At 40.7% G+C, this 56035-nt stretch overlaps 1 protein-coding gene across 3 annotated transcripts; it reads left to right on the top strand.

Moving 5' to 3' along the window:
- Positions 1-11932: 11932 nt before the first annotated feature.
- Positions 11933-45181, top strand: ACYP2 (acylphosphatase 2). 3 transcript variants are annotated; one of them, XM_066177954.1, is made up of 4 exons: positions 11933-12084; positions 12706-12722; positions 14148-14257; positions 44556-45181. In XM_066177954.1, the coding sequence occupies exons 1-4, from the start codon at positions 12015-12017 to the stop codon at positions 44668-44670; spliced, it is 312 nt and encodes a 103-aa protein (XP_066034051.1). In that variant the 5' UTR covers positions 11933-12014; the 3' UTR covers positions 44671-45181. The 3 variants fall into 3 exon arrangements, with proteins under 3 accessions (XP_066034051.1, XP_066034050.1, XP_066034052.1); XM_066177953.1 differs by lacking the exon at positions 11933-12084 and adding an exon at positions 12170-12358; XM_066177955.1 differs by lacking the exons at positions 11933-12084; positions 12706-12722 and adding an exon at positions 13565-13895.
- Positions 45182-56035: the final 10854 nt, after the last annotated feature.

Raw genomic sequence — 56035 nt, 5'->3', positions numbered from 1 at the left:
CCCTGGAGAGGGACAGGGATAGACCGGACCCTCAGTGCCGTGGTCTGGCTGACACGGAGGTGTCGGGCCATAGGCTAGACTCGATGATCATCTCCAAGGTCTTTGCCCACCTAATTGATTCGGTGGTGCTGTAATTAGCCCCGGAGTATGATAGCAGATTGCGCCGCTGCCTAAGAGGCTTATTTGAAATAATAACGCTAGTCAGGAGCGCAGAGCTCGCCCGCGGGCCGTGGGTGTGGGATAAACTGCTGAGGGCTATGTGATAACAGCACTGATAGCTGTTATCTCCAGCTGTCCTAATATAATTGAATTTACCCTCAAGAGTTACATCGTTGGCTGTACAACAGCTGCAAACTGATTAGATTTAGAGCTACTGACAAGGGCAAATCCTGTTTCCTGATCTTTATGCTTAAACTAGCTCTGCTTAAAAATTTAAAAAAAAAAAAAAAAAAAAAAAAAAAAAAAAAAAAAAGGCTAACTAAATTCTGGAACACGACAGAGAGAGGAGAAATGCCACAGAAAACCTAAGTCTGACAGGCGAAGGCATCATGGCATCTTCCTGAGGAGTGCAGTTACATCATCTACTTTCTTCATCCTCCTAGACCTGTATTCTTGATAAAGGAAGCATCAGGATTTTGTTTTGTGTCCCATCCTTCTGAAATACCCTTCCATTCCTAGAAGGTTTTGTAACACATGATCTTGTGGATCACACATATCAACTTTTACATGATTACAAAATAGCTGGACTTCACTAAAATTGTTACCATCTTTGACACGGACTTTACAGTTGTGCTGCCTCATATCTGCATGAGGCAAAATAATTCATAGATGAATCTCTGCCCTTTCTGGCTTGAATTAAAAGTGAAACTTGATAATGGTCAGCTTTCTGTGGGGATACAGTACATCTTGGTTTGGCACTTTTCTGGTGAAAGCAGAAATAAACAATATGAAATGAATAGTTTTATCACCAATTCAGTCAAGGGTAAATTCGCCCAAAAGCTGTAATAAAAAACCAGTATCTATGGTTAGGGAAAAGGGTAAGTGAAAATATGTGTGCATTGAAACAGAAAAGTCTAAATTTACTTATTTTCTGTCATTTAGAGGCAATTCTTGATTATTACATTGGTGATGTGTTCAAACATTTCTAATGTGGGAAAGTGTTTGTCCAATTTGAAGTGTGCAGAGTTTGTTCAGACTGGGAGGGGAAAGAAATCAAAATTCTAGCCCAATTTTCTGAAATTGAAGTTCGCTGATAGATCAGAAGCTTCACAGCTGTGTTCTGTTGATTTGTACCTATGTTATAAAAAAATACTCCTGCCCTTCTAACCCAAGTTAAAACTAAGCCTTGATTTTTCAAGCGTTTTGAAGTATTTGGCATGTGAATGAACCCCTCTTAATTTAGGAAGCCTGTTCTGTCTGAGCCACAAGCTGCCTTCTCAGGCGTGGCCTCAGACACATGAATGCCTTCCACCAGGATTAAACACTCACCCTTTGGGAAAAAAAATGCCAAGTTATGCCCTCAGCACCTCTGACAGCCATCCTTACCAACTCATCTGATCTCTTCCATTCCTGTTTTTTTGAGTGAAACAAGGGGAGAGGAGATTCCTACTCCATTCATAATTATAATAGTAAGCATACCTGTAGTACTTGCATTTTGAATGTATTTTCTGCATGTTGATTCATTTACTAATTACATTTAGTAATTATTAAAAAAAACCTAATCCTTTCCCCTCCCTGCTATGCTACCATTCTGCTCTTTAAAAAGAGAAAAAAAAAGATACATTTTGCCAAGGGAGTGAAAAATAAATGTGTTGTTCAAGTTTGCAATATGTTTTGGCTGCAGCAGTGTGCGAGAGCACATTTGGTTTCTGAGTCAGATGATGAAGGACAGGACTTTCATAACACAGGACCCGTCTGTGCCACTTCACATCAACAGCTTCTTCTTCTCTTATTAAGTAGGAGGAATATGAATTGCCAGCAACCCAAATGCAGCAGCCACCTGTTGGTTTTGGCATTGCCTCCTGAAAATTGATGAATCCGAGTGGTGTAGTTGTAAGAAAAACACAAATCTTCCCATTCATGAGAAACTTTGAGTGCTGACAGTGGCGTGGGTCATGCTGGGGGTTGTTCACATGTTCCTATCATTGGGCGATGCTCGAGGGCAGCCAGCACCAGCACTGGCACAGGGATTTGGGAATCTTGTCACTCAGCCTTGCTTCCTGCTGCCTCAGCTCTCCAGTGACTACTTAGCACAGATGTTTCCCTTAGTGACCCATCTGTCCTTTTCCACCCAAGTTAAAAGTTGGATAATTTTTGAGTGACAGATTTCTATCTATTTTGCAGTATCTGAGGCCCTTCCAGTACCTGAAGGGAGCCTGCAAGAAAAACGGAGAGGGACATTTCACAAGGACCTGGAGTGACAGAACAAAGGGGGATGGTTTCAAACTGAAAGAGAATAGGTTTAGATTAGATATACAGAAGAAATTCTTCTCTGTGAGGATGGGGAGGCCTTGGCATAGTGAAGCCATGGCTGCTCCATCCCTGGAAGTGTCCAAGGCCAGGCTGGACAGGGCTTGGAGCAACCTGGGATAGTGGAAGATGTCCCTACACATGGCAGGCAATGGAACTGGATGGGCTTTAAGCTCCTTTCCAACCTAAACCATTCTATGATTTTACAGTTTGGAAAAGAATAGCCAATCCAACAGGAGCTTCATATTACCTGTATCATACCTGTCCAAGTCTATGACCCCCCCATATCTCACAAAGCCTCACTACAGAAATAAAGAGGAATAGCTGCTTTTTGATGAGGATCCTCAGACTTTCTCTCAGCCCCATGTTTCTAAACTGGTCAATCATCCAAAGCTGGCACCAAAAGGTGCCAAAGAGGCAACTCAGAAACATTCCTGTCACATAAACTTCTATTTTACAGAGAATTTGTCTATTTGGGGGATGAGGGCAAGAGTAATTACAGCATCTGAATGAGGAACTTAAAGTTTCCTGTGTAGTATGGGACAAAAATAGCTTCTTCTAAAGTGTGATTCAGAGGAACTAATTTTAGGTCCCTAAAATAAGGCTGTCTAAATACTCCATGACATGTTTCAAGTTGGATGGGGAGGCGGGTTCAGTGTCACCTACAGCACATACGCTGAATATTGTTCTTTTTCTGCAATGCCTGTTTGGATCTATGTGTTCTAATGGAAGTGGAACATTTCTGTTGAGCAGAAATAAGAAGCCCTTGTGAAGAGGTTAAAGTGTTATTATGGGCACCTGTATAATATTTAAAACTCTACTACACAGACAAGGCTGACCAAATAGGTACGGTATTGTTATCCTTCACTTTATATTCCCAGTGGTTCTTTTTATGCGAGTTAAATCCATCCTCAGTTATATCCATTCACAAGATATTGTTTGGCCTCCGCTCTTTTCCAGCTGAATTTAGTGTGTTACTGTGCTCATAATGGACAGTCTTTCTTTGTACAAGAACAGGACCTCAATTCTCCTTGGTAAAATAAATTAATTTATAGCAAAAGTGGTTTTTCCTCTCCATTCCCTGGATTTGTTCTCTTTTAGTGCCTTATTGCCTACGATTTAGAAAGCATAATTGTCCCAAACCCACAGCAGAGATTCTGCCTGTGACAGGCTGTTTCCTCTACATGTCTGAAACTTCCAAAGATATCCCTGGAAACTATTGTGCCTGTGGGGAGAAAAGAGCAATAGACTTGAGCCTCTTTGTAAGAGGTTCTTTCCAAGTTACTCTTTCCAAGTTACTCCAGCTATTTGAAATAGATAATAATTCCTTGGACATGACAGAAATGCAGCCAACTTTGGGGAAAGAGACATCAGGGTTATTTTTTGTTCCTCTTGTGCCATTGGGATGGATTTTTCTGTCTCACCCTCTTGCCAAACAGAAATCAGCCCCAGAGAAGTATGTGATGACAGCGAACTTGCAAAGATCATTACTAGGAAATCAAGGAAACAGAGTCCCTTGGCAGCCTGCAGTCACTCACATAGAAACTGTTGATTATAGACTTGGGTGTCTCATGCAGCTGCCCTGTGTTTGCCAGAGAGGATTGTGACACACCTTACCCCAAGTGCCTGGGTAGCTGATCATATTTATTGTTTTTAAGTGGGAAATGCATCTGTTGCGGCTTCATCTGCAGTTCTCTGGTTTGTCTCTTTCTTGTCAAGATGAAAAAATTGGCAATGTCTATTTAAAAATAAAAGAAAAAAATATATAAGGTCTGCTTTCCCAATCCAGGATAAATCAAATAACAACCAAAAATCTTTGCCCAGGCTTTCAGTCTTGTTTCAATCAGCATTCAGGACAAATAATTGTGTTTCTCATGGCCATAGCTCAAGCAGTTGTTCAGGCTTTAATTCTGTGGGTGGATTGTGTGTTCACTGTTTGGACATGTGGATCAGAAGTATTTAAATATTTATGAATTCTGGAGGAGAAGCAGGATCCCCTAAATATTCCCTTAAGCAACTAATCCTTTCTCTCCTGCTAGAGAATTATCTGTCCTTTGCTCCTGGCTGAGTGGTTTTGTGCATGGAATCTGCATGGGAGACTTTTTGGCACGTTTCTAAAGCAGCAGCTTTCTCTCATGGCGTGTTAGGGACACACCCAGCAGATTAACAACCTTTGGGAGGATCACATGGAACAAACTCAGAGCTCTCTGGTGTTCATTTGGTCTAACCTGGCATGTAGTTTATGTCTATGCCCTGGTAACGTGGAGGTAATAAGTGTAATTACGTCAGGGGCATGATTATGGTAGTGCTGGGCCTGCTGCCTAACACCAGGATTCAAGGAATTGTAAATTGGTTTATTATTACCCCAGGTATCCCATTAAGAAGAGTTCAAGGTGAAACAATGACTATAAATTAACACTTCCTTACAACCTTGGAAATATAACTGTCAGCAAGGCCATTTAGGATAGAAGGAATGTTCCAATTAAAGAGCACAGGCGGCCTGCAAATTCAGGGATATCCCAGGGAGAGGAAAAAGTTGCTTTTGCTACATTTGTGTGTTGTTACTTCAAGGCCAAGCCCAGTGGAAAACAGAGCCTTGCTTAGTACAAAGGCAGCAACTGCTCTTCTGCTGGGCAAAGCACTGAGAACTGGGTGAAAGAGCACAGGGGTTTTAGAAAATTCAAGTGAGAAACAGAATCTGCCTTGAACAAAAAGAACAGGAAAAAGACATCTTGTTATCTCTAGAGAGGGCTCTGCAGGATAATCTGGTGGGTGTTCACTGTGGCTGTGATACCACTATCTACAACCCCCATGTGTTTTCTTTTTCAGTGGCATGTAATGGATGGAATACAGAACCTGATTCATGCTTTCTTGGCTTTGCCAAAATGCCTGCTCAAATCCTGTAGCCATGCTCTGAATTAATCTGCCTACCCAAATGCATTGCTGGAAAAATCATTGTCCTTGGAGATTCCAGTCCCCTTTGCCTCAGAAAGACAGAGCTATCAGCATCTGGAGTGATATTAGCAGGAGACTTGTCAGGCCCTGAAATTAGAAGAAACTATGCCAGAATCACTCTGGTTATCCCTAAATATCCTCAGAAAATTAGCATCTCTGAAAGTCAGGGAGTTTTGACATGGGAAGGCAGGAGCAAAGCAAATTTCAGGTGGTGCCAGAGGTGTTACCAAGGTCAGAGCACCCAAGAGCTGGATGTGCACAGCACCTCTGCATCACAGCAGCTGCAGCACTCTGAGTGCAGCCACAGCCAGCCCTGCCAGCCAGGCCCCGCAGTCCAGGGCACCTGATCTGATCCTGTGCTGCACAGAGCAAGGGATGGCATCCACCAACTCTCCAGCAGCTTTTCAGGGAGCAGCTGGTACCATCAGAGTTACTTTGCAGAGTGTCTCCTTCAGGTGCCCTCACTGTGATTTTTTTCAAGTTAGGTATTCATTTACGTAGTCTTATTTTCTCACTAGATTCCCAGACTCTGTGCCTTTTTCTCTCTGCAGCCCCTGCAAACATATTTTTTCCAGGAAAGCCTTCAGTTTCTTTCAGACTGGCCTCAGTCTTTGCTGCGGAAATGTGCAAGAACATTTTCCTGTGACAAGACTAAAACTCAGAACTAAAGATTAAGAACTGGGCGTGCATACAATCTTACTTCCCCTCTGCATACTCTCCATTTTCTTACTTCACAGGCAGACATCCTGAGTCACAGGCTATTTTGTTCTGTTTAATAGTGCTAAATGGGTTTTTCATCCCCTCATTCATCTGCTTTTTAAGCTCATTATGTTCTGGCATCATGTTCTGCAGCAATAATTTCTGATTCATGCACAGTGTGAAAAGTTGTTCCCTTTTGATTGTTGTTAACTTTTTATCTAGGAATTTTTTTAGTGCCGAGTTCTTCCGTGTGAGAAGTAACAAAGCCTCTTTGCCATCTATGATCATACAGACCGGTGTGGTCTACAAAAATCATGCTGATTCTTTCCTGTTTTATCAGAACCACTAAAATTTCTGCCAGTTTGGATGGGGAAGGTGCCATCAAGTCATAAAGATGGATGAAAGTTTGGGACTGACAGCATGCCTCCTTTCAAAGGCAAGAGAGCGTCTTTCTTCACCCAGATGCTGACTTCCACCAAATTTATCACAAGCAAATGTCTTTGAATCATACTTTTGATGAGAGCTGGCCACATGTTCAAACTTGGAGAATGAAATCCAGAAGTTATCTAATTCCAAGTAGTGAAGCAGTAATCAATTCGGTGAGACTTTCTCTGATGGCACAGGCTGCACTAATAAAGGGCGAGATTCTGAAATACTCACTATTTTCTCTTTGTTGCTTTTGAGAAGAAATAAAGGTCTAATACAATTAAGGAGAATGAATCAAATCGTTTCACACAGCTGCAAAATGTAATGCTGTCAACCCACCTCCCCAAGAAACCATTCCTTTAGCAACCCACACTCTTTTGTGTATTCTTAGATCTTTTGTAGAGCCCTGAATCCTCCCTAAATTTGACAGCATTGTTCTGGCAGCTGTGGGAAGAGTGATGCTTAAAATGTCCTATGTTTCAATGGGAATAAAAACTTACTGCCTTAAATGACCACATCTCCTCCTCCTCAGCATGTGCAATAGGAGAAAACATAACAGTAGAATCTCAATGTTTTCATCAAATGTTAATGAGTTTCCTGTGAATGGATATTTCATAAACCAAATGTTTGATCAATCTGCTTTCCTATCAAAACAATTTAAATGTAGGTGTTATAGTAGGTGGGTTTGTGTTTGGATTTAGTCATCAAGCCAAGACTGACTTAAGCCTTCATGCCAGCAGAGGACTGAGAGACTTAACACCAAATTCCACCTGATTCCTGTGCTTTGGTACTGAATAGTTTAACTTTATCCATCACATTTTTGTTTGAGATGGGGTGTTTTTGCCATAGGACACATCAGTTCATATGCTCATGTTTTAATTCCCAACATTTTGTAGTTGAAAAAAGAACTTTGCAGTGATGATGCAAGTTTCCAATTGAGGCTGATTTCCTCATAGCAAGTATTTATATTTACCAAGTGGTTTAGTTCCTTATTATCATTTCAGATTAAAACTCCACTACTACCAACTAGGAATGATTTACCTGAATAATGTTGCTTGTTTTTGTTTTTGTTTTTTTTACTGTATCAGTGAAAATACTTTTAAAAGCTTAATTTAGACTGAAAATTTTTGAACATTGTTTTCATGTGGTTTAATTAGTGGAGGTTTATTGGTTTATTGCCCAACTTAAAAAAATAAAAGCTCCTTTCAGAGAAACAGTCAATAGGTCTTCATGCCCTGCAGAATCAGGCTATGACACAAAAAAACCAAACCAAACCAAACCAAACCAAACCAAAAACAACAACAAAAAATCCCCCCCCAAACCAACACCAAAACAAAACAAAACACCAAAAAACTCAAAAACAAACAAACATTAAACCCCCACAAAATGTAAACAATATAGTCTAGCCAGAGGAAAATAACAGGCTCATAATTTTGTACATGTCACTTGTGTTACCTTATGTAAGCAGCCGGGATTTTGGAGCATGAGGGACAAATTTAGGTCCCATCCACAAAAAGTTTGGCTGCACTCCTGAAATCTGATCTGTGTGGGTGTGACTCATACCCTGCACAACACTCCCCTTGCTCAGGGGCTGCTGCACAGGTGGGGGTTCTTCCCACACAGATCATGTCCCTGGATTTGGATCCTGGAGTATAAATGGATCAGGAGACAAGTGTTGTAACCAGGTCACCTCCCTGTGCTATGGGCACATTGTGGATTCATCTATAAAGTCATTAATCACTCAACTGCCACAATAAAGCTCTTGAAAAATCCCCCTTTGTGCCTGTCTTGCCCTTTAGACTTCCAAATATAATCTGTAGTGCTAAAAAGAAGAAAGTTCCTGATAGCCAGTAGAGAGAAAATCTGGGAGATTAAGCCCTGCAAAAAGTTGCAGTATATTTAGATATTATGTAAATAAGAACTTCAAAAAAGATCCTGAAGAAGCTTGTACAGCTTTGAAGTAGGGGCAGCAATCGCATTAATTTTCATTTAGAAATGAGGAGTAAATACAATTTAGGAGAAAAAAAAAACATAATATGGGAATGAGGAAAAGAGGAAGACTAGTGAAAAAGGCTAGAAATTTATAATTTCTGAAGAAAAAAAACATAAAGGAACAGCGGTGCATTATCTTAAAGGATGGAAATAAAATCTGATGTGCATTACTGTTTACAGAAAATAAGAGGAAAATGCTGGAAAGGTCAAACAAAGCTTACATGGCTTCCAATATTCTTCCCTGATATTCCATGCTCCCTAGGTAACAGCAATAACCTGGTAACAGAAATAGTATCTTTATTATTTATTTATCTGGAGGCTTTGGTGTCCTTTGGGAAATACTCATCAAAATCATCTGGGGACAGTTTGCAAGAGAATCAGGTCTAGAGTTTGGTTCAGATAAACAGAGCTGCACAGCTAAAGATACACCTAGAAACTTTTATGATAAGAAGTAGCAGGAGAGAGAAATGCAATCACAGCAAGTTTGAGGAGGAACCAGGTTACTTAAAAATGGTGCAGAAAAACAGCAGCGTTGTTACAAGGTGAAGGATGAATCAATACAGCAAGGTGAGAGGTTACGTGCCTGATGGGGTATGCACGTGAATGCCAAAGGCAGTCATTTCGGGAGTGGGAAACATCAAGTGTGCGTGGTGCTGTGAGGTGACAGCCACACACTAAGATAGCAGTCATGAGTAATGAAAGAACCAGAAAGTTGGTTTTCCAGCCTTTCTATGCCAGATATAAACAAACAGCATAAATAAGGAACCTACAACTTTCAAAAGACCAACCCAAAAGCTTAGTAACTGAGATGCTTTAATCAAATTGCTTTTTATTGGTAGTGGCCAGAGTCAAAGGCACCTGTAGGTCTGACCCTCTCAACCAGCCTCACCTGGGACCCACCCAGCTCCCTCTGCTCTTTGGTGCAGGAGCTCTACTTAAGCTGAGGGCTGAGCAGAGCTCTTGCCTCTAAATCGTGGATGTGTTCAGGCCTGGTTTTACCTCTGTGTTGTAGCTGTGGTTCCAGCCCAGCTTCCTGCTCCTGGAGGGGCTCTGCTGGCTCTGCCTGTCCAGATACTGTGGGGCTGTTGTCACTGATGTGCCAAGGCTGCTGCTTGCAAAGCCATGTTTTTGCTGTTTCTTGGTGTTTGACTGCAAGGGCACTATTGTTGGGTTTTGTTTACCAGTAATAATAATTTTTACTATGCCCTTTTTCATGCCACTGCCAAAAACCAGTGTTGTTGGAAAGTTACTGTCCTTGGAGTGAATACTGGGAGTTTTTTAAAAGCTTTATGCCCAGACAAGGGGCAGTGGGCCTGGTGGTGAAATGTGTTACTGTTATAACTGGCTGTAGCTTTGGGAAGTGCAGCCAACGGGTTCTCCTTAGGCCAGTGCCACCACCCTAGAATAAACAGCTGGAAGTGGGAGGGAAATTCAGAACTCCATACAGGCTGCCTGCATTTCTTAGTAGTGTGTGCTAAAGTTCTCATGCTCATTAGTGTGTTGGAGTAACCTTTGGTTTCTAATATTGATTACTTAGGCAGCAAAATATTAAATGTTTCGCAGTATCATCTTTGGAGTTTTCTGCTACTTGTCATGAAATAAGGAGAAAGCTGGACTTGTCTAAGGAAAGATGGGCAAGATGTTATGACAAATAAACAAAATGTCAAAGACTATAGTGATAAAAAATGTTGTTGCTAGTGCTGGAATCTGCACGCAGCAAAGTATCCTCAGCACCAGGATAAGCTCTGCTTTCGAGGCTTGTGTGGCTTTCAAGTGCAATAAACTGCTACTATAAATCAATTTTTTTACTGCTCTTGCTCTTCACTGCTGCCAGGTGGCAGCAAATTACCAAAGATTTTCTGTATTCTGCTCTTCATTCTGAAGAATCTTCCTATTTCAAAACAAAATGGTGCTGATTCCACACAAGAAAATTGCATGACCTCTGTGAAAGGCAAAGATTTGATTTAATGTGCTATATAGGTAAAGCAAACAAAGTCTTCTCCATTATGTTCCTATTCCCTGTCATACTGGAAGCTTTTTGTTTCTATGTGAATATTTGTGTTCTGTGCTGAATTAAGAGGTTGTTTCTCTAGTTAACTCGTGCATCTGGGAAAAGTAATTTTGTTATTTTTCTAGGATTTTATTTTGAAACTCCCTCTGGCTTTGAGGTTCCAAACCTGTGAACACCTCAGGTTATGCTGCATTACTGTAGAACACAAGGTGCATGTGGACGGAAATTGCTTAATGGAGAGAGCAAATAAAATCACTTTGATTTTTTTATTGTAGAGTTGCTGTTAAATTACCTTTATCTGTTGGTGAGTGAGAGCAGTGAGAGTTCATCTTCTAAGGCTGGATAAATGCTGTTTCTAATGTAGAATTCTGCCTGAAAAGTTGGGGGTTTTTTTAAGAAAAAGGAAAAATATGGTAGGGAGAAAGTTAAACTTCAAGCAGACATAGAACACACCTTTGTGTGTGTTGTTGGAGACTCAACCTACTAAATAATCAATTGTTGACTTGTTTTTGTATATGTAGCATATAGACAAAAGAAATGTCATGATGACAGTTTTGGAAAGGTTTTCTAATGAGAACATATGCACTTCTGGATACCACTGAAAGCTGGGTGAATTGCTTGCATGCAATGAACTTTCTCTGGGGTCAGCTGCTCCAGCTGAGGAGTCTGGCATTTGCCCCAGCACAGAGGGGAGAAATGGGCTTTTAAAACTCTGTGTGAAGTTTTTTAAATCATGTGGTGATTGGAGATGTAAGCTGGTCACTCAGCCTCATTCAGGGAGGGATGCCCAAAACAAATTTCAGGGTTTTTTCTTATGGTTTAGTTGTCAACTACCTAATTTTCCACCTTATGAGGCAAAATTACCTCAGTTCAGCAATGCACGGAACACACTTTGTTTTTAATGATTCCTGTAAATGCCTGGGAAAGTCTAACGCTGCTCACCTGTGCCGTGGATGCTGGAGACTCCAGGTGTGTATGTGGCAGCACCAGTTCTGGAGGAGATGGTGCCCTTCGGACACTGCTCTCTGAAAAAATTTCTAATCTGAAACAGAGATGGGAACGACACCTGGTGAGGGCTTTGTAGGACTACCCCTCAGGGATGCGGAGCCGCGTTCCTCACGGCGGGAACCTTTTCTCGCCCTCGGGATCACGGGGAATTTCCCGCACACGGGGTCGGGCGCTCCCCCCTCACAGAAGCAGCGATGTTTTCCAGTACAGGAAGAGCTGTGTCACCCTACGCTGTCAGGTGTGTTTCCCCTCACAGAAGGAACGCTGTCTCCGTCCGCTGCTGTCGGGTGTTCTCCCCTCACACTCCCTCTGTTCGGGGTGCCGTGGCCCGCCCCAATCCACACGTGAGGCGGCCGCTTACGCGGTAAGCTTGAGCCTCTCGCGCTTCCGTCCGGGCGCCGCGGCTCCGCGGAGCACAGGTGCCTGCCACTGCGACTCTTCCTCCACTGCTGCCATGTCAGTCCTGGGCAAAGCCTCCGGCGCACTCAAATCCGTGGATTACGAAGTGTTCGGGCGAGTGCAAGGTAATGGCGGGCTGAGGGGGGCTGGCGGGCTAGGGGCGCCGCGCTCAAGCGGCGGCGGCACCGCGCGTGCGCGGGAGCGGCCCGAGGGGAGGTGGGAGGTGCCGCGGCGTTCCCAGCGGGACGGGAGAGTTTTGTGGGTTTTTTTGTATGGTTGGGTGTTTTTTTGTTTTTTTTTTTTGGTTTGTTTTTGTTTGTTTGTTTTTTTTTAATCGTTGTAAATATTTCCCCGCCTTAAGGCTCGGCTCCACCTGGAGCACAGGCTGCTCTGTCCAAAGTAGGTCCCGTTGCGCGCACTTGGGCTCGTGGCTTCTGTCAGCGCGGATATGTGGAAACGTCCCTCCCGCCCTTCCCATTCACACGCTGCAGCGTTTTAATTGCCAATTAAAATACGTGAATGGCAATCCTCGTGTGACGAAGGGAAGGCTCAAACACATGTTTTGTTCGGTTTCCCTAGTATTAACGTCACTAAAATTTCTATAGTAAAACACTACGGGTAATTTGTATGCACATCATTGCTCCTTTATATTAACTGAAATTCCTACAGGTGTTATGCTTTCATAGGACTATTATTATTATTATTATTATTATTATTATTATTATTATTTGTTTGGTTTTTTTTAGGTGTTTGCTTCAGGATGGTAAGGCAATGCTGGATTTACAAGCTACTTACTTTATGGTATAATATTTCCAGTGCTAAAAATAAGGCAGCAGATCTGTGGAGTGTAAACATATTCAGCCTGAACTTTGGTTGGATGATTAAGTACTGTGAGTAGACTTAAAATGGTTTTATATTAAAATGGATTTTGGAAGCTTACTAATGAGTTACTTGTGTAGATTGTGGTTTGGGTTACTTGTGATGTAACAGCTACAAGACTGTTGTAACACCTTAATCTTTAGAAAGGTTAAATCTGAAGCAAGGTGTTTCAGTTTAACTTTTCAAATAGCAACTCAGTACCAGTATTTAAGAAAGGTTACTGTGGAAAAATCTGGGGAAAAATGTGCTCAGACAACTACTTTGTGGCTCATATCCTAAACAAGTGACTCCAGCAGCTCTGAAGTGCAGTAGGTGGTTTTGCATTTCAGAGAAACCCATGAAACAAGATGATAAAGTAAGAATAGTGTTTTTGTCTCAAAATAGTGCCCCATGCATAATATTAAACCTGAGAGACTTTATATGTAGTTTACATGTATTGTGAAATAGTGCCAAATAGAAATGAACAGGGGACTGCAGTGGAGTTTGCCTTGAATTTAGTTATTCTGTCGAGAAAAAAGGGTAAGTCCAAGCTTGCTGTGCCTTGTTTTGAGCTGACCCAAGGTCATGTGAACACACAGCTCCATGCCAGTCCTGAGCTGCTCTGCAGTACTGACAAAAAGGTTTGCAGCTGCATTCCTGTGCTTTTGGACAAATTAGTTTGGAGAACCTGCTCATAATCACCTTGGAAAACAATCTTCATAGTTAGCACCACTTTTTCATTGGCTAAATCACCCCAAAGCACGTTTTGTCTTCTGGGATGGGTCATACGGAGCTGAGGTCTGGCTCTTGCTATTTGTGAATTTCATCACAACTGGTCATAATTTTTTGGTATTGCAGAAATATCCCCTTTTTTTTCTAGTCAGTAGATTATGACCTTTGCTGTTGTTTGTCAGTAGAAATGGAGCAGCTGGGGGTAGGATTTAAAGGGTGAAAGTCAGGTGGAAAGGATTTGAAAGGGAACTGAGAAGTTTGCACACGTAGCAGATTTAATGAGTTTAAAAACTGTGTTGATCGAAGGGTCAAATGAGCCCTAATAGGAGCTATGGAAAGAAATAAAGTAGGTACAAGGGAATGGTGTGGGATTAGCGAAGTCCTTTGTGATCAAAATCTTTTTCTTTTTGGAAAATGAGCTGCGCCTGCTGCAACTCCAGAGCTGCCAGGAACATCTGAATGCCTGAGGATGAGTATCACTCATGGATTTTTATTTTTAAAGTGTGGCTCTTACAGCTGAGGAAATGTGGGGTGAAGTGTTCTGACTGTGGTGTCTGTGCTGGCATTGATTGTCCTCTCTCATTATTTCCCAAATCAGTACACAGAACAGGAAGCCAAGAAATTAGGAGTGGTTGGCTGGGTTAAAAACACCAGCCAAGGAACTGTGACAGGCCAAGTTCAGGGCCCAGAAGAGAAAGTGAATGAAATGTAAGTATTTCTATGTTTGTGGGTTTTTTTCTTACTCTCATTAAAGGCATTTACAGAAGTGTTTTTAATACAAAGCGACAAGTATATTCATGTGTTAGTAATGTAACAATGTTTGCATTCAGTTTTGGAGGTAAGAAGGTGATTTCTTTAAGCTGTGAACAAGTCTTTAAGCTTGAAAAATACTCTGTTTACATTTCTAGTGTCACACAGTTTGTTAATGTATTTCCTTAACAGCCTCATTTCTTGTGAAATTAAAAGAAAGCCTTTATTCATGTGACTAAACATCTGTTTTTTAATTCATCAAAACGTCTCTTGTTAAAAAAAGATTGAAGAACTTCTTGATATGCCTTCTCAGTCTGTGCTTAAAAAACAGTTTAAAGGAAACTGGGTTTAAATATGACTTTTTTTTTTTTTCTGTTAAAAATCCCCCCTAATACATAAATACACATTTTGGCCAAGGCCTGCAGTCTCTGCCATTTGAAAATTAGTTTTGAAGTATTTTGGTGTCTTTTAAAGAATGGGTAAAAATTTTCATTATGAAATTGCCAGTTTCCAGGAGCTTAAAGCTGTCACTGAGGAAATGATGCCTGGAAAAACACAAGCCTGATTGAGTTCCTTCCAACTATCATTTTTTGCAAGTGTATACAGGGAGATTGTTTGGAACTTTAAAAAATCCTTCAGGGGTTTGTTCTGGTAACAAAGAATGAGTAAGGGCAGAACTTTCCTTTTCTAGATGGGGTATTCACAGTGCACATTCTGCCAACACTTTCCCATACAGGAATTGCTTCAAAACTGAACTTGGATGAAGAGAAGTTGGCTTTGTGCATAGAAAAATGTTGCACATTTCCAATAATTTTCCTTGGTTTTGTGCTTAATGTGAGGTTGCTTATCTTGGGCTGCAAAATATTTACAAAGCTAGAGTAATATCAGGTTTTTTCTTATATCAAGTTTACACTTACTTTTGGAAAGAATTTTGTTAATATCCAGATCTCTTCATGTTTTGTAAATTTGTGTTGGTGCCACATTTTTATTTAACTTGGAACATGAAACTGACCATGTGAGAAACCAGGGTTTGTTTTCTATTTATTATCCTACTTTGTCCTATAAAAGCAAAGATCCAGAAGAAACAATAAGTTGTTTCCAGTTGCTGCTCCTTTGTTTCATGTTGGAAATCAATGTGTTCCTCTGATGTGGGAGTACAAAGTCAAAGTGTGGGTTTTGATGCATGGATTACTAAATTAGGAGTCCTGGAGTAAAATACTGAAATAGGAAGACTTTTCCTTGCACCCTCTGTGCTCTCCAATGTATGGAAAAGGCAGTGAGTTAATTTTTGTCATTAACTTGGTGAAGTTGCATGTGAAAAGGGAACTCTTGTGTGTGAACTGCTCCTTTGAAAGACCCTTATTTCTTTCTATGGGTACTGGTACAGATCAAAATGGTTTTCAGGTTCTGGAAGGTTTTTTTCAGCATTTTTTAATAATGCTATTAATTCATAATATGTCTTCTCAGATTTAAATGTTATTTAAAATGCTGTATTTAAAAAACCAAACAACAAAATGAAAATTGCTTCTGTTGTGGAAAATGGATACAAACCAATATCCCTAAACATGTGGTTGTATTCCAATTGTGATAAATCAACAGGAAAAAAATCTATTACCAACAGCCTATGCATGTTCTGGTTTGTGTTTTAGCTTTTCAGGACTTTAAGACACTGTGATGACACTTGTTAAAAATTTGTAGCTCCTGCACATTGAAGAAAACTGAACACTTTGCAGAGGAAGAAGTGCATGAGCTAATAGTCAGATATTTCAAGAAAGCTTCCTGGTGGTGTTTGTTACCCTGTGGGAATCTTTCCAGAGCAGTTTGTGCAATATCATTTAGATCAATATTTTCACACTTACCCCAGCTTTTCAATTAAACATGAAGCACAGAACAGCTGAAAAATCACATCATGATGGTAATAAAATTTGTCAGTTATTTTACTGGTTCTGGGTTTTTAATGTTAATGCGTTTTAGGGGAAAGTTGTAGAGGTGTTTTGGTCTGTCCTAAGCAATACTTATCTTTTTATGATGCTAAATAGAATCAAGAACGTGGACTAAAAAGAGTAGGGATGCCATTGGAAAGTACAAGTGTCCTACAGGTAAATAGGCAAAGCAATATAAGAGGGAGAAAGAGCAATAAGGGATTGAGAGGACAATAAAGATAGAAAAAGTGTAAAAAATGTGGGAAAAAGCTCAAGGCTTTCCAGTGTTGCAAGAAGCATGGAGTGACTAACGAAGCCTGCCTTTGTGCTGGAACAGGAATGCAGCAGGCCTCTAACCCAATGGTTTTCCAGCAGCTTCCCATTTTCTGCCTCTTTTTATTCTATTTTTGTATCAGTAATTATAGTGGGAGGCACAGTGACAATGTATCCAGTGCAGGCTCAACATCAAGAAGCAATGGCTTTATATAATTTATTTTTTTGTGCAGGTTGCAAGGTAAGATATAACTTAGGAGGAACAAGAGGATGAGCAGACATAAAATGTAGTCCTGCTGTGTTACTCTGAGTGGTGCTATGCAAAATAGGCAAACAGCTGAGTAGGGGCCTCCTGGCTCTGCAGAAATCAGTTTTAAATAAGTGTGAACAGCTGGGGCCTGGGAAGTGCTGCATGTGCAGGAAGTTGTATCCATGATTGGACCATTCATTTAGTGTTGAACATGAGTATGAATTTCTTTGGAAGTGCTGGGAGGCTAATTCCTTGATATTCTGTGGTGCTAAAGTCTTGGTCCCATTGAAAACTGGCAAAATGTACCAACTTCCCCAAGACACAGATTGCAGTGGGAATGTCACTGAGCTGCAGGAAACCCACGGGATAGATGAGCACTTCTAGATATTTTCCTTTCAATTTTGCAGTGTTTTGTTTTAATGAAAACCTTTTAGGTTCTCAGGGATCAGGTGACTTTTATGTAAAGTACTTTAAAGCCAATTTTTAAGTTGGGAGATCTTGGAGAATGTTTTAGGGGGTGTTTTTAAGAAGTCTTGAGAACCTTTTACCAGTCATCTTACTTCGGTATCCCTTGGTTTTTAACTCTAGATGGAGCTGTTAGTTCTGAAGATCTTCAACCATCTGCGCTCTGTTTGCAGGGAATCTATTTTTAGACTGTTATAGTAGAATCCATCTTTTTCCTCACTCTATTTTATAGTCTTGTTCCCTTTGCTGCTTCTGCACCACACAGATATTATTACACCACCCTTAGCCTTAGATAAAAAAAAGTTTGTTTTCAGAGAGTTTTACCTGTCAAATCCCAAGAGAAGCAGAGCTGTACCATTGCTGTAACATGATACGGTTTTATGGTAAAGTGGAGGTGGTTTTTTTTGCCAGCCAAGGTATGAGCTGATGATAAAAAATGGGCTAGAGGGGTGTAGTACTTTGTTTTATTTATTTTTTTTTTTCCCAGGAATACTCACAGCAAAGGGTTTTTCATTATAGTATCTTGTGCTATTTCTTCCACTTTACCCATTAAATAAGGTCGGAGCCTGTGTAGTCATGGTGGTTGTTGCCATAGCAACCTGCATTGACAAGCTGGAAGTTGCTTTCCTGGGAGAATTTTTTGAACTTTGATGACGAATTGCTTAGTTATCCATTAAAAAGAGAAGATAAGGGTCTTTGTAAAGTGCCAAATTCAGAATTTACTCCAAAAATCCAAGGTTTCAAATCAGGCTGACACTTGAAAATGTGAAATCTTAGGATATTTTTTGGGCACAACCCTGTAACAGCACAGTGAGTGTTCTTCCTGTCTCTAGAGAAAGGCAGAGTTCTAAATATAGATGGCTTGTCTTGGATGGAAAGGGGTTTTAATTAGGAAACTAATGCTAATTTTGTTTGAATGTTGTATTTTTTATTACCAGTGTCAGTTAAGAATTAATATTAATTAAGATTGAACTGGCACAAGATTTAAATTACTGTAGTGCATAAATGCATAGAAAAAAATCTAGATTTTTACTATGTAGAAGAGGAAAAGGAAACTCTGTATTAGTTATTCTCATATTTGCCACTGTTTCAGTAATCATGTGTAGCCAGGGTTCCTGTCTGTCCCAAGTGACATTGAATAAATTCTTTTTCTCAATATAATTTTTAATAGTTTGCAGAGAATAGTCCTTAAAGGGAACTAAATGCTACTAAAAATACCCGTGGAAAAAAAATCTAGATCTTAATACCCAGTTGATGTTTAGTTATAAAAAGAACAGATTTTAGTCACTGTTTTGAGATTTTTCTCTATTTTAAAAGAATTTATTTTAAGTATTTTGCTCAAACTAGAAGTGTTGTTTAGGAGAAGAATCCTTAACATTGATTTGCACATGAACTTGTCAGTGAGGCAGAGACATGCTACAGTAGGGTGTCTGAAATATTCCTGGAATGTGCTGTTCTTGGGAAGCTGACAGTGACAGATTCTGGAGAAGAGGGCAGGGGGAAATGAAAATCACATTCTTTGATATTTTTTAAACTTTGTTTAAATGCAAACTAGTGAAAGGTTTTAGATTTTTTTCTCATTTATGGTGGTAATGAAGAACAGTTTTTACATTAATCACTGCTGAAGGTGATTTACAGTGTTTCAGTTAATCAGTAGCAAATGACAGGAAAATATGATGGGAATATCATAATTCAGTGTGGCTCCGAATATTGTAAGATTAGGTTTTTAATATTTGATTATATTTTTTTTTTAAAGGTAAGACTAATGTATACTGGAAAACTAAATTAGGCTATAACTTTTGTGGGTAATAAAATGGTAAATGTGATTCTCTTTTCATATTGAATGTTTGTGGTATTAATTTCTTCTCTATAATGATTTATTGCTTAAAATTGACAGTCAAAGTTGTGAATTATTGTAGTTATTGGTTTTGTAAATGAAATTTACTGAATTGTTACTGATGATGGCCTGGGAGAAACAAGAGTAAACCTTGTTCCTTGGGATTTTTAGCCATATAAAATTAGATGAATGAGCTAATTAATTTGTTGTAGTAACGGTACTCTGTTTAAAAGCCAAGGAATAGGTCAGGTAAGTCCAAACATGAAGTTTTTGGTTACTGAGAATAAATTGAGCTGAAGGAGGGCTGCATGTGGTTCCAGCACAAAGCCAGAGGCCCAGTGGCTTATCTTGTGCAGTGTCCCACGGGAATTCCTCTGTCCTTCTGGGGCCCAGGAAGAGGCTGTTTTCCCACTGTGCCCACAGGGCGTAAGGGAAGTGGTGTCCCTACGCCCTGAAGGTCACCCAGCCCACCAGTGACAGCCAAAAATAGCAGTGGCCTCCTGGCACGGCTCCTCTGCTTTCCACTGCACTGGATGTGCCTGTTCCCTGCAATGCCTTAAACCACAAAAGCTTTTAGCCATGCTTGGGTCTTTCTGGATATAGAATAGTGCAAGAAAAAAAAAGAGTTTTCCACACCCCTGTTTTTTCTGCTGGAGTATAAAAATAGCTGTCTTGCATGACCTTGTGATTTTTTTTTTTTTTACAGTAGCTCTGTGGAATTGGAATTCTTCATCAAGTGTCTGGTTCCATTTCTTCTTATTGCTGAAGTATTTTTTGTTCATAGAGTATTTACCAGATATTCCTGAATGCAAACAGGTCTGAATTTCTGGGACTTTGGCTCTGGAATAAGCAGTGTTAGTGTTTCCGTTGTCTTGGAAAGCTCAGAATGTGATGTTGGGCAAGATAGTTCATTTTTCTCCTGTCTCTGGTGGATGCTGCATTAATGCTCCCAAGTCCTTTAGCAGTGTTAGGAACTAAGGCTGAGTTTCCTATGAGATTCCAGGCTTTTATTGGCTTCGCTTATGGGTATCTGTGGGAACACTCAATTCCAACATGCCGGCTGCACAGTTAGAAGCAGGAAGTATTGCAAGGCTGTGTTGGACTGTATTGTAAACACAGGCAAGTTGAGCTGTTGTTTGAAAACTCAATTTAGGCATTTTATCGCCTAATTAGGAGTCATGTGCCTTTCTTCCTCACTGGGAAGTCAGACTTCTTTTGGCTTAAAATTAGTCTTAACTAAACCGCAGTAACTGTTCTATGAAGGATTGGTTGAGCTTTGCGGGAGACTGATTTCAAAATAAAATTTCTGGTGTAATGCATGATTTCTACTGGGAACTTTTTGTTCATCTGAGCATTTATGCATTCTTTAATGCTGATATTTTTTATTATTTAGCCACATGTAATGCTTGGTTATTTCCAAAGTGAAGGTGTTCTGTTATTGCTGATGCAGTAGGATGTGGTGCAGTTCAGTGGCATTCATTTGGCTTTTTGTGCTGAATAAAGTGTTTAATGTGTCCTTAGTGCTCCACCACAACACTCAGAGAGATACTAATGAGTAAAATTCAGCTTAAACTAAAATGGCTTTTGTTATTTAGTTTATCAGGGTGGGTAACTGTGCACACAGACAAAAATAGATCTTTGGCAACAAACTGGTAATTATCAATAAAAACATGTACTTAGTGTAGGTTTCCTGGAAACCTATTCTGGATGTGATGTTTCAAACAAGTTCTGAAAATACAAACCAACTCTTGTGACTCTTAAAAAACAGCTTCAGAACTGCAATTTTTTTGCTTTCCTTTTGGTGTGCTGATATTTGAAAATTACTGAGCAGGGAACAAGGCTGTTATGACCATTTTTCTGTCTGAAGGCTGTTATTCTGGGTCTGGAGATTTGTGTTTGTAATCCACAGGAGAAAGCAACATTAAACTAATATTAGAGTTGCATAATGTGAGGATGAGAGGCCCATGGGGATGCTGCTACTGTCCCCAAAAGGTGTGTCACAACTGGGTAGACATTCAAGCAAAGCTTCTCCTGGTGGGAGATCGGGAAGGAGTGTTTTCCATGTGTATTAAATCTCGTGTAGTACAGCAGGAGCTCTCCGTAGGAATGCCAAGGTGTATCCCAAATGGAAAACGTTTGGCAGACTTAACCAGGAGCCCTATGCTGAGGAGGTAGATTCAGTTCTGAATTTGCTGATGTAATTATGCACAAATCATGAGTCTTGCTGCTGCTGCTGATACTATCAACGTTGTGGTGGTGAAAAGCATCTTCTCTGGGATTTCAGCGCTTCCTTAGCCAGGTGAATATAGGACTGGAAGCAAAATCTCTATTCCTTATGCCATGTTAGCCGGAAAGGGAGAGGAAGCTACTTCCAGCTTTTATGGGGAAAGAGCTCTGAAGCCTATTGATGTTGCTGTTTTGCTTTATTCCTTAAATTACTGTTGTTCTGCTTTGGTTCATTGGCAAGCTGTGTTCAGTTTATTTACCATGTTTTTATCAAAAATGAGTATGTTTCACACTTCCATACTTGAGATACACCATTTTCCAACAACAGAAGAATCAAAATTACTTCTGATGGTGCTCTTCCCTCAGTCATTATTGGAGCATTGCAGCAGTAGAAAAAAGTCCCTCTGGGTAACTTCATTATATTACTCAATTTCACCTAGCTCTTTTTACCCAGCTTTTCTCTCCCTGTACTCCCTGGTCTGATTTGCCATGGAAATACAATGTTTATTTGTTTAAGATAGTGCCCTGAGATACTTCCCTTGAACTGTGCTGGATGTCACCAGCTGTCCTGCCAAGTTAATATTACTTTTGGTGTCTTTGTCTTTATGTGGCCCCTCTGAAAGGGGAGCCTGAATTCTTTCTTGAGGGAATCACTTGGAGAAGTCCCTGGGTTTGGCCTGCCAGCCTTTTGCTCTCCGGCTGATTTACTGTAGTCATTCTGTGACTGGATTAGAAGCTTTCTTTTCAAAGTTGGTTTTCTTGGAGATGTTTTTTCCATAGCTGGGGTGAAACAGCTGGCTGTGCTCATCTGTAATGAATGCTCTGTTTGTGTACCTTCAGTGCTTTCCACTGGTGTTCACATTTGTGCTCTGCTCTTGTGATGCTCTGGGCTCTTCCTGCCGCTAAAGGAACAAAGGAGATTGGTCTGGAAAGTGTTCAGAACTTCATGGGGAGGGGGTGGGCTGGGGAAAGGCAGAATTTTTAACTTAGGGAAAAAAAATTAGGCATTAAATTTAATTAATGCCTAATTTAAAACTGGGCAGCTGATACTCAGTTTGGGCCATTTCCTTGAACTCCCAATGGGCATTCTGGTGGGAGAGGATCCTGGGCAAGGAGTTTTCCTTCCCTTTTTGACTCTCTAGAGCTGTAGAATTTTAATATGTGCTAGAAAACAAACTCATTTGGAGCAAAATCCTAATCCATTCCAGTTTGCAAATCTTCCAGCAATTGTTTAATGATGTTTCATTCATCTGAGCAGGTTTGGTGAGGAGCTCACCTGAAACAATTATACTCTATAAATGCTGATCTTGAGCCTCTGTCCCTGCTCACTTGAAATTACCTGTCCTTGAAATTAGATTTTAATGTCAGTGCTAGAAACTTTTCAGGCAGCACAATTCTACCCCCCCGTTGGTCTGGATAGGGTTAAAATAATCTTTAATTTCATATTGCTGATGATTTGCTGGGGAGATTTTCAAGAGTTTAGGAAAAGGTTTGGCTGGGTATTCTAGGAGGGATGGAGAAAAGCAGCTGTCTGCTGCCAGTCTCAGATCTCCCTGACCTGCCCTGCTTTTCCAGGCTGTGGATCCAGGAGCTGGAGCCTGGAAACTGAGATCTTCCTTGGTGGCAGTCAGAGGGCTGTAGGGCTCCTTTGTTGGAGTGAAGACTCCCAGCAAACTGCAAATTCAGTTCCTTTTGGAGGTGAATCTCTTCAACCTCCAGCAAATCAGTTTTCCAGGGAATAACACCTGTAACCTGTCTCTGGTTGGGTGTACATGCAGAGACAGAATTTTGCTGCTGCTGCAGATTTCTATTGCCTGTGCTGCTCCCTGCTTTGCCGGAAAAGTGCTTGAGCAGTGTCACTCCACCTCAGGGATGGGAAAACATCTTTGCTGTTCATCACAAACATCACTCCTCGTTTCTACCTGTGCTTTAAAAAGCCTTGGCTGGGATGCGATCAAGATCTAACGGGTTTCTGTGTTTTCCAGACTTGTCTTGTCCAGCTCACACAACACATGAGTTGTTTTGTGTGAAGTTCAGCTGCCAGGCCCTGCTGTTACCCAGCCTGAGGGGGTTGATGCTCTTACTGCAGTCTTAGATGTCCTAAATCCCAACTCAGTAGCAATGTGGTGCAGCTTCAAAAGCCAGAGTTCATATTTGCTTTTTGGCATTGTAGTGGAGCTGAAATTGAGACCCATGAAGGGACTACCTAAATTTACAATGAGGGCTTAGACAAAATTTGGTGATCACTTGTTTTCTAAATTCCTAGTGTAAATGCGAATTAAAATCGAAGATAATTTTGGTCAGTAGTTACACATGGATTATTCCCATGCTGCATGTGGAGGAATTGAGGCATAGAGCAGAATCAGTAGTCTCTTATGGCAAATTTGTGATGGAGCTGAGAAGGAGTGTGGGAGTGTTGATATCCAGTCCTATGCTAATCCTTGGAACAGAGTTTCTTCCTGTAAATTGTTGGGGCTCTGTGCATTGATTAACTAATGTCAGTGAAGTACTGCCCAGAATTTCAGGGTGCATTATGTGCTTATTTAGTTTCCAGTAACTGCTTTTGGACTGCTTCAAGTCCTACAGCTGCATTATTGTATCAGGTGATTCCTCAGGCCCAGATGAAGCTGTTGCTTTCTGCCAGGTCCAGAAGAAATCCATCTTTCTAATCTCAAAATATTCAAGACTGCGAAGAAAAAAAACCTGATAGGTTGGAGTCAGTCGGGACCTCATTCTGCTTTATCAACATGAAATTCCTACTACCAAGAAACAGGTAGTAAAATTAAGGAATAGAGCCAGAGAATGAGAATGTGCTATAGGTTTCCATTTGTAAATTAGTACTGAGGGGCGCTGATTGGATCAATTGCACAGAAATTCTGGTGCTGACTCTGGATTCAAGTTGTTCCCTCTTCCCTTCACCACTCTCCTCTTTGCTCTTCTGGTCCTGTAGTTTAAAACAAAACTGTTCAACTTTCCTTGTTAGTATCTATAAAATAAAAACATGCCCTTGGTGGTTCTCACATACCAGAAGTAAAGCAATTGTTATATGCCATCTGGCTTTTTTTGTTGTTGTTAAATGCTAGCATTAATGATAATTGATTGGATAACTACATAGAAATTTTCATTCTGGCTCATGTCCATATGGATAGTACAGACAGAAAATGCACTGTGGAGTGGAACATACGAGCAATTAATCGTTTCAGTGAGTACTTGTAAACAAGGTCAGCTCAGCAGGTATCCAGGAAATCTCTTCTGAAATGTGATGCTGTCTTCATTATCCTTTTAGAGGGTGTTGGTATAGGACCAGAACAGCATCAGGATTTCTCTGCAATGCTCTCTGACTATACACAGCAAATTTCTGAGGGCTGGTAGACCCAGAGATGAACATTAAAGACCCCAGACCTGCAGTATTTTATTAGAACTGTGTATTATTCTCATCTTTGAAAGCTGCTGTTTTGCCTGAGTTGAGTCACAGTTATGCAGGCAAAAAAAAAAAACCTATTCAGCTTGGTGTATGGTTTAGTATTTTAGCTAATATCAAATGAGATGTTTCTGGTTGGGAATAATAGGAGCACATGGAAGGCTGACAGCCTTGGTATTTACTGATTCACATGTTCTGAGATCCTAAATATTTTGTTTGGTGTCGTTTAATAGAATTAAAAATCATCTTGAGTTTTGTAGTTGTCAGATGTACAAGCCATGTCTATTGGAGACCTGGGAATTGCTAAGTCTCGAGCACAGGGACCTCAGGCATGAGGCAATGTGGTGGTGGCAGAGGTGCCTGGGACTTAAAATGTCCCCTGGCCATGTGGGATTGATATGGGAGGGAATGCTGGAGCTCTGGGATGGTGCTGGGACCTGTGCTAAAAATCCTTCCTGTTGGAGACCTGCCCAATGCCTTTGCCCTGAGGAAACCACTCTGTGTTATTAGCTCTCCTCTTCCTAATTATCCTCCCAAATGGAGATTAAAAAATGAACTTAATGGTTTTAGCTGGAGTCCTGCATGGAAATTTGTCTTCTCCCAAGGGGATCAAGTCAGTGGGAATGTGACTCCTATAGAAAGGCCTAAAAGGTCTGTGTTTTACCATGGGGTTTGAAAATACTACTTCCTGAAATTATGTAAGTGTTTTTTCCAGCTGATGTGGCTTTCCAGAAGGATGACCTTCACCTTGAGATGGATGGTTGAGTGCAGAGCTCAGGTGCCTTCAGTGGGATTGTGCCTGTGCATATCTCCCTGACTTCCCTGTTATGGGAAACACTTCCTCACTCCTCTGGCCTGTTTAAATCACAGTGTGTGCTTTTGAGACATGGGGGACTGGACAGAAATAGAATATTCTTTGTTCTGGGCCAGGTGATCTGTGCTGCCTATCCCAGTGTTTCCAGTGAATAGCAGGAATGGATGTGCCAAAGCACTGAAGGTGAGGACTGTGCAGCCTCCTTGGTTATGTGGGGCAGTGTCCAGGGCAGCCAAGTGTTTTTTTGCAGAGTGGTTTTCCTGGCAGGCAGCTGCTTATTGTGGGTGTTTTTAGAGAGGACCTCAGATGTCAAAGTGGGAAAGGACAGTTTGTAGTCCTGTCAATAATGTGTTGATGCCAATGAAGTTATACCTGGTATGCAGCAAGTGCTAATTTTGAACAGCTGTCTTTAAGTAGAAATAAGTTCTCTGATCCACACTCTCAAAATACAGAATGGGCATGTTGTGCTGGTCACACATGAAGAATTTGGGCAAATTCTTCAGTGGAAGTTGGTGTAGAAAGGGACACAGGTGCCACGGGCTGCCCAAGGGTGGAACACACAGTCCATTTCTAGGGACTTTTGATGCCACTTGTTTGGAGCTCTGTGGTTGGTAACCCTGTTCTCAGCCTGCCTCCCTGCTCTTAGTGGATCAGTGGGGAATGTGCCAGTGGCTTTTGGAATTCATCTCAAGGTCACATCTAAATACAGGAGAACTAAAGGGAAGGACTGTGATACATTTCCCCCTTAGTCTAGGCAAGAGCAGAGTGTCCTCTGTATAGCTTTTATACAGTGATCCTGGGATTTGCTGAAGAGGAATGAATAAGGTGATGTACTTTAAATGCTGGATAGGAGAAAAATATTAGTTCTGGTTCTGTAACCAGCTCAAAAAAGCAGAGAATAAGATGGGCAGGACAACCAGGTACTTCTATTTTTGTTGGTGATTCTGTTCCTCTGCAAGAGAGGGAAGAGCAGCTGTTTTGACACCAAAAGACACTGAAATCGAGGAATACTTTTGTGTCCTGGCTCCATTCCATCTTGACAGGAAGCAAGATCCTCAAGTTGAAGTTTTAGTTATTTTATACCACTGTAATGTGGCAGAGTCAGTGGATAACACACAAATTCTGCCTTGATGACATTTAAGCTGTCTAGTGATGAATAAAAAATAAAGCAAGCCTCAGGATGGAGGTTTTCAAAGCATATGAGTCTTGATGAAAAGATTTTTTTACAAAAGGTTAAAAATTAAATTCCTCTGGGAGAAAGGTTTATAACTTAAGAAATTATGCCAAGAGGGCTGTTGTTTTAGCAAATAACTCCTGGTGCGTTTTAGTTGCTGAATAAAGAAAACTCAAGAAAGGGAAGTTAGTTTTAGCTAATTATAGGAAACATGGGTTTTAAATCTGTTTTTAGGCTCACTGATAATAATTAATTCACTAATGACTCAGTGATAGCATCCTGATTGACTGCATTGCTGATTAAACCTTTGTGACAATACTTGATGTTTTTTGCTCAAGGCCCCAGTGCTTGGTACAAAACTACTCTATAGGAACTGACATTCTGTTGTAAATAAAGGTTTGTAGCATTCCAAATTGCATTGCCGAGATAATGCCAAAACCTACAGGTGGGCAAACATCCGAATTTTGGTTTAATGATTTCAGATTTCAGCTGGTCTCATGATTTTTGATAGTAGATTAATAAATCTGAACATGAGGGATTATTATTAATCCTTAGAGAAAAGAAAATAGTAAGAAAATCATTTCCAGGTATTTCTTACTCTATTCAGGATCATTGCACACTTTGCTGCTTTGGTGTCTAGTTCTCCTAATTTAAAAATGGTAAAAATAAATATATCATGGCCTTACTTGAACATAAATAAGTTTTACCTTTTTTTTAATCAGACCCAGTGTGATACTGATGACAAATGAGAAAAAGCAGATCCTTCCAGTGATGGATCATGCCTTCCAGTCTATCTTTGGACTGTGGAGGTTTTGTATCTTTAAAGGTAGGGATGTAAAATGTAATTCAGGCACTCAAGGAAAACAGAGCAAGCATTTTGTTCCGAAACCATGTAACTTACCCTTGTTTTCAGTGTATTTCTGCAGTAGTTAGTTGGGGGTAGTCACAGAGCTGTGTTGGGCATTTCACCAGTTAATTTTGTGTTGTTTGGTTTCAAGCCCAAAACAAAAACGGGGCAATATTTGGATTTTTTTTCCCCTTGGGTTCTGCCTGATTGCAGTTTCTGAAAATCCTTAACTTGAGGAGCAAAACTGGATGCATTTGAGATTGGCAGGGTCTTGGGGATTGAGCAAATTCTCCTTAGCTTTCCCTTCAGAACTCTGTAGGGTTTAGGTAGTGCCAAGGAACCATTTTCCGGCTGACTTGGCATGTACAGTGTTGTTACTGTCAGGAAAGTTTGGTTCAGAGTGGAGCTCACTCCTGTGCCCTTGCAAAAACGGCCCTGGGAGCAGCCCTTGTTTCATTTTTCCAGCTGTATTTGCCATTTCCAGAGTTTATCCCGGAGTCATGGCTCACCTCAGACTCATCATGCAGAGGTTCCCTAGAGTCCTGAGTTTTCCTGAGTCGAAACAACCCTTGGGTTGTAACTACAACAGCACAAAGTGTCAGTTGTGCAATGATTAACATATTGGGTCAATGGCAAGCTGAGGAATTGTATTTACTTTAAAACAACAAAAAAAAATTTGGCCTTCACCATCACTCAGGGCAATAGGGTATTGGGACACAGTGAATCATTGGGTTTGAGACAGAGAGATGTCCTAGTATTGTTACGGAAAATGAGTTGTGAATGAGTTGGGAATTATTTGAATGCTCTTTTCTCAGCTTTTAAGATAATATTTTTTAGGCATTGCTTTTGTGAAATTATTACTGGCAGGAACCTGAAAACAGGGCTGAAACAGCCAGGAAAATGTGGCAAGGACCAAAATCCCTGCCAATGCCACCAATACTGGACAGACTAAAAAGGTGACGAATTCTTGAGGTTTCTTTGAAACGATTCCTTTCAAAGGAATGAGAACATCCTTGCCCAAAGAGATTTTATACACTAAATTCTAGGATCATGATGCTGATGCAAGGGGTCAATCTTCAGTGGAATGACTTTGAAACACCTTTTATTTATCTTTTCTACAGCATATAAACTTTATTTCCCTATTCATTGTGTTAAATTAGAGACTAATTACACCTCTCCTCATCAGTCTCTGGGCCTGCAACACAGAAATGGGAGTATCCAAGATCTTTCAGTCGTAAATTCTAAAATTAAATCATGCAAGCGTTCTTTGTCACTAGCTCTTCACTTCACCTTATCTAGAGATGGAAAAAGCTTCTCCTTGACCAGCTGGCCTGTGTTCCTCTTCCTTGTTCTCCCTGACAAACCTTATTTCTGATTTTTCTCATTTGCTGTTCTGATTCACTGCTGACATCTCATTTCTCCTCTGCTGGAAGTTGCATTTCCTCAGTCATTGGTACAATATTTTTGGCTCTTTGTTGCTATTGAAAAAAAAAAAAAAATTGAGGTGCTTGTATTTGGAGGATTTGATTCTCTTGTCATTTAAAAATATATATATTTAAATTAATCCTTGTTCATGTGGCTTTGTAGTTCAGTGTTTTTACACTAGATGTCAATCTACTTGCATATGTGGAAGTTACTATTTTGTGCCTTCTAGATATTTCTCTCGGCAACTCCCCTACTAAAATGCTGCTTTCCATCTGGTTTGCAGGGGAATCAATGCCAGGAGAAAAGTGATGAGTTGAAATATTGATTTTCTTTTGGTGGCTGATGTTGAACAGGACTTTTTGCAAATAAGACAGCAGTTTTGGGCTTTTCAAGTGTAATTAAAATAACTTATTTCAGTAAAGCCGGTTGATAGGTTTAATGGAAAAGGAAATTTCAGCCAATGTAGAAAAACTTGTTCCAGTGCTTATTTCTTAATCTTTCCCTCTTTTCAAACACCATTCTTGCAGGATTTGGTTGAAATGAGATCTTTGTTTACAAAGGCATTTCCCACCTTGCCATTGGAGAGCCAGTGCTCCAATGAATTGTTTAGGAATAAATGGAACTAATTTCTGCTAGGAATGCAGAATTCAGTGAGTTATGTGGAAATTTCTTGTCACAGAGCAACTAATTGTTGTTATTAACTGCTTTTTAATATATAACTCCTCATTAAATTAGCCTCTTCCCTTGAGTTACAACTCCAGTTCTGTGATCTCTTCTGAGAGGCCCCAGAGGATAAAAGCCTCTTTTTTTCTAGTCAATCAGTGTTTAAAATGTGTTTTAATTTGTCTTTGTGGAAGATGAACCAAGATGATGTTTTGTGTTATGCTATAATCCTGTACTTTATTATTTTTTAATTTTTGGAGTGCCATATTAATGCAGTTTTCCAGGATTTTCTTTAATAGATTAAAAAGTCCAAACATCGTTGAAGAACCAAACTGGCTGGAACTTCTAGTCATTTGGAGAACTATATTTTTTAAAAATCAGTTTAAAAAGGGAAAGAATGTATTCTACGTAGCAGTAAAACAGAGAAGCCAGGCAGAGCATCATGGCTTGTTAAAAGAAAGTTATATAAGAATTTTAAATATGCAGAGACTTGAAGAGTTTGTGCTTCTTCATTATGAAGTTGATTGTTGATGAAGAGTCAGACAGGCCTGAATTTCTTTAACTCAATCAACTTTAACTTTTTAATTATTGGGAGTTTCTTTGATTCTAAAATGTTCAAAGACTTTTTGGTGCCCAGTCCCACTTGGTAGCTCAAAATGCTTTTGAACTTCCAGAAAAAGAAAAATCTCTAATTTGGAATTTTTGAAGGGTTTACTGAAGTCCTGGGTTTTTGACTGGAGATTCCTGAAAGGTGTATGGGAGAAGGTGACCTTCACAGTTATGCCTTGTTTATTTTGTGCTATTTCATAGGGATGAATATCAGTTCAAGAGACATAAATTTGTGTGAAACAGCTGCTGAAAGTGGTGAATGCATATAAAGTAATAATTAACTAAGAATAATTTACTTTACAAAAAAATCCTTTTGATGAGGTGGGATGATTTGTATTCTCTAGTCAGCAACAGTTTCTTTGTCTGAAAGAATTTTGCCATAAGGGAAATGTTTTGCATTCCTTAGCAAACACAATCTCTCCCAGGATTCACTGAAGTGCACTGAAGAACTGTAAGTAATAAGTAATTGCTTGGGACCTCGAATTTTCTTTGAAACTGGATTTATTTTAAAAACATATCAGGAAAGGGTGCAGTTTGAACGTTGCATAGTAACATAATGGAACAGATTTGGGTCCTCTTTATCATGTTTTACATAAAAATCCCCAGCTTTGAGCTCTGTTGCTTTGGAGCAGCCTACAAAGTCATTTTTATAGAAGCACAGGAGTGGAAAGTGTACCCAATTCTTTGATTCTCTTCCATGTATGAGGATGGGGATCAAAAGGAAAGCCTGGTCCTCGTCACCTGTCACGTAGTGTCCCCTCACACACTGAAGCTGTTCTGTCTCTGTCTCCTACAGACTCCTCAGCAGCCAAAGAACCTCCTCAGGAGGTGTGGGGTGATGCCCTCATTCTCCATAGACTTTTCCTGCCAACCTGCTGGAAATCAGCTCTGTGGAGAAGGACCTGGGGATCCTAGTGGACGCCAAGGTATCCCTGATCAGCAGTGCTGTGGGGGCCAGGAAGGCTGATGGGACCTGGGATGCACTGGAAGAGCACTCCCAGAAGGTCAGGGAGGGAGTTCTGCCCCTCTGCCCAGCCCTGGGAGGCACATCTGGAGTGCTGAGTCCAGTCCTGGGATCATCAGGACAGGAGGCACAGGGAGCTCCTGGAGTGGGGCCAGTGATGGCTACGGAGATGAGGAAGGGCCTGGAGCATCTCCCTGTCCAGGAAAGGCTGAGGGAGCTGGGGCTGTTCAGCCTCCAGAGGGCCCCAGCTGAGAGGGGCCCTCAGCCCTGGGTGTCCCTGTGTGCAGGGTCCAGGCTCTGTTCCAGGGGGCCCAGGCATGGCACAAGACAGACAGGCAGGAACTGATTCCAACTGCACAGGAGGAAGAGCTTTTTGGAACAGTTTGCCCAGAGAGGCTGTGGAGTTTCCCTCTCTGGAGGTGTTCCAGAACCAGCTGGATACAATCCTGTGTTGGGTGCTCTGGGATGGTGGGATTGAGCCACTGTAGTCCCTTTTCACCTGACCCACTCTGGGATTCCGATTCTGCCAGCGTTGGTGCACATTGTGGCTGTTTCTAGCGTAAAAGCAGAGGATGTGAGCTCGGGTGTTCTGGAGAGCTGTTGCTCTGCCTTGATCTGTATAGATTTAGGCCCACTGGTCTTGTTCATACATTCTCTTTGCCACATTTAATTCTGTTCTAAACCAATTTTGTAGGTTTCATCTGTCCATTTTGCTGAGTTCCTAAGTCAACATTGTGCCACTAAGCAGCAGAGTGCTGGGAACATACAGCTGGCACCTAAGGTGTGCAATGGACTGTAGATATGGCAAGGTAGCCTTGATCTGTAAGGGTGTTAAAGAGACAAAAATGAGAGATAAAAAAATTTATCCACATAAAACTGAATGGGAAAGCTGCTCCTTATTCTGAATTAAGTGTTCTCTGCACCCCATTTAGTGTCTCTGCTGGATCTGCTGTTTAGCCAGGTTTCCATCAGTTGTGTGGCTGCTCCGTTTAAATGTGGCAGATTTGACCTCCTTATGGTTCATGTTAAAGCTGCAGCCACACAACCATTTTTGTCCCATGCGCTTATGATAAATGTAATTGTGTTAAAATTATACATGCAGATAAAGGCCTGAATTGTTTATGCATAGTTTTCTGTTCTGGTAATTTGTTCTCCTTAGGGTTCTCACTGTTTGTTTTCTAATTAGTCTTGTAAGGGTTGTAAATGTGTTTAGGTGGCTTAAAGAGGTTTTCTTTTCTGCCCTGTTGCTTCAGGGTTTGGTCATGTTGGTGTCACCCCAGCCATGTATCAGTTGTGTATCTGGAAAAAATGTGTGTCTTTTCCTAATAAAATCAGTGATCTGTGTTTTGTGAAAGGTAGGGAACTGTCATCCCATTACCAGTTCTTGGGAGCCATCCAGCATTTGGGATCTGTGAGTGCTGTGGGGTTTGGAGAAAATCTGCTCCAGCAATTCAGAGCGCTCATTCTTGATCTCTAAACACAGACGGAGGAGTCAAAGTTTCATTTAACCAGCACCTACAACTTGATGAGCTGGGCAGGTTTTTCTGCCTGTGTTTATCCTTTTGCTGCTGCAGGAGCAAGGCAAAGCAGGAGATATTAATATTTAATGAAATATTCTGGACCTCAGTCGTAATTGTGTTGCTTTTTAGCTGGAGGTGTTGCCCCTTGAAGTTCCTGCTGGATTTCTTTGTCTGTGAAGCTCAGCCTGGATTTCTCAAGCTGGTAGACTTAATCCTTGAGTTAGTTATATTACCAGTTGTTTGGGTGTATTTGTCGGGGATCAGACTCTTGGCTTAAAAATATTTATAAATTAATATCCAGAGTAGAAAATTATTGTAGTGGTTAGGTTTCCTAGGTGGTCACTGAACTGATTCTTAACATACAGCTTGAAGATAAAGGACCCTTAAGAAATAGACCCATCAATACTTATGAATTTTGGGGCTTTGTCTTCCAGTATTGGGAAAGGTAAGTCATTATAAATGTCCAACAGTTAAAAATGGGCTGAAAATAATGATTTAAAGCTGAAATCTGGAGTTTTATCTATTTGAGAGGGTTAAAAATTAAGGAAATGGCATGGTATTTTTCTACATACTGTATCAATATTGGGATATATAAGGAATATGACATAAAGGGGAGATGGTGGTTTCTGTCATGAAGTCAAAGGAGAATGAAGGAACAGAAAGATTTACATCACAATAGTAGAAGATCTGTCAATATTTGAATCCTGAACTCGTTTCCATTGTTTCAGTTAATAAATAAATATGTAGGCAAGCCTGTGATGTCCTGTACTAAATTTAAAGCCAAAACTGATGTTTTAATTAAATAAAAATCCCTTTTGCTGCTTTGTATTATGGGAGGAAGTTGTTCTCTGGTACAGATGCATTTCTTTACTTGCAGGCACCTTGCTAATACCCCTTGTGCTGTTTGTCCTGTAGCAAAGGAGCTGGGGAGCCAAGTTCCATGTGGGAATTCTGAACCTGTGATGCAAGATTCTTTATTTGGGCTGCACAGTCCACACACGGAATTTCATATAAGGGCAGGAAAGTGATTGATGTAATTTGAAATATTTATTTAATAATTTGTCAAGTTCTATGGCCAAATGCCCTTGACTGCAAAGAAAACTGATGCAGCAGCTCTGTATTCGGTTGGTTATGGCATTATGTGTGTTTAATGCTTGGAATCAGCATTACAGGTGTTCACTGGCTAATGAATTCCTAGAAGTCCTTGCTGATTGGGTTCTGACATCTGTGACTTCCCAGTGTCAGGATTTCCAGTCTCCTGAAGGAGTTTGGTTTGCCTAAATAATTGAGTATGTCTGTCCAAGAGAAATGTGCTCTGGTGATTGGTATCCAAGAGTCTGAGGGATGGCTTGTTTTAAAATTAATATCTTTGGAATCGGAAACCTATATGTCGTTGAGAATATATTCTGTGTGGAGTTGTCACAGTCAAGATTAGCTTTTTATATTTTTTTTACTCTAGGTATAAATGCAGATTTGCCCTCAGTAGGATCTATTTACACAGTAGCAGCAGTTATGCTGCTTCAGATGTCTTTGCATGTATGTTTGTGATGAAAATTCTACCAGAAGCAACCACTCATTTCTCCAAACACAGGACAAGGATTCAGCATGTAAGAAATGGGATTGACTTTGCACTCGTGTCTTAGTGTTGTGCTGAATGAAATGGCAATTATTCCTGCTTGTTGAGATTATAAAGGATGAAATGATGTTTCTGTGCCTTTGGAAGGACTTCCAGTGATTCCTCCTTTTACTGGTGCCCAGTCTGAGAGCCTGGAATGTGACTCACAGAGGTGATGAGCTCTTGAACTCCTTCCTGATCTCAGTTACATCTGTTTGGTGGTAAAACCTGTCTTATCATAAATATTCGTAAAACTCCTTATCTTGGAGTGGGAATTCCTGGAGGCTTTTGGTGCCTTTATCTGGAGGCAGATCTATGGTCTAGCCACTCTCTTCATCCCACACATACTCTGTCCTGAATTTCAGTGCAGCTGCTGTGAAGTTCATATTTAACGGATATGATTTATATAGTGTTTGGATTGTTTTTTCTGGACAGCCAGGCAGCTTGTTTTTATAAAAAGCATGATGACATGAATTGTTCTGACATTAATTTTTTGTAATTATTATTTCACAGCAGATCCCCCAATCATAAACTGCTAATGTTTGGAAGTTTGCATAATTCCTCCTATAAATTATTACTTTTGTTGTTTTGCTTCAAAAGTCTAGGTGTTGCCAAAAACTGAAAACATCTTTTATTCTCTGTATACTTAGAAATGTTCAAATAAACCATGAGCAAAATCAAAGAGCCTGAGCTTGCCTTTTGAGAGGTTTTATTCTAGGAATGCCTCTGTGTCTTCAGTGTGAGGGTTTCAGCTCCCTGCCTTTGGAAAACTGGAAGCACCAAGGAACTCTAAGCTGACTGTGAAATGAATTGAGGGTTTTTCTGAAATACTTGTACATAAATTTGAAAATGAGCCACTAGTTAGATCTGTGGTTTTCCAGGATTTTTTTTGTAGTTCTCAATTCACATCCCAACCCATGTAACTCCTGCAGTGTGGAATCCCCGCAGCCCCTCAACATAATACCCAGGGTCTGGCCTTGGCAGGACAGATCATAGTTACCTGTCCAGCCTGACAGAGGGGACTTCCCAATGGTGCTCTGTACACACGGTTTGCCCTGGTTCCTCCCCCCCGTAATGCCCCTGGCCCTTTGGTTTCTCCTCTCCTCGGTGACCGGCCCTGTTCTCCCTATGGGATACTGACCTTACCTACCCTTTGCTCTGCCCCCACACCTCAAGGTCTTTGGCTGCTGAACCCCACACTTAAGCGGGGACGAGCAGATGATCTGCCCCTTGACTCTGGGTTTCCCTTCGGCTCCTGGAAATAAACCTGCTGGAACTGATCTGGTATCGAGGCCTTCTGCCTCTCCTAGCTGTGCTAGCAACGTGGCGTGTGTGGATGTGTGAGCTTGACTGCCTCGCCTGAGTTTCCCCAAGCGGCCTTTCCACCAGAGAGGCTTATTGGGATCTAGGCTCCAGCTCCACAGCTAAATTCCACAACGCCTCACTGCGGCAGCCAGATTCCATGGGAAAGCCATCAGGAACAGGTCTGTCCAAGCAGAATGAAACTTCAGAAAAGGGGGGGAAACTTCAAAAAAGGGGGGAAGGGAAAAAAAGAAAATGGCATAAATTACAGAAAACAAATGAGATGTTTGATACTTCTTGACAGCCCCTGAAGCTTGAAGGAAAAATGGAAAAAAAACAGGAAGATGGAGTTTAGGAACACATTTATGCTTTGCCAATAATTCTCTTCTTACCAAGCACCTCGCAAAATACCAAACCTGCTGTATATTAAGGAATCGTAAAGCATAAACAACAAAATTAATTTTTTTTGCAGGACAAGGTACTTATAGTTTCTTTTGATTTTGATATTTCTTCTGTAGTTGTAGTTCTTTGTTTAAATTTTGAAAAAGCAGACATCAGGTGTGTCTCCCTGTCCCAAAGAAGTGTTGGCTTTAGTAGAAATAAGATACTTCCTGTAGTAGAATTCTGGTGTTCTGATTTTTTGAAGTCTGAAGTTCTCACTGCCAAAATTATGTACTGTTAATGGGCAGATTTGGAAAGAGCAGGAAAATGTCCAAACCCATGGGAAGTTAAAGTGGAAAGATGAAGCCAGTTACCCTCAATGATAACAAAATCAATCTGTTTTGTTTTCTGTAAGTGGTAACTTAAAGTAGGAAATTCCAGAGCTGCCTTGAGAAGGTGAGATTTTGGGATTTCCAGTCTGGGTTCGTTTTATAGGAAAAGTGATTCAAAGAAATCTATTTCTTGATTCATTCATTTTATCACTGTTCCAGATAAACAGGAGAATGTTTTTAGGTAAATACTCTGAAAATGAGGTTTAATAAAAGCACGGCATAATACAACACTGAACTGCAAGAACGCAAATCAGATCTCATTTCAGTATGTATTAAAAGCCTTGTTTAACAATTTTTTTACACAAAGAAACATTGAACTGGGATACTTCTTCATGCTCTGATGGCTTTCTTAAATAGCTGGGAGCTTTAAGTGTGTTTATTTTTCCTCACTGAGTATATCCATAGTGACAGTCCATGGACTCCAGGATGGGCTTTGCCCTTGGCATGCTGTGGTGAAAAAGTCTTTTCTGTCTATTTTTTTAATATTAATAGAAAGTATAAAGTCCAACAATTAGAGATGTTGCAATGTAGACTTTGAGGAAATCAAGTAGCTTTGGCTGAGTTATATTTGGCTTTTTGATGCCTCAGCTGATCTATCCAGCATCCCTCCTGTTGGAGTGGTTTGGGATCAGGGCTTGAATGGCTTCATTAGGGTGAGGTGTTTAATACCTCCCTGCAGAGGGTGAGAGGATAACTTCATGGAACTTAGAAAGCCAAGTAAAAATGAAATTGAGATCAGGTCTGCCAGAAATGGTATTTTGAATACAGATGAAGTAATAAGAAAAACATGATCAAGAAACTATGTATTGAAGAATGAAAATTATTTTCTTATTCTAAGTGGAATACGATTCCTTGGGATGTGACAGTGTGGAAAGGGGTGTTTGCTTCCATATGGTCTCTAAGGGACAGCCTGGCACATCCCATCCTGGAGCCCCTCCTGCCTCAGGCTGTTGTGTCTGGAACTTTACCTCAAGGCAGAGCAGAGAGAGGGTCTTGGGGGGTATATGATGGAAACAATAAATAATACATATCCTAGTCCTTGCTCTGCATTTCAGGGAATATTGTGTTTGCATCCTGTGGATGACAGGTGCAGTGTTTCCTGCCTTGTCAACGTAGCCTGCTGGATGCACCCCTGTGCTGTGGTGTGCTGGAAACCACAAGGAGCTCTTGTCAAATCAAGAGCAGAATCCCTGCAACATCGTTATGTTAATTTTTTGCTTTCCGCTTGTTGGAGTTACATCTGCAATACCAAAAAAATAGAGAGTTATGAAAATAAGTCTTGATAAAGCTCAAATTTTCTCAGCTTATAAAATTTAAGCAGGCTATTAGCTAGTGGAATCCACTTGGTGTTTTCCTGAGCATTTGTGCTCTCTAATATTACGTATTTAAAACTTTTCCTTGTTGCTCTTATATTCTGAAATGTCTACTGTGTTATATCACAGTTGCTTTAAAAACAGTTGGAGATGGGAGGTTAAAAGGGGGGGTGTAACTTCTTCCTTAGAAAGTGTGCAATTTAAATTAACAAGTTAGATCACGTAGCATAAAATCGGGGGGGAAAATAGAGCTGAGCTGGCTGAATGCTTGACAAAAAAAATTTCAAAACTCTTTTGCAAACTAAGGATAAAAAGAAACCCAAAGTTCTTAGTTGTAGGCCAACCTTGTTAGCTTGTGAAATATTCCAACAGAGGCATTCTAAGAAAAGCTAAATTTATATGCAGTCACTGCAACAGTGGAAATGTTAAATATTGGCCTTCAGATTTGCTCAGAGCTCTACAAAAGGATGCTTTTAAAGTGTTGATACTTTCCTTTAAGATTTTTATTGGAAATGGCAACTTCTCAGTGAACCTTCTGACTTTTTTTTTCCTAGTCCTTTAACTATGCAGACATTTGTAAAGGAAGGGAGACTTATGAGGCAAATAGAATCCCAGTGGTGCTTGAAGGAATTCACTCTGGTTTGGCCCGGCATTATTTTTAGTCCTCGCATAATAATAAATTATTCTTCAGTGTAAGTGTCTTCTCTGAGGAGATGCAGCAAGTGTGAAAACGTGGGTGTTGTTCCTTGTGGCTTTTGTGTCTGGCTGAGCCTTGGGACTGCAGAACAGGGAAGTGTTGTCTTTCAAATTCCTGACTGTGTTGGTCAGCTGGACTCGTGGCTCTTGGATTTCTGCCAGGCTGTGTAAGGACATGGGTTTGAAGTAAAGCTGAGCTGGTCAAGTGTGATGATTCATTATGGCTCTGAAACGGCCAATGTAAGGGTTTAATTAACATTTTGATGGGTAAAGCTGGCCAGAGGTTGAAGTCCTTTAGTCCTTGTTCAGTCTAATGTGGGTGATGGGTGCTGAGCTTTAGAAAGAGCTTTTATTTTGTTGGTGCCCTAACAGCAACAGTAACTCCTCATTTAAGCTTCTTGTGGCCTTGGGTTTAATAAATATGGAACGGCAGAGAACCTTGAGTGGCAGTCCTTGCAGTGGGTAGGGTTAGCCAAAATTCCCAGTTGGCCTGGGGAGCCAAGTGTCCCTGTAGGGGCGGGCAGATTCCGGGGAGAAAACACAATGGGCCTTTTGGCTGCTGCTGACTTCCTGAGATATTTACTGCACTGGGAGACAGGACACAAGCTTAACTGGAAGTTCCCTTTGTCTCCTACTTTTCTCTAGGTCAATGTGGACATAAAAGCTTTGTTTGAGTTACTGGAATGGCTGAACTTGGGTTTACTTTTCACTCACTTCTTTACTTTGGAACAAATGACTGCAGTGTTGCTGAGATTTTTCTGATAAGATCTCTGAAAGAAGCCAAAAGTGACTTGCCTAACAAGGCCTAAACAAAGAGGTATACAGATAAGTTTTAATAAAAATATACTTATGATCTCATGTTGAAATGATTAAATCCTCCTTGAAGATTACCATGATGATTAGCAGGAAAATGCACAACAGATCTTGGCATTGTGTATGACAAAACCAAAACAACTCCAGGCTTGGTTTCTATCATTGTGGGATAATTTCTTTTCTCCAAAATAATAGGTGAGGACATTTAACATAGATCAGATACCAGTGTCAGAGTAAATTTGGGGTACATAGAGCCAAATTCTCTCCTGATGCAAACTGGCCATGATCACTTAGACATTAAAAAAGCCTTGCCAATACCATACAGAATGTGATGATTAACACATAAGTCACTTTTCTCAAGTTTGTAAATAGAAATTCACCACCAAAATGTGTATTTGAGGCTTACTCAGGGCCGTATCCCACAATATCTGTAAAATCTCAGATCCCGCCAATCTGCCCTTGCTGTTGACATCCTTTCCAATGTACTTTGAGGAAAAGCTCATTGTGGATTCAAGGGAAATGCTGCCCCTGAGTGCAGTGGGGAAGGAAGAAATATAAACAAATTAACAACATTAATCTGACAGCTGTGTTTAAAAACAGAGGCACACAGCAGTTTTGATTAACTATCTTTCTCTCCTTCCTAAAAAACTTCCAGACCTTGTGTTAAAGACCCAATGGGCCAAGGCATTCCTGCTGTTGGGATGCACGGAGCAGCCCGGCTCCCACACACCTCCAGGCTGCAGCTCTATTCTGGGCCACCATGCCCACGCCTCAGTAGGTCCCTTCATTTCCAGCCACCCACTGGTTGGTCTGTATCCTTCAATCCTGCTGGTTTTGCTTCCTTGCTTTAATCCTCTGGAGTGACCCATCACTTGGCTTGGCTCTGGTGGGGCCATCCTAATAATGAAGTTAAAATTCCCCTCCCTTGCACTTTTCCTTTTTCTCAAATCCCAGTATTCCTGACACATTTTTTTTGCCAGGGTTTTTATTCTTCCTGCTACTTTTTCACAACAAGAAACCCTATAAATTTTCTTTACAATTACTTATTTTCCTGGTTGGAGGAGCAGAGGTGTAGGGACAAAAGGAATGGCTCTGCAGTAAGCTGAGGAGGGAAAGGTGGGAGGTGTCTTTATGCAGAGGAATTGGGGTTTATAAACACAAAGGTTTTGGGTAAATGTTCCTGGCCCTAAAGATTACAGAGCAAAGCTTGAAAACTGTGGCTGAAGTTCTTCCCAAAAGCTCAGAAGCCAGACAGCTGTAAGAGAGAATTCCACATTTCTTCTGCAAATGTGGAAATATCAGGATTTATGAGAATTGGACAGTGCTGTTGCAGAAGGCAACAATATTTTTGGAGGGATTTTATAAATATTTGCAAGTCTTGTCTATATGCTGTCACGGATGTAAATATAATCTTCAAAAATTAACATTCTCTGCAGCATTTTATTCTAAACAAAGGGAAATAAAGTGTAAACAAGCCAGTGCCATTATTTTCTCATCCTCTAAATAAAAGCACAGGTTTCTCCTGTTCCACTTCAGTGAACTGTGCTTGAGGTAAAGAGAGAGGAACATATTCCTAACCTGTGCCTGGTTCCCCATGTATTGATGCTGGAGGGCATTTCCAGGTCCTTTCCTAGCACCACTGACTGTAAATTTCTCCAATATCAGGATAAAGGTTTGTCTTTTTGCATGCAAAAAATGAACTATTGCAGGAATAGTTTTCATATTGTAAAGAAATACTTCAGAGAATAATGCCAAGCCAGCTGTTTATTTTGGAGAGATCTGTTTTGTAGCAGAGATTGGAGTTTAAAAATAAATACTATTCAGGAAATCAGAAACTTACTCTGTTATTGTAGTATTTCAAGCACTGTGGGTTTTAGGGCTGTGCCAAAGTTATTTATTATTATTATTAATGATGGCACTTAGTGCTGTGGTTTAGTTGACAAGGTGGTGTTTGGTCAAAGGTTGGAGTCTATCTGGAAGTTCTTTCCCAGCCTTGGATTCTGTGGTTATCCTGTGTTACAGAGATGTAACTTCTTGAATGGCTTTTCCAGGGAGCTCTCCAGATACCTGGCCAGGCTCCATTCTGCTAAGTTAACAGGTAGGAGTGTTTTCCTTCTTGGAATACTGTGCACAGCTAGGCTGTTTCCACAAAGATATAAACTGGGATGGTGCAAACCCAGCTCTTTGGATGTTGTTTTCCCAGAATGTAAGGAGTGGAAAGGGCTCTGTTGCCCGGGTGTCAGGGCAGTGTCTCTTAGCAAGGTTTGTTTTACCTAATGAAAGGAGAGAAGGGAAGGAGTGACGGATCCAATTGTTTTAAGGTCCAAGGAGTATCCCCCATGAACATGGGGATAGGGAAGCTGTGTGGTTTGGTTGGGAAGCTGTTTCAGGAGCACTGGCTTCTTCCCTGGACAGGGACGTTGTGTAACTCAGAAATCCATGGTTATCCACAATTCAATGGGATCAGAGCACGGCCAAGAGTGATTTCATGGGTATGCAGTGCTTTGGTTCAGGAGGAAATGTTTACAAGGGAATGGAGTGATAGGACAAGGGGGAGTGGCTTCAAACTGACAGAGGGCAGGGTTGGGTGGGATATTGGGGTGGAATTTTTCACTGTGAGGGTGGTGGGGCCCTGGAATAGGTTGTGAGAGAAGCTGTGGCAGCCCCATCCCTGGAAGTGTACAAGGCAAGGTTGGATGGGGCTGAGAGCAACCGGGGATAGTGGAAAGTGTCCCTGCCCATGGCAGGGGGTGGCACTGGATGGGTTTTAAGGTCCCTCCCAACCCAAACCGTTCCATGAAATTAAGCATGGTCAGAAATGTCTGTTTAGAGGTTATCTCTTTTTCTGGATTCATTGGAGCAGTCACTTTGGGAAGAAATCCTTTAAAACAAGAGTAAGCTGTGTGGTGTCCTCTCAGCAATGTCCTCATTTGCTTCAGATGAGCGAGGGGGAGGGAGTCTTTGCACTCCTGTAGAGAAGTAGCAGTGAATTTTAACATGGATGCTATAAATGACAAGCTAAGACTCCAAATGCAAGTAATTGTAGCTCATCTCTGCACACATGAAGAGATCTGAGGTGAATGGAAATTGAGAAGGCTTAGTGGAGCAAGAGGAGGGTGCAGAACCTTCTCTTCACTGTTGACCTGGATACTCATAAGTTAAAACCATTTTTTAAAATACCCCTGGTAGTGATGAGATTGGAGATGACATTTAACTTCTAGGAAATACTGATTTTTCTGCTTTCTGAGCTTGTAAAAAATATGCTTCTTCATAGTGCTGGTGGCTGGGCTGTCACTTGAGCAGAGAGGGAGATGGCTGAGGAAAGTCCCCTTGATGCAGAGCTGAGCCCCAAAGTTGTGCAGGTATTCCCATGTATTGCCTCCTCCCCTTCTTCCTGCATTAAATAAGGAATAACACACACATCCTGTAAAGAGTTTCCATGGAGCTGGGTTGCTCTAATTGGATTTTCATAACTTGTGCTACATCCTTATTCATGTGAAAGAGAGTATGTGGAACTGAGAATTGATTGTTTGCTCTGGTCAGAGTTTGTAGTTATTTCTTCACCCAGGAGAACTTGGGAGATGAAAGCACCCAGGGATGAATTTTTGATGTGAAGGCTGGACAAGGAATATGTTCCTTTTGGTTTTGTCCAGGATAAGCTCACCTTCAAAATTGGGAGAAAAAAGGAAATAGTGAACAAACCATCACATTACTTAAAAAGCAATTTCTACTATTTTTAGGAGATTAATTCAGTATTTCAAGTACATGTTCTTTCTTCTCACTCAAGGACATTCAACTATTAGAGACTTTCCTGGTAAATAACCAAGAACCATTTTCAGGGTTTTTTTTCTGAATATGAAACAAAAGGGATTGGTATGTCCATAGGCTTGTTTCCTTCTTTTGAAATATCCCTTCTGCCTTGAGGCTTCCAGCAGAACTCGGAAGTTGTGTTCTCCTGTTTTACTCCTGTGCTCTTATTCCTGTGTTATATTCCTTACTGGAATGGCTTCATCTAAGGAAAGGAGGTTGTTCTCAACATACAGCAAAGAACAAGAGGTGTGAAGAAGTGGAAACATCTGACAGATACTTTAATTTCTCTATGCTAAAATAAAGCAAGTCACACTTGGAAGATGAGATACCTGGGTCTGGGTTTTGTCGGAAGTTTTTCTATACAGAGGCTCTGTTTTATTGTTCAAGTCACATTGAATGCAAGCTTAGAACTGTCCAAGCCAGTGATGAGACCACTCTGTGAGGGACGAACATGATTCATGGGGAAATTACTTGTCTCTGGTAACCAGTGAAGCCCCTTGAGACATTTTGCAGTGTTTTCTGGTGTCAAGAACTGTTTTTTTTAAAAATCTTGCATGTAGGGCCTCTAGCAAGGTATGTTTTTGCATCTCAGATGTGATATACTGATTTACTGGCTCAAGGTAAGTAATTTCTGTGCATGATTCTCATTATAAAGACATCAAAATTAGGTTTCACTGCTAGAATATTGCAGTTTACAATTCTCAGTCTGATTCTGCAAAGGATTAATTAGCATAACTCTTAATAAGACAGCTCCTATTGTTTTCAAATAAGAATTTAGGTGAATATTTCTTTTAAATAGGTATCAGTTAAATATCTATACTAACTTCAAAAAATTATTTGTGTGGAAATATATTTCTCCTTCAATATGGTACAATAAAATACTTTTCTACTTCTGGGAGTTTAGTACAACCAAAAAATACTGGCCAAGTATTTTTTGTAAATAAACCTCTGTGCAAGCACTTACCTGCTGCCTTTCCAGTGTTTGGATGTCCAGTTATCCAGTATAACATTCAGTATTTATTACATATCAGTATTGCTCTGAGATAATTGATGCCCTTCTGCTGGTTTTGAACTAATTCCTTTCCAGTCCCCATTCTTTTAGTAGCCAGCAAGGAGCAAACTGGCTGTTGAGATTGTTTTCCTGTCACTTTTCAGTTATCAGTGGTTTGTAGGTCCTTGCTAAAAGCAACTATTGAATCTGCAAAGGTAATTATACCTATTGGAATGCTATTAATAGTGTTTAGAAGGGATCATTGCAGTAAATCTGCTTTAGCCTTTTTGTCAGCTGTGTTTTTATGTAATATTGTGTAAATCCCCTGGAAACACTGATACCTTTAAAGAGGATGGTTTGCTTTTAAAGGGGAAAGGGAGGGAAAACAGAAAAGAACAAATTTGGGGTAATTTCCTTATTGAAAGATGCTTTTTATGGCTCTTAAAAAAGTAAAAGTGAGTGAAGGCATGACACAGAATAACCCCCACATGTGCAGTTCCTTATCTGCCAAACCTCTCTTATTTTTCCTGCAGGAAATCCTGGCTGAGCAAAGTTGGAAGCCCAAGTTCCCGCATCGATAAAACAAATTTTTCCAACGAAAAGGAGATTTCCAAGCTTGACTTCTCGGATTTCAACACTAGATACTAACAGAAGGGAACCTCACTAAGCACAAAACTCTGACATTTCTGCTGCATGATATTTTTTGTGCCTCCATCAAATGTCACAGGAGCATTGGGATGCTTTTCTGTACTAGGGATAAACATAAATGCTCCCTGTTCCCACCAAGTAAGAATTCCTGGTTGCTGTGTTAGACATCTTACACCATGAATGTCAACATTTTGTGTCTAAAATGCCAATATCTAATTCATTGCAGCTTTGAAAGACAGATAAAAGCTTAGAAGTGCTGGTAGTTATTTGTGCACAATGAGACTTGTTACATACAACCATATGGTACCTATTCTTTACACTGTGAGTCATATTTTAGATGAAAAATAATAATAAAATTATGTTCTACTGTTTGTAAGCTCACCAAAAATACATAACTACAGAACTGGAACACTTGAGAGTTCCTTGTAACAAGTCTGTTATAAACCAGGCTCTTCATGATAATTAATAAGGTTATAGTGGTAATTTAAAATAAATATGTTTTTTCAAACTAGGATTATCTAATCAGCTCTGTTTTAAAATTCTCCATAATAATTCAGATAAATCTTGTGCCAAGGTGATGAAATATATGGCCTCTCACCCTGTTCTTTCCTTGTCTACCTGTAGCTTACATCCATGCTGACTATCAAGGATGTTTTAGTCTCTTTGCCTTTTTTAATGTTCTTTCTAAAATTCAAGATTTAAGTGATTTTCCTTATGGATGTATATTTGCTCCAGAGTTAAGACTGTGTGGTGGAACCTGGACCCACATCCATCATCTGAAGTACATGGAAGTCCTGAGCCATGGGTTTGCTATAAGTCCTGGATAAGTCTGATCCACTGTGGATCCAGTTCCTGTATCCAGTGCTGTCTCCACGGGCATCCTGGAGTCAGTCAGGACTGGATCAGACTTAGATCCTCACTCCTGCAGTGGTCAGGATTAGAGCATTCCAGGAGACTTCATGAGGATGCTAAAGCTGGTGTTCCCACTGGCTGCCCTGTCCCCCTTCCTGGGATAGGTGGTGTCAGTTTGGGCAGCGGCACCACATCTACAGCTCATGGTTTGAGTTTCAGGAAGGCCATTTCCTAACTTAAGCACTGCACTTCTACATCAGTGCAAGGTGTGCCTAGAAAGGTGTTTCTGCTCACCACTAGACTGATTTGCTTTGGACCTTTGTGTTGAGCAGTAAAATCTCCTTTCTAGAATTTGCAGGAGCTGCTTATGAATTGTTCTCTTATTATACACAAGCTCCCATTGTTGAAGTCGTGGTCAATAGCTCTTTTTTAGCTGATGGTAAATGGCAAAGTTCAAGTGTAGCAGGAGCTCAATAACTGTTCCATCCTTGTGGAAAACTGTATCCTGCCTGGTAAGTAATTTACATTTTCCTTGGAGCTACCTGGCAGAAAATACCCCCTTAGTCAAAGATTTTCCAGCCATGTGCTCTGCTCATATTTTGAGGAACAAGGAGAGAGGAAGGCAAAAGACAAAAGGGTCATTGGATACAGAGGAAGAATAGCCAAAAATTGTTTTAATGTGTTTCAAAGGTGGAGCGGGGTGCTCACAAAGACCTGGGAATTTTACCCCAACTCCCTTAGGAAGGCAAGGCTTGAGGAGAGGGAAGCAGCCATTTGAAGTGCTCACTTATTTTGAGGGGAAACGTGAAGAGAGAGCATTTTTCTGTGCTGCAAGTAATGTGTTGGTGTGTTCCTGAAAGTAATGGAGCCTTGGCTGGCACTGTGGGCATTAATCTTCTCATTTTATTTAATCCTCAGATTCTGGTAAAGTATCCTGAGTCCAAAGCCATCCCATTTGTGGAAGTGCAGTGTGAGCAGAACAGCAGAGCAGTGTCTCTAGATTTAATGAGAACATCATTGGTTTTGAGAAAACAGAGAATCCCAATGGTAAGATAGAAAAAAAAAAAAAAGGCAAGAACAGTTGGATAACTAGACATCAAAACTCAGTTGAGACGCATTTCCTCTTCTACTCCATACTAATATCACTCAGTTACGACCGTGAATACCCCTGAATTTTATTTTTTCAAAATGCAGTGCAGCAAGAATGTATGATGCGTAGACCAGCTTCATTCTTGCTGTAAGTGGAAATACTTTCCACTAAATACTTTCTATTTAAATAAAAGTAGTTTCTATCTATAGTATCTATTCTGTTCTCCTAATAGCTTCTGTCTAAAAAGGGTTGAGGCTTGGAAATAAATAGTGGGAACAGACTTCCACAAGTTATTTGTGAATTTTGGACAATGCTGACTTTCTTGAAGGGAAAATGTGCCTGACTTCTAATTTCCACTAGAATTTAAGAAAATTCACCTCATTAAGCATAAAGGCTAGACATGTTAATTAAAATCAATTAAACTCCTAAATGACAGGCATTTCAGAAATGTATGGGTTCATTTGTATTTGATTAAAGAATAAAAAAAAAGAAAAACAACCTTGCCAAAGCCATGAGCAGAAGGAGAGCTTTGTGCCTCATCAGGATTGATGTAACCTTGCAGAACAGGGATGTTCTGCTGCACCTGCTCCTTCTTGGTTTCTGTGTGGAGAAAAGCGTGGTGGCATCTCCTGCCGTACTTTCTCTTAGGTGACACCAATCTGTCAGTTCTTATTTTCTTGATGTCCTCTGGAGCTGCCTTGCTTGGCTTGCTTTCTTCTTAGAAAACTGGGCATGTTTGCTGCTGGAATCCTCTTACTAGACAGAGTGAACTGGATTAGTCACTCGAGCTTCCTGATTAATGCATGGCTCCGTGCTGCTGCAAGCACTCTGATGTGAAGGGAATGCTGCAGTAAGGGATGAGGGCAAACACTGCTCTGTGCTATCATTTATTTTTTAGAGTCTGTTTATACAAAAGTAATCCTGTAAATTGGGATTTCTGTAGTATCGTTCTTTCTTCAAGGCTCCTCACAGTCTGTTGTCTAGTGGGTAGAAGCATTAGGATTAAAGAGAGGTTATTTTTGCCTCAAAAAATACTGCAGGGACTTAAAATAACTAAACTTGCCCCAATTCATTTGATATTAATACTGGCATAATTGAATAAAAAATCCTGACATGGAAGATCAAAGGAGGAACAACCTCACTTTTGGTTAAAAGGACTGCAGGAGTGGGTTGGAAAGTTTTACCAATCAAAATTCCAGAATGGTTTGAGTAATTAGGAGACCAGTTGTCTTCCACAATTAGATGATGTTACTGTAGAACTTAATATATGTAAGTGCAAATATAAATATGTAAAAGTAGTTTCTGATGAATAACACTGTAAATCAGTTGTGAGATGAAGTTGTCTTTACCCCAGAAGTGAAGAATTACACTCTGAACAGCATTAATGGGGGAGCAGGAGAAGTTTTTGGCTCAAAATTCAGCAAGCATCTCTGTCTCTGATGGAAGGCACTGTGGGTTCTCCCATAGCTGTAATAATTTCATTGGTGTTAGGAATTAACACCTGTGATTCTTGCAGTTTGGAAATACAAAAGTCTTATAACATTTTTTTCCTGCATTTGTGTTGTTCTGAAAGTGGGCAATAAGGTCTAAGCCATGTTTTTGTTTCATAGGCAATTGATCAGCACCAAGAAGCAAATTCTGTCCATCATAACTATGGGGTGTGTTCCAGAAAAAAGGGGGCAATGCCCTTGTGGATTTTTGGGAGCAATTCTTTTCTGGGTCTGACAGGCTGAATTAGAGGAATACCCAGCATCCCAGGGTTTCTCCACTAGCTGGAAGGTTACCTGGCATTCTCTTGGATTTGGCAGTGAGGTAACAAAACAAACAATGGAGAGACACAAGTTCTGTGCTGCAGGCACCAACTTATGTTCCATTGGAATGCTGCCACAGACTTTAGTGGGAACAGTAATTGGTCATGCAACCAAGGAAATGCATTATTAATGGAACAGTGTTTGAGTAGGGGGAGATAAGATAAAGACTTAGCCACTTTCTTGGTGCTGGGTTTGTTTTTTTCCTAATTACAGAGGAATCACTGTGGTTTCAGGAACATTAGAAAAGCCAGAACTTTCTTGCATGGAGTTCAGCACTTGAAACCGTGCCAGATACTCACTATCCCAAGCATGCCAGTATTTCCCAATTTGTAGTTAGAGAGTTGTTCTGCAAAGGGTGGGAGCAGAGAGTGGATACATGCAACTCTTCAAAGCCTCATATAATGAGAAAATTTAAAATAAAATCCTACTGCAGGCATAGAGATGGTAAATAGAACAGGAAGGGTGCCGGGACAGGAGTTTCAAGAAGATCAGTGTGGAGAAATTTACCTGCAGTTGTTTATTGGGAGCTGCAGTCAGTGGCACCACTGGAAATGAGTTCCATGTGAGCAGCATAGGGAAAAGGGGTGGCTGGGGAAGAGGGTCTTGGCAGAAAAGGGTCTGAAAAAGTGCTCAGAAGCAAAAGCTCAGGAGATGTTTGGAGCATGAGAAGAGAGGCCAATCAGCTGGTAAGGGAATGTTCAGTTTAAATGGCAGCACCTGGGTGCTCTGGGCAGGTCACAGCAGGGATTTGAGACTCACTGTAGTCTTGTTCAGCTGTTGGTGATGTTTTGTGTTTTCCCCCTGTTTAAAACTAACCAGCCTCAAACTTTTCTTAAACATTCACTCCTGAACTCTACAACTGTTGTACTGCTGTGAGTAGTTCAGCTCACTAGGGAGAGAAATCTCAGTAACTGGTAGGAAAACCTGAGTGAGAGGCTCACAGTAACATCTCTTCCCAGAAATAACTGTCTGCTGTCAGGAAACAGGCAGACAAAAAATTCGCAGACCAAGTTAAAACTCATTAATGACCCACACTATAACTCGGGGGGAAAAAAAAAACCCTGTGCAGTTATCTAAGTTTGCTGACACTTTGGAAACAAAATGATGACTAAATAGTAATGTGTGCTCCAAAGAACGAGTGATATACCAAGATGAATAGGATTTAGGCACTGTTTATCACAGTTAAGCCATAGCCTGAATACCATAATGCTGATTCCTTAAATTCATTATGCAGCCCGTACAATATAGCAGGCAACAATGTGCCTGTGAGAAGGAAGAAACTATTACCATTGTTTTAAACTGAACTGTAGGCACAGAGTGATTGGTAAGATTGTGCTTTGTCTTATTTCTAAGATACCACACCAATGTTTGTAACAACATTTCTGTGAAGCAAAGCCTTAAACCCACTGAATGCTTACATTTTGTTGTTTAAAGTAGCAATCATGGTGTATTTATCTGATGGATACAGGGGGATGTCATTCCATACATGTAAGAAGTGTTGGTGATGCTTCCAGCATCCCTGTTTAAAGCTGGCAGTGTGTGGGTGCTTCCAGCGTTTATGTGACTGGGATTTGTCCTGTGGCATAAATAAAGATTAATTTTTCTGGTGTTAATACCCCTGAAGTTCCCAAGAGCAGCCTCACAGCTCTGCACACAATTATTTGTAGAAATTATCATGTGTGAAATAACAGCTTTGTTCTGACCCAGCCAAAAAATTTACTCTTTGGGTGGTAGGAAATGGGGCACTCCTGAGCTGCCCTTCAGTGGGAATTCTGTAATATTTTGGGAAGGAAGGAAGAAGAAGGGACAGAAATAGCCACAACTTGGGAAGTTTTTGGCTTAGTCAAGGTATGTTGAAAAATCCCTCAACATTCTGAATGAAATAACTGAATTGTTCTGGAGGTACTGAGATAGCAGTTGCTGGTTGCTTTTTTTGAATTTTCAGATAGCATTCAGGAAGTGTAAGGAATGAAAGCACACAGGAAAGCTGAGAGATTTTGTTTAATGTCCTTTTTTTTTTTTAAATTAAGCCACAGACAGGATTTATTTGCATTTTTTAAAACCTGTCTGTGGGGGAATGGAGCCACTAAAAGCTGGAGTGGCTGTGATGAGGCTGTGATAATTAACATGGTTTGATGTGCTCAATGCCTTGAAGCAAATCACTACCGAATTCCTGGTGCTAGGTCCTGGGGGAAAGGCTGGGATACATTAAGTTGCTTTATAGGAAAGCCCCTTGGGTTTTTCAAGTGGTGTAAAGAAGACAGTTTGCAGCCATCCAGCAAAAAATGACACAGAATTATCAATTGTGAAGAACCTTAGCAACAATGTGGTAGCTTTGCGGCCCTCACTACAAAGCAAAAGAGAAAAAATGGATTCTCCTCTGTGCTGCTCTGAGCCAGGAGGAATTAACTTCTGGAGAGGAGTAGGAGGCAGGTGCTTGTATTCTGAAATAAAAGATGAGATGGCAGGTCTACATTATTTAGTATCAAACAACTGATGCATCTAATAAGAGAAGCAAGGGAAAATACCCTCTGGATTTTAAATATCTAATTGAGGCAGCAAACCAAATAACCACAAATCAAAGGCTCGCAGCCATGAGAAAAATACTTGAGAGGACAACCTATTCACAGTGACCTAAAGCAACCACTAAACCAGTGCACTTGAAACAAGGATTCGGGAAAAAAAATAAATCTGCTACCTAGAAAATTAGGGGGGAATGGGGATCTTTACTCTTTGGTACTGTGGTTTTTGGCTGGATTAGTAACCTATAATACCTGCTGCTCAGTAGGTGAGGACTGTTTGGTTCTGATTCTGTATATCACAATTGTTACAGAAAATATTCTTTTTGGTGAGATAAATCCTATTAATTCCCTTCTTTACACTTCCCCACTAATTTATTTTCCCTCAAACATCTTTTCTCATGTTTTGCCCAGCTGAGCTGCGATCCATCTGTTTGTGACAGAGATGTTTATTCTTAGTCGAGGATGGAATCTCAGACTCCTGTTTCCTGGTTACCATTTTCCTTTACCCAAGAGCTGCAGCTTTGGATGTAGGATATTGACAACCTAAAATTTCAAGTGGAGCAGCCTAAAAAATTGAAGCACTTTAAAGAGCTCTTGATATCCTCTGAAAGCTGCAGCGTGGAGTATAGGGACCATCCACAGGCTTTTCCACACTGAGCTGCTTCCATTTTATTTTCCAGTCCTTTGCTTCAGATTAGAGTTGTCATATCCCACTGGCCAATTCCAAGGCACTCCCTTCTCTCCAGTCTTTTTTTAGTCCCCTTGAGTGTGAGGTCAGCTACTACGAACAGCCTACGAACTCCCAGAAACCTGTCGCTCTTCTCTGTCCCTTTGGGATTTTGCCTTTCCATTTTATTTCAAGCTTTTGCCACTGATCCATCTCCCTGCATAAAGCTAAGCCAGGAACAACCTTGCATTCCCCCTGCTCATTGCTCTCTTCCACCTATTCCATTTTAGCTGATAGTGATCACTAATGGCTCCTCTTTGTGCTGGACTCAGTCTCCCTCAGAAATCTGGCCTCAACAGCCACACTCCATTGGATCTTTGGGGGTGATCATTCCTGACAGCGTAACCCCACTGGGGATTGCATTAGCCAGGCATGCAGAAAAGAGAAAGTGCCTGTCTAGTGTAATAAAATAAACACACAAGGGAAAAATTGCCAGCCAGGGGTGTAGCTGGGGCTTCCAGTGTTCTTCAAAAACCCTCCCTGCATATGTATAGTAATACACCCTCTAATTCCCTCAAATCTTTAAGCTTTTCCATAAATTTGTGGGGTTTTTTTACAATAGGTATCCAGGGAGTTTTGTTTCATCTGTTCAGATTTCGTCTGCTCTTCTTTCATTATGAAGAAAACGTTAACATTAAAAAAGTGAAGTCATTCATGTGCAGGTTTAGGGAAGTTCAATCACTGAGCCAACAGTTTAGCCCTGAGTCAAGTAAGTTCAATCCAAGAAAACAAAATTACGTGAACCAATCTTATTTTTTCTTCATCCTGCTTTACAGTAAACAGTGTTATTAGGATCCTGAAACTTAGTTTATCCCTCCCTCACCACCTCTAACTCTTTCCCTGAAGCCCCCACTAAATCCCTCAGTGACTGCATCCTACAATCCTTTCAGAGGCAATTGGCTTATGGCAAACAAGTGGAAGCCCAGTTTGGCCCCTCATTGCTCTCCTCGGGAATCCAGGGTGCCTAAATCCTTCTGCAAGGTAGCAAACGTAGCAAATTCCTTTATTTTTAACTCTTGCTATAGGTATAGTAGACAGTTTTCTCTGTGCCTTTCTCAGTCTCTGCAGTGTACCCACTTACATTTACAGACATACTTCACTTGGGATTCTGCATAGGGGAAACAAATCTGTCATTGACAGAACTTAAATCTACCTGTGATCAGGTTAAGTGGCTCCAGTGATACATTAAGGGTAATTTCCTTCAGGTGCTGGCTGTAAAGGCAAACCCCGAACCCCCCCTCCTCCTTTTCAGGTAAGTTATTTCTTAGGACTAACTGAGGTTTCTGAAAGAAGTGGGGACTAAAGCTGTCCAGTCCCAAGAGAAGGAGGCTCTAAAAGGGTGATTTAAGCTAGATGTGGTGGGTGTCATAGTCCCGACCTCAGTGAAATGTCTTCCCAAGTGCTGGAAGCTGGGTCTGGCTGCAGAAACATCACCCTGGAGGTTGTGTTCTTCCTTTGCAGCTCATTTCTGCTTGGAGCTGAAACAGTAGCAAAGAGATTTTTGGTGTAAACTGGAATTATATAAAAAATACTCTGGATATGTTGTTTTTCCAAGGCTGTGAGCACCCAAAGGCTGCTTGAGGTATGTCTGCTGATGGAGACACTGAGCAGGTTGCAGGAAGGTAAAACTTCCCCTGTGTTCCTTATGTAGTAATATTGCAGCTGACCAGCTGGAAACAGGAAGCTCAAACAATCCAAGATGGATTATCCTAGGCTTCATCCCAAACTGATGAAGGGGGAGAAGCCGCCTCTATCCAGGCCATTTATCTCCATCCATCCCTGTTCCTCCTCTCTGCCTGCAGAAACAGCCTCTTTCAGGAGCTGTTTCCTCACAGCCAAGGAAGAAGGCTCCATGTGGAGCTGAGCTCCAGCTCGGTGCAATTCCAGGTGTTTCAGGTCCGGGAAGGAAGAGGGATGTCTCTAACCTATGTAAATACCTTTCTTGAAGGGACTTTCTCTATCAAACTGCCTCTTAGGTACTTCTTTTTCTCGGTTTTCTCCCTTATTTATTTTCAACTTAGCCACTCACATGCTGGATAAACAGAGTTTCAAAGAGCTTTCCAAATCCAAAAGATGGGGATGTTATACAAGTTAATCTTATGAAGCGAGGTATTTCCTGGGAAAGCCTTCTAAAGTAATTTTTTTCATTAGTGAGTCCCTCATTACAGGATTAAAAGCTAAGCTCCTTCCTCCCTCATTTCTTCCACAAATTAGGTTTTCATAAGACCTTTTATGTGTCTTTCTAAGTACCCCAGGTCTTGCCTCTTCTGGCAGAAGTATAAATGTTAATAACATTAATTACTTCATGCTAATAAACTACTTTTGGGATCCTTGGCTAGGAAAAATATAGGAATCTCTCTTATTGCAGTTTTTTTTGCTGTGGGATTTTAAGTGTAGTGGGAAATATCCAGGGCCACATAATAGATGGATGTCATCAACTTTTATGCTGTCTAGATTTTGCAGAATAACCCTGTTTTGGCTTTCTGAAGTCATGCCTACTTCTAATACTGGTATTTTAGAGGGGATTTAGCTTTGTGGGGGAAACTTGGGCCTGTTAATCCCCCAAATCTGGCAAGGGGTGTCCACAGGTGAACCCTGGATCTTCTGGAGATGCTCTTATGGGCTTTCCATGTGGCGCCAAGGAAGGATCCTGGAAAGCATCAAGCATCCAGCAACTCCATACAGGGAAAAGTTTTCCCTTTCCTCAGCTCTTGAAGTTGTGGCCACCGTTACGGAAGAGTTTGTTCTTCTTTGCACATCCAGAATTTTAGGGGAAATGCAGAACAATGGACAACAATTAACTGCCAGCCAAAAGAAATATGTATAAAAGATGAAATACATAAGGTTTAGCAGCCTGAGAAATGCACAGAAATTAGCATTTGGGATCCAAGGGCTCACCCTCAGCAGTGATAAAACATGCACAGGAAAAGAAAAAAGGCTTGTGCCACAACTGGAAGTGTAAAATTTCTGATATAAAAAATGTCTGAATTCCAGTGGGAAAAGGTCGTTCCTCTTACAATCCCTATCTTAAAAAATGCTGGGCAGTGTCTAATGTTCTTAGAAGTCTCATTTAATGAGATTTGACCCAGTGACAAGATTTCATTATGACTTCATTTAGAACCCTTGAGCAAATGGAAAGGAGAGTAACAGTTAACCTGAACTCTCCAAATGTTTTGTTAATGTACCTGATTTCCTAGACAGGAAAAACATCTTTGTCGAGTCTAAGAAAATATCTTAATAAAAAGGAATTTATTTGTAAGTGGAATTGGAATGTAGAATAACTGGAAATTTTAAGAGATGTGATTCCTCCTCTTCTAGGAGGCAATGGGAGAAGTCTCCACCGTGAGAAAATCATCAGAAAACAGCATTTGACCCTGATGGGGAGCATTTCTTTTTTAAACATTAACTGTAGATCACAGTATCAGTTCTGGTTTATCACTGTGATAAAAGTTCAGTTCACCATTGTCTTGAAATGACTGAACTGGCTGGTGAATGTTTTGTAACCGAGAACCGTTTCCTTTTGTAACTTAAGCTCTTAATTGCTTCTAATTGGTTTCTGCTGCAGAGGAGATTCGGATCCAAACGCTAGAGCAGAGAGGAGAGGATGGGGGAGCCCTTGGTAACAGCATTATGAAGGTGTCAGTGGTGTGATCAGAGGTGTCATTGTGGGGCAGGACAAAGGAAAAGGAGGAGTAGGCTACGTAGCATCTGGGAATGCGCACAGAGAGGCGACTGGGGATTCTGGGAGAGATCGCTAAAGATTAGCGCTGGCAAGCGAAACAGGAAAACAGTATTTGATGAGGCATAGAGTCTTGAGCTGATCAATGTCCTAAGCAGCTGATAAGAGCAGTCAAACCCATTGAAATCAGCAAGTCAGTAGCACTTGGGAGAGCTGGCACCATGGTCTGATCCGGGGAAGAAATCACAGAACTAAATCAGGAATTAAACACCAAAGTCTCGAAATGGGCTGCCCGGTCCAGGAATCCGTTTTGTACCTTCAGGATCCAGGGGTAGATGTGAGTGAGTGATAATCTTTGTTTAGGAGAACCAAGGAGTGATTTTCACTGCAGCTTTCTGTACAACCTGACCTTTATTGCCCTCGTATGAATCAGGAGTAAGCGGAAGAAAATCAATGTGAATGAGAACAAAATTTAATTTTTGCTATTTGCAGAAGCTTAAACCCAGCGTATACCTTGTTCTGGTTTTAGAGCAATCAATAGTATCATCTAGTGCATGCTGACTTCTGAACCAGTACCTGACGGAATAAACATATTTCAATATTACCAATGAGTAGAGTTGGTGTAAAAATTCCTTCCTTGTATTCTTTTGTCTTCTAGCCTGAATAGTGATGGAATGTTTAATA

Source organism: Chamaea fasciata, unplaced genomic scaffold, assembly GCF_029207755.1.
Source record: "Chamaea fasciata isolate MVZ Bird 193981 ecotype frontalis unplaced genomic scaffold, bChaFas1.0.hap1 SCAF_3, whole genome shotgun sequence".
In the NCBI taxonomy this organism is placed as follows: domain Eukaryota; kingdom Metazoa; phylum Chordata; class Aves; order Passeriformes; family Sylviidae; genus Chamaea; species Chamaea fasciata.
Note: the sequence above shows the minus strand (reverse complement) of the source record. Positions and strands in the feature narration are given on the sequence as shown.

Coding starts and splice junctions, on each gene's coding strand:
- ACYP2 (XM_066177953.1), top strand. CDS start 12,232: ATGGTTGGGTGTTTTTTTGTTTTTTTTTTTTGGTTTGTTTTTGTTTGT. Junction 14,258..44,555: donor GAAGAGAAAGTGAATGAAAT/GTAAGTATTTCT, acceptor TTTTTCCTGCAG/GAAATCCTGGCTGAGCAAAG.